The sequence below is a fragment of the Lactuca serriola genome, chromosome 2 (assembly GCF_051521515.1).
Source record: "Lactuca serriola cultivar US96UC23 chromosome 2, Lser_US96UC23_V15, whole genome shotgun sequence".
NCBI lineage: Eukaryota > Viridiplantae > Streptophyta > Magnoliopsida > Asterales > Asteraceae > Lactuca > Lactuca serriola.
The window spans coordinates 150,401,576-150,471,183 of record NC_136409.1 but is presented as its reverse complement, the minus strand read 5'-3'; the positions used below and the strand labels follow the sequence as shown (position 1 = coordinate 150,471,183).

The window sequence follows — 69,608 nt, the reverse complement described above, 5'->3', positions numbered from 1 at the left end:
TCTAACGAAAAAATTAGGGATATCTACATAAAAGTCCCAATATTTTTGGCAAAATTTTAATATAGTCTTAAATTTTATTTTTTGAATAAAAAAATCCTGACTTTTTCACCTTTTGAATACAAAAGTACAAGAAACCGGCTAATTTATTCACTTTAACCCTTTATGACCTGTTCAGAAGTTCATACGATCAAATTGTTAATTTTTCGAAAATAATGAGACTTTTTTGCAGATTTCGTCAAAATTTTTATATAATGTATAAACATAGTTTTTACATATCTATATCTATTTTTACGTATTTGTGTGATTTTTATGTTTTTATATGTATATATTTACGTATTTTTATGTATTTTAAATATATAAACGTATTTCTTTTACTTATTTATATGTATTTTTAACCATTTCACATATCTTTTTATGTGTTATTTTTATATATTATGTATTTATATGTATTTCTATATATTTTTATGTATTTTTTAAAGCCTTTTATACAAATGTTTATGTATTTTTAATTTATAAACGTATTTTTTATATTTTTATATCTATTTTTAAGTATTTTACATATTTTTTTATGTATTACGTATTTATGTATTTTAAGTGTATAGACGTATTGTTTTACGTATTTATATGTATTATTTAAGTATTTTACGTATATTTTGTGTGTTTTTTATGTATTATATATTTATACATATTTTTGCCTATTTATGTATTTTTTTAGTTTTCTTATATAGATGTTTATGTATTTTTATGTATATTAAATGTTTAATTGTATTATTTTTAATATACATAAATATACATAAACACCTATATAAGAAAACTAAAATAATACATAAATACGCAAAAGTATATATAAATACATAATACATACAAAAACACATAAAAATTCACAAATAATATGTAAAATACTTTTAAAAAAATACATATAAATGCGTAAAACAATACGTTTATACATTTAAAATACATAAAATATACAAAAACATCTATATAAAAAACTTTCAAAAAATACATAAATACGTAATACATAAAAAAAATGTGTAAAATACTTAAAAATAGATATAAATACATGAAAAATACGTTTATACACTTAAAATTCATAAACATCTATATAAAAAGCTTAAAAATAATACATAAATACGTAAAAATATATACAAATACATATAAATACATAATACATAAAAATAACACATAAAATACATAAATTATATGTAAAATGGTTAAAAAGACATGTAAATAAGTAAAAAAAAAAAATACGTTTATACATTTAAAATACATAAAAATATGTAAATATATACATATAAAAAACATAAAAAATACAAAAAATACGTAAAAATAGATATAGATATGTAAAAAATATGTTTATACATTATATAAAAAATTTGACGAAATCTGCGAAAAAATTTCATTATTTTCGAAAAATTAACAATTTAGGACTTTATTAAAAAGTTGTCCAAAATATCGAAACTCTTTTGGAGATATCCCGAAAAAATTATGCCGCGGACACTTTGCAAAATCATCTCTATTTTCGCAACAAAATCACTTTTAATATATCTTTAACAACACCAACCACATATATTCTGTCCCATACGGTCATACCTACATTCGTGGGTGAACATTGGTCTAATTATATTCGGTAAATAATAATTCTCACTATTTGAACTTAACGCCACTAAAATAACATATAATTGGTCCCCATGTCTACGTTTGCATAGTCAAATTATATTGTGTATTGCGGATGATTATGTGCGGTGTCGAAGGCTACGACATTTAGATCCCATAACCTTATGTTTGGTATACACGATTTCAAATTCTATCAATCGACTTTTTAAAAATACAAAAAATGTTTTTTATAATAAATATTTTTGATTAATCGAAAATTGTGCACAGCTATATTCGGTAAGATCTAACGACAATGTTGTCGCAAAACATAAATATTTTTTTGTTAATGATTATGTACGGTGTCGATAAAGATATTGACTAAACTTAGTCCCTACTCTTCGAGCGCGATAAATTCGGTACAGATTTGTAAATCTGAGATACAATGATAACTAGTCGACGGGATCTAAATGAAAGTTGTAGTATTCGTAGATACCAATGTGTGTATATAAAAAACGTAGAAAACAGAGCTCGTACGCGGAAGATACGAACGAAACTTAGGGCCTACTCTATGATCAAACCCTTATAAATAGATGATGAATTCTTCATATTTCCTTACTCAATTCCTCTAAACTCTCTCTAGAATTCTTCTTTGTTTCTTGTTCGATTTCTCCTTGTTTTAGGGTGCGATAGAGAAACTCCGAGTCGTCAAAAAGCCGACGAAAGAAGTTTTTAGAGTCAGAGTTCTACCTGCGTAATTTCCTGGTTTTCGTTAAAAGCCCGGAAGTTGAGCTACATTATTCTGTTTTCAGTGTAACTTATATTTATAGTCATAAGTCGTTATTATAAACCTATAAATAAGATTTATCAGTAATTCCAAGTCGTTATATGTGACAGCCCAAAATTTTTTGCCTTGTAAAGCCCAGCCAGTCAACTCAGCTGGGTGTTAGACTCGTTTCTGCTATCATTTAGCCTTGTTTAGAGTCCGCTCATAGGTTCAAAGCTCAGTACATTCAAGCCTCGAGTATAGGATTGGGTTAAGTACACTTCTAGCACCAAAATCAATCCCTACACTCCATTTGAGGGAGTGTACGGCCGTACACATGAGTTCACCACGTCTGAGATCACGAGGGGCATCCTTGAGTCGACCCCTATCATCTTCGGGTCGATCAAGGAGGGGATTGTTGAGCTGATGGAGGATCGTCTCTGATCATTCAGAAGTGATATGACGTCTAGCCAGATGGGTACGCGCACACTGTCCTTTAAAGACTTTTGTGGGAGTGGTGCACCCGATTTCCATGGGGTGAAAGACCCCATTGCTGCTAGGAGATGGATCGCAGACATTGAGTCTGCGCAGCTGACGAGCTCCTGCCCAGAGGGGTCGAAGGTGAGATATGCAGCAGGATGCTTGCGAGAAAGGGCTAGGGATTAGTGGGAGTCTGTTGGCGACTCATTGGGGGCCCCCGCTGTTGAGGCTATGACTTGGTCGGATTTTGTGACCGAATTCAGGGCGGAGTTTGCGCCAGCTGTGGAGCTTCAGCGGCTGGCCAGGAAGTTTTTGGATATGAGGCAAACTACGGAGACTGTGGCGGAGATCACCGCCAAGTTTCGGGAGAGGGCATTGTTGGTGCCCCAATACGCAGGTGATGAGGATATGAGGAGGACCCGCTACCATGACATGCTACGAGCTGACAGTCGGGAGCATGTTAGTTTTTCGGCTTGCCCTACCTTGGATTCCATGATTGCCAGGGCTAGGGAGAGGGAGATTGATCTGGAGCACGTCCAAAAGAGGAAGGCAGTGGAGGGGCTGATGACTGGGGCTTCGGGGAAGAAGCCCAGGGGATCTGATGGTAGGCCGAAAGGCCAGGCAGGACGGGACCGCTGTGGGAAATGCGGTCGGTCACACGAGGGAGCTTGTCGCACTGGGTCGGGTCGGGCTGCTATAAGTGTGGCAAGGTGGGGCATTTTGGCAGGGATTGTACTGCCCCGCCCCTGCGGTACAGATGACAGACCTGATTTGCTTCCATTGCAATCAGAGGGGCCACAAAAGGGCCAATTGCCCGAGATTGACAGCAGTGCCAGCGGCAGCGCCGGTCTCAGCGACGGCGCGGGTTACAGGTGGCCGGAAGGTCAAGACAGAGGTTCCAGTGGTGCGGAGCCGAGCATTTCAGCTGACAGCCGAGGAGGCACGCGCTGCACCTGATGTGGTGACGGGTATGATTCTTTCCCTCTGATATTCTTTTGTTGTGTTTGTGTTATTGATATGTGCTCTGTTTAGGATCGTTCCATGTGAACGACACCCCAGTTCTGGTGTTGTTTGACTCGGGCGCTACCCGATCATTTGTGTCTCTTGCTCTTAACAAGAGCTTTTCCGAGTCTTCGGGCATGTTGGATTGCCCTCTAGAGGTAGAGATTGCAGACGACCGTTCGGTGCGGGCATCGACGGTATTTCGAGATTGTGTGCTGAGGTTATTTGAGGAGCGCTACTTGGTAGACTTGGTTCGCATTCCATTGCGTGGGAACAAGGTGATTATAGGCATAGATTGGCTCAGCCCTAATGGAGCAGTGATCGATTGCGCACAGCAGTTGGTGCGGGTCAGGACCCCAAGTGGGGGAGAGCTGGTGATTTAGGGCGAGAGGCCACAGCGAGGACCAACTTTATGTTCAGCAGCGAGAGCTAGGCGCTACCTCCAGCGGGGTTGCGCAGGTGGACGATGTACCTGTGGTACGAGAGTTTACAGACGTATTCCCCGAGGAGTTGTCGGGGGTACCTCCGGAACTACAGGTGGAATTCAGGATCGACCTGGTTCCTGGTGCGGCTCTGATAGCCAAGGCGTCGTATCGGTTGGCTCCTCCTGAGATGCAGGAGTTGTCTACATAGCTGCAGGAGCTGTTAGACAAGGGTTTCATTAGACCGAGCAGTTCACCCTGGGGAGCCCCAATTCTGTTTGTGAGGAAGAAGGATGGGTCGCATCGGATGTGTATAGATTATCGGGAGCTGAACAAGGTAACGGTGAAGAATCGCTACCCACTCCCGAGGATTGATGACCTCTTTGACCAGCTTCAGGGAGCATCTTGGTTCTCCAAGATTGATTTGCGTTCAGGGTATCATCAGATGAGGGTCAGAGAGGAGGATATACAAAAGACTGCGTTTCGGACGCGTTATGACCATTATGAGTTTATGGTGATGCCTTTCGGGCTCACCAATGCTCCTGCCGCATTCATGAATCTCATGAACCGCGTGTGTAGACTGATGTTGGATCAGTCTGTGATAGTATTTATTGATGACATCTTGGTTTATTCCAAGACGCAAGAGCAGCATGAGGAGCATCTGCGGGAGGTTCTGGAGACTTTAAGGAAGGAGAACTTGTATGCTAAGTTCTCCAAGTGTGAGTTCTGGTTGCGCGAGGTGCAGTTTCTTGGGCACCTTGTCAACCAGAACGGGATTTCGGTAGATCCGGCCAAGGTAGAGGCCGTGATGAATTGGAAGGTTCCGAGGTCCCCATCTGAGATTCGAAGCTTTCTAGGTTTGGTAGGCTACGATCGGAGATTCATTCAGGACTTCTCCAAGATAGCAGTTCCGCTCACCCAACTGACTAAGAAGTCGGTGGTGTATCGCTGGGGGCCTGAGCAACATGTCGCATTTGAGACGCAGAGACAGAGATTGTGCGAGGCGCCAATCTTAGCCCTGCCAGAGGGCATGGAGGATTTTGTTGTGTACTGCGATGCATCCATCGCAGGTTTGGGAGCGGTATTGATGCAGAGAGGGCATGTCATCGCCTACGCATCGAGGCAGCTGAAGCCTCACGAGGCGAACTACCCGACTCATGATTTGGAGCTGGGGGTTGTTGTGTTCGCCTTCAAGATTTGGCGTCATTACCTCTATGTGGTTCGTTGTACGATTTACACGGACCACAAGAGTTTGAGGTATCTCATGGACCAGCCAAATCTAAATATGAGGCAGCGTCGGTGGCTTGATGTGGTGAAGGATTATGATTGTGAGATCCTCTACCATCCGGGGAAGGCCAATGTCGTGGCCGACGCGCTTAGCTGCAAGGCAGCGCCGATCAAGGGTATCTGTTTAAGGATGACAGTGATGAATCCGCTTCTGGAGCGAATCCGGGAGGCTCAGCAGGAGGCCATGAAGGAGGAACATCGGAAGAGTGAGCGGATTGTGGGGCAGGTTTCCTCTTTCGACTATGATAGCTGGGGTTTATTGAATCTTCACCGTAGGGTGTGGGTCCCTTATCATGGATGGGTGTGTCAGGTCCTGATGGAGGAGGCGCACAAATCCTGATTCTCCATTTATCCCGGGGCGACGAAGATGTATAGGGATCTTCGTCTGGACAATTGGTGGCCCTGCATGAAGCGGAATGTGGCATGGTACGTGGAGCGGTGCTTGACCTGCAGGAAGGTCAAGGCCGAACATCAGAGACCACACGACAAGATGCAGCCATTGGATATCCCGCTGTGGAAATGGGAGGATATTACGATGGATTTTATCACGAAACTTCCCAGGACCGCGCGGGGGATGGATTCGATATGGGTCATCGTGGATTGATTGACCAAGAGCGTCCACTTTATTCCGATTCAGGAGAGCATCTCAGCCGAGAAATTGGCCGATATTTATATCAGGGAGGTGGTGGCGCGGCACGGAGTGCCAGTTTCGGTGATTTCGGACAGAGACGTGCAGTTTACTTCCAGGTTTTGGAAGAGGTTTCATGACGAGCTGGGTACTCGTCTGCATTTTAGCACCGCTTTTCACCCGTAGACGGATGACCAGAGCAAGCGGACCATCCAGACTCTGGAGGATATGCTGTGGGCATGCGTTTTAGATTTCGGAGTTAGTTGGGATACCTACCTCCCGTTGGTGGAGTTCTCGTATAATAACAGCTATCATGCGAGTATCGACCGTCCTCCCTTCGAGATGTTATATGGGAGGAGGTGCAGGACCCCGATATGTTGGGGCGAGGTTGGCCAGAGAGTCATGGGGAGCACCGAAGTAGTGCTCAAGACGACAGAGAAGATTCAGCAGGTCCGGAGCAGGCTTCAGACAGCTCAGGGTCGGCAGAAAAGTTACGCCGATAAGCATCGATCAAACCTGGAATTCCAGGTCGGGGATATGGTTCTCCTAAAAGTGTCTCCATGGAAGGGTGTCATCCGATTCAGGAAGCAGGGAAAGTTGGGTCCAAGGTATATCAGACTGTTTAGGGTTATAGCCCGGGTGGGCAAGGCGGCGTACCGGCTGGATCTGCCAGCCGAACTTAGTCAGATCCACAGCACCTTCCACGTCTCTCAGTTGCGGAAGTGCCTAGTGGACGATACGGCGGTGGTACCCTTGGAGGGCATTCAGGTTGATGGAAGCCTGAATTACATCTAGCGGCCTGTGGCGATCCTTGACCGAAAGTCGAAGGATCTGAGGAACAAGAGAGTAGAACTCGTGAAAGAGCAGTGGCAGCACCGGAAGGGGTCGGAGTGGACTTGGGAGCTGGTGAGTGAAATGATGGAGCATTACCCGAGCTGTTTCTGGATCGAGCGGCAGACTTCGAGGACGAAGTCTAGAATAAGTGGGGGAGATTTGTAGCACCTGGTTCTTGGGATGTATTCTGTTATTAAATCTTAATTTATTTTTTCATTTTTGGCCTTGGACTCAGCGAGTCGAAGGACTGACTCGCCGAGTAGAAGCGGGATGAGGCGCGGGGTTTAAGTTGCGGACTCGGCGAGTCGAGTCCCGGACTCGGCGAGTAGCCGCTGTTTGGACAAAAACCCTAATCCAGGGGTTTGCACCCTATTTAAGCGACCTTATGCAGCCTCCTTTCCCCCCTTTATGCTCCTAAACATTCCTCATAGCAACCCTAGCCGTTTTTGTGAAGATCTAAGGCTTTTTGAGTGATTCTTGTGAGTTTTGGTCTCAAGGAAGAAGGAAGAGCATAGAAGGATCAAGAGGGGACTGAAGGATTCGAGTTTGGTTCATCATTTGCAGTCTTTAGAAGGTATAAAGTGTCAACCTTGCTCATTCTTTTGTTAGATCCCTCTTTGGGGTGATTTAGGGCTTTTATAAGCCATTTTTGGTGGCCAACCATGCTTGCAAACATGGTTGGGGGTTTGGGCTTCTGTATCATGTCATTTTATGAGCCATAAGTCAGATCTAGGTTGCTTTTTGCACCAAGGAAGGCCCCATGCAACAAAAGAACCATTTTAGAGCCTTTTAAGCTCTAATGTCCCATGCATGCACGTAAAGTTTGTAACTTTACGTGCTAGATCGAGTTTAGGGGCTGGATCTATCATTTGGTTAAGTGTTGTACATCAGAAATCGAAGTTCTTAGTAAGGAATGTGATAGAATCGGCGAGTCCATTTCCTGGACTCAGCGAGTCCAAGGGTTTTGGTCCCATATCAGTGAGGGTCATAAGGACCGATTGAGTGTGGAAGGGTTGTAGGAGTCCCGGGGAGTGACCCAACGTTCTAGACTAAGCAAAGTGTTCTGGAAATTCATGGTACTCGGCGAGTGCATGAACGGACTCGGCGAGTCCAAGACAATCGTCATGGAACTCGGCGAGTTGTTCATCAACTCGGCGAGTCAAGTTAGGACATGAGTATCAGTTGATGATGAACTCGACGAGTTGTTCATACAACTCGGCGGGTCGAATGTGGATTCAGTCGGTGTTCATTTAGAAGGAAAACTCTTCGAGTCATCGCCTAACTCAACGAGTAGAGACGGGTATGAGGTCTGATGGAAGGATAGGGGCTCGGCGAGTTGACGAGTCAACTCGGTGAGTCAGGTCAACTGGAAGTTGACTTTGACTTTGACTTTGACTTGGTCAAGGGTAAAATGGTCATTTTACCCTAAGGGTAGATGTCAGTTTCGGACTAAGTGTTTTGTGGGAATTCTAGCCGGAGGATTTCTGGAGCAGCAGTGGCAGCCGTCAGAGGATTCCCGCACAGTTCAACAGCTACGAGGTGAGTTACCTTCCAGTAGGGGTGGGTCTAAGGCCACAATTTCGGCCCACCATTGAGGAGTATTTAGAAGATAATTGTCTTTGTGATAATTTATCTTGGTTTGGTACGCGTTTGGTTATGAGTTATATCTATATGATATGTTACATGTTAGGGATAGTTTCCCTGATAGTGGTCCTTAGTGATGGGTTTTGGCTATAAGAACATCCTATATGCTCATACAAACCCTAATGCTTGGATCTAGGTTTCTCTATTGTACATGCAATTTATCCTAGACTATAAACCCTAGATCTAGCATATGATAATCAATATAACATATAATTAGGGTTTAGATCATACCTTGATTGTTATGTAGCAATAACAATCTCAAATCCTTCTTGTATTGACTTTAGAAAGCTTAGAGTCACAAATGTCACTCCTCTAATGGTTCACAAACACCAAGAGCAATAGGATGAAGAGGAGAAGAGAAGGAGGCTGCCCAAAACGTGTGGAAACCCTAGAAGAAAGCTTGTCCGCGTTTTTGGGGCATAAGGGCTCTATATATAGTGAGGCTATTAGGGTTATCTAACAAGGAAACCCTAATTTGGATGCTTAAGCCCTAAGCAACCCATTGACTCCTTTCCTTAAAGGCCTTGGACGATTTCTAATGGGTTTCCCCATAGAATTCGTCCACTCCTTAATATAAGGCAATCCATAGCCCAAATTGCAATTATCTTATAATTACAATTCCAGTCCCTTAAGTTTAATTAATCTCTTTTAGTCACAAAATTAATTCTTATTAATTCTTGACTAATATTAATTAAACAATATGATTTCTCTTTTAATATATTATTCTCATAATATATTAATAAATCATATTTAATCCATTCTCTCCATAATTCATCCTATCAAGTTGCTTTGGTGAAGGCAACCCAAAAGGACCATGCACCATCGGGTCAAGTACATACCAAAATAGTTATGGAGTTAGACACTAATCCAACAGTCACCCACTTGGATAAGTCTAATAACTATTTTGCGTATGACTTTAGATCTTGATCTGCAATCGTAGCTTTCCAAAGCCGTTGTCAACTTTGATCCTATCAGATACGCGTGTCCTTTAGATAAGGGATCATATATTCCTCCATTCTAGATATCGTATGAGACATGATTTCTAATCATTCTCTCTGTACTATTTCTCGACTTCCGATTTATGACAACTGACTAATTGAACAAATCAAATTAGCCCTATCCCGACCGAGCATTTACGTTTGTCATCACTAAATCATTGAGGGGCCCAAAGATATCGCTTTTTTCCTACTTTGGATAAAAGGAACGGATAAAATTTGATTCAATGCTTGCTTGCACTCACTCACCGAATCACACACAACAATATGTTTTATAACACCAAGTTAACGGTGCGTTTACATATTATCAATGTGCAACTGATTTGCAAGATACAACTCACACATCTCAGTTTCAAGAATATAAGATGTTATCGTCTCATCAATCACTCGTGATACAATTCATGGAGTGATCCAAGTGAGCGTGGGTTTAATCCAATGCTCAAATCATATTCATAAGCACTCATGAACGTTGAAGCAAACATTTGCTTATGTCTAATACTCTTTAGACAATCCACACACCAATTCACGACAGTCTTTATTCATACCTACTTCCAACATATGAACGACTGTGGCACGTTCGAATAATTTGACTGTTCTTAACCAATTAAATTATGCAGGAAGTCAAAACATGAAAAGTGAAACACAAGGATAATACTAATCCCATATGGCCTCAAACCTTTGAGTATAAATAAAACACCTTTTATTTATCACCATATCGATTACTCATTATTTGTTGTTTCGGGTAATCAACCTTTTACTTGAATTATTACAACACTTGTCCTATGCTCTTAGCATGCACACAATGTTTACCTATGGTTCTTACTTTGTGAAATAGATCAAATGAACACATTTCCAATCATACTCATTTCACAACTCCCAATCCTTTTCACAAGTGAAAGAATATCAAATTGTTGCCACTTATGGAATATGCTAGATTCTAACATTTTATGCAATGCTCCTTTTGTAATGTCACTGCACTAAAGTCACAATGACTATTGCCGATGAAATTACAAAGTCCTCTATCGGAGATTGTTACAAGACAATTCTTTAGATATGATGTCTCTCACTCAAAGTACATTCCTTTGAACATCCTTTTGCATAAAAGTTTCTAATCTAGACATAGATTTTCAATATTCAATTCCCAATATGGAAAACTTTCCATACTTACCATATGACAACTCATTCTCAATAGAATCTTATCTATTCATAATAATGTCGATTGTGTCCATCCAATACTATACTTCCAACTACTCACAAGTGACCAATCCTAGGCGAACTTTGGATTGTCCTTTGATGGTTGTTTAATTATCTTAGTCAAAACCGATTCTTGTCCTTTTTCCCTCTAAATGCGCTAGACATTTGGAAAATTTTAGAATGATCAAATATTATAGCATTTGCAATCAATCATATACCCGAAGCATATGGACACGATGTATAGTGTCTTACATGAAGATTCGATACTTTATCAATCTTCTGCCATAATATTTTATGTGCTACGTTCTCAAAATTCGAACTATGAAGAGGAATGCCGTAATCATAATCGAAATTTGTGAACACACTATGTTTCTTTGACTAAATTATTAACATTCCACAACCTAAGCCTTTAGGTTTGAAATGAAGCATAATATTCTCTCCCTTAATTATAGTAAAACAACTATTCAACCCTTACAACTTTGCAAGGTATGACTCTTGTTTTCTATAATTAATATTGCTAACTTGCAATACTTGCCTTAATAATCATACAATCATAAAATTTATGCTCCCACTATCAAGATGATTATTATAAACATAACACTTATGCTCCCACTAGCTTTGACATGTATTCAGAAACCAGCTTAACTTCTAGAAAAACAATACTTATTGAATTTCTTAAGTTCATGTTTCTAATACCTAATGCTTTGATAATCCTTTATCTAAGCTTATACACATTTCCTTTAGATAGCTCATATGTGTGTCTAAAAAATTTAGACTAATTGCCAAATCTCACAATTCAAATAATGGAAAGGGATACCGTAACCGTAATCGAATTCGAGAATTCAATTTCACAATCACTATCTTCTTAAAATCTTTCTTAGTGAAAGCATTTCCACATAGTCACTTTCATGGAGGAGGGAATCTTATGACACTTAGATTTTAATGGTGTATGTGTTCCTATCCATGTGAATTTGTCAAAACCAAAGTTCACGACAAATTCAAACTCATATGGACCGAACTTTCTAAATCTTGACTTCTTGCCTTATGGTAACACAACTGCCCACCATGTATTCCAAGTAGTTAAGCAGCTCACCTTTTCCTATCAATGTACTTTTCATTGATTAAGGTCCTTGCCTTTTATGCATTCAAATGAGAACTCATAGGGCTCACATGCATAATTAACTCAATTGGAATGGCACAGAAACAATATTGTGTCAACACGATAGGTTGTAAACCTCAACTCGTGTGCTAGTGATGATCGATAAGGTTTATTTTGATTTGTTCTTGAAACCTTTCAAGACCATTAAGACTCCCACTGACTCCTTGACATAGAAGATTCTCTTGTCAATAAACATTTCTTGACAAACAAATATTCAAGAGTTAGTGTAGTTTTTATCAAAACACTTCATAAATTGGTCCTAGTTGGTCTTTGTCTTATCCAAGATATCACAACTTTCCACATTTGATGAATGTTATAAACCTTCTTAATACTTATCACTCAATGTCACAATCTTAACTCTAAGACTTGTTTTGGAACGAAGTATGATTGACTTCTTGACTTATCAACGTTATAAACCTTCTTAGTACTCTCTTACGAACTCACTATATGAGTTAGGAAGTGACTGAAGAACCCAGTCAACATCCATCTCCTCACAGACAACGGATCCCAACATTCTTAACTTATCAACGTGTTACTTCATCCCTAGGACGTGTGCACACACCGACTTTCCTTCTTTATGTTTACTTGCCAAAAGTGCTTGAGTGAGATTGAACCTTTCAATCCTTTGAACTTGTGGGTTAGGGAGAATAATTGGAGGAGGTGGAGGAAGTGAAGCATGATCTCTTGTTCCTCGATCGAATCGTGGAATATCATCTTCTTGTGGAATGCTTGTTCCACGGGATTTGGGAAGACCACAGTTGTCATACTTTGACATCTACAAAACAGGAGAAAACGAATTCAAGTTAGTTGATTGATTGAGTCCTTAATAAATCACCCAAATGAGATATTAAGGCTAGGACCCAACACAATACGCGACAACCTAGAAAAGGGATGTCGTAATCTAGTTGCAGAATATTTGAAGGTAAGTGAATGACGATTCACTAATTTCCACCATGAAAAATGAAAAAGAAATTTAAGTTTTAAATCTATGAAAACTCCTAGATCCTTTGAGATTCATTGAACATTTCAATGGCATGTTTAAATCTCGATATGCCCCTCTAGTTTGTGACTGGGATGCCGAGGATCACAAAGCGGGTGTGAATAACCATGCAAACTTACATGGTGTCCTCACATGTTACAGTCACCTATTCGATGTGCCGGTAAACCACACACGCTTCACCAAACTATGACAAACATTGAGTCACCCTTTGCTACCTTTGCTTAGAACCATTTGTTGGAATAGTGTCTAAGGCTGCAACTATATTAGGCAAGTATTTGAACCGATTGTGCATGGTCCTTTTGGGTTGCCTTCACCATAGCAACTTGACAAGATGATTTATTATGAGAGAATAAATATTATTAATATATTATGAGAATAATATAAAGAATAATAATATTGTTATTTGATTAATATAAGTCATAAAATTAATTAGAATTAATTTGGTGACTTAAAGAGATTAATTAAATAAGAGGGTATAAACTGTCAATTGTTTGATAGTTACACTTTGGGCGGTAAATCCTTCATGGATAGGGTTGAACGATTTCTAGGGCTTGGGATAAGCCAAAAATCGTCCAAGGGCTTATCTTGGAAAGGATTTGGATTGCTTTGAGTAAAAGTTATCCAATTAGGGTTTAAGGGTGAAACCCTAGGAGCCTTACAAGTATAAATAGACCCTTGGGGCAAGGGAAATCGGCACCTCTACTAAAGCAAAGAAACCCTGGCCGATTTTTTCCCTCTCCTCTCTCTCAAATCATCCTCTTGCTAGTTGGTGTTTGTAAGCCATTAGAGGAATGACATTTGTGACTCTAAAGCTCCAAGAACAAGAAGATCAAACAAGTGTTTCAAGGTAAGCTTCTAACTCTGATTTTGTATTGTTCTTATACTCTATTAGCTATTAGAAGTCTTGGATCCAATGCATGTTTAATTAGAGAAACCTAGATCCAAGCATTAGAGTTTGTATGTGCACATAGGAATGTTCATATGGCCAATAAATTGATGCTTGATTGTTTGTTTCTTGCTTGCAAAATTCGAATTTTGTGATTCTGAGTCATGGACTCGGCGAGTCCAATTGGGCACTTGGCGAGTCCGAGCGTCAGGAAGAGCTAAAATCGGGATTTTTTGATATTTATCTTATGGAAACTTGCCTTTATCATATTAGATCAACCCTAATCCAATTTTTTGATATATATGACTATAATCCTGATCTAATTAAAGATATTTATCAATTAATAAAATATTTAATTTCCTTATGTGATAATTAATTAATTATTTTGATTAAATTGGTAAATTATCTTGCAAGAAAACATTAAATAAGTCAAATATGGATAATTATGGAATTAATTGTTAATTAAGATTATTTGTTATTTGATCCTCTATGTTTTAAATGTTTAAAACTTGCCCTCAAGTTTTGAAATTTATGTTTTGTGATTAAAAGTTTAATATAGACAATTGAAATTTCAAACCCTAGAATTTTACAAGTTTAAAATCCAACCCTATACTAATATAATATTACAAGATTAATATATATATATATATATATATATATATATATATATATATATATATATATATACTTGTATAACTAAAATGCTAGTCTTACCGTTAGTAGGCCTCATTCACGAAGCCGGTCTATAAGGTGGGTATAAGGTTGCTGCCTATAAAATGGCGCTTAATGGGTGTACACTCACACCTACCGCTTGCTTGATCGGTGGAGGGTCGTTAGCCGAACGGGTAGGATAGGGCAACCTCATCCTCTCATTAAAAGTATAATATGAAATACAAAGTAACTACATTTTTTCAAAATTTCCCAATCTTAGTTACTTTAGGAAAAGTGAATTGATGCAATCCCATGAAATTACACTTTGCACCCTTGCTAAGAAGTTAGTGGAGCGTGTGTGGTTTACCGGCACACTGATTGGTTCTAAGCAAATGTGGCAAAGGGTGATTCATTGTTTATCATAGTTCGATGGAGCGTGTGTGGTTTACCGGCACATCGAATAGGTGATCGTTACAATGAAGGCACCATGTGAATTTGCATGGTAATTCACACCCGCTTTGTGATCCTCGGTATCCCAGTCACAAACAAGAGGGGCATATCGAGATTTAAACATGCCATTGAAAAGTTTCAATGAATCTCATCTAAACCTAGGAATTCTCAATACATTTAGTTATGTTTTGTGGTGGAGAATTAGTGAATTGTCATTCATTTACCTTCAAATTGTTTGCATGTTAGATTACGGCATCCCTTTTCTAATATGTAAATATTGTTGTTGGATCCTAGCCCTAATTTTTCTTATTGGGTGATAATTAGGGATTCATATTCTAATCTATCTTTGTCCTTTCTATTTGTAGATGTCGAACGCAAACAACGTTGCTGCTAGTTCATTCACATTGATGAGCCTTTGTCAAAAGGTCACTTTCGATGGGACGAACTTTAGCGAACGGATAAGATACATTCGCACTATTGCTCGCTATGAGGATAAGGAGTATGTCCTCGATGAGAAGCTCGAGAAAATCAACCCTGAAATCGCTACTCCGGCTGAAATGACCGCTTTTGAAACTCACGAGCGTGATGCAACGAAGGTACATTGCATCATGATAGCCACTATGAACTCCGAATTCCAAAAGTCCTATGAGGACATGTACCCGTACGAGATGCACCAAGACTTGTTGGAGAGATACCACCAAAACACGAGACAAGAGCGTTATGAGATTTTCACTAAGATGATTTCTACTAAGATGGGTCATGGAGAGTCTCTTACCGTGCACCTGCAAAAGATGCAAAGGTATGTCGACCGTCTTTGCAAGTTGAATGTTGACTTTGGGGAAGACTTGGCGATCGACATGGTGCTTCACTCTTTGCCTCCAAGTTACAATCAATTTAGGATGACCTACCACATGAACAAAGAAGAGGTCACTCTAAGCAAGCTCCAAGGTCTCTTGAGGGTCGCTGAAAGCAACTTCAAGGACAAGTCTGTTGCACCAACTCCCAATCCACCCGCTGCTCCTGTCTTGGCTATTGGACAAGGAAGGGGAAAGAAGAGGAATGCTTCGTCTAAGAACCATCACAAGGTTAAGCCCCAAGATGGTGCCTCTTCTAGTGGGACCAAAGTTGATCCTGCTAAACCCTGTCCTAACCCAAAGGAGGTAGAGTGCCACCACTGCCAAAAGATAGGACATGGGAAGAGAAGCTGCCCAGAGTACCTGCAAGCCATCAAGGAAGGAAAGATCAAGCTGTCTTTCGCAGGTATATACACAATTAAATCTAACGATTCATCTCATGATATTTCTTGGGTTCTTAATACCGGTTGTGGTTACCACATTTGTTCTAATGTGCATGGACTAAGAAGAAATAGAGACGTGGAGCATGGAAGAATAAATCTAATCATGGGGAACAGAAGATCGTCGCCTGTGACCAAGATTGGAGTGTATTCTTTAGTGCTTAGGAATGGTTTATCTTTAGATTTGAACAATTGTTGCTATTCGCCAGAAATGGCTAGAAACATCATTTCATTTCATGGTTTGTTTAGACAAGGTTTTAGATTTTCATTTAATAATGAGAATGGTTCTATTTTGGCTTATCTAAATGGTGTCTTTTATTTTGAAGCTATACCATGTAATGGAATTTATGAACCATTATGATTGTAGATAACTTAGGAAATGATGTTTTATGCATGGATTCTTCCAATAGTATGGATAGAGCATCCTTGTGGCATTGTCGTCTTGGACATGTCAACAAGAAACGCATAGCCCAACTCCAAAAGGATGGAGTGTTGGAGTCATTCGACCTTAGGGAAGATGACACATGCGAATCTTGTTTACTTGGAAAGATGACTAAGTCACCCTTCACAAGTACGTGTGAAAGGGGTGAGGGTCTATTGGACCTAATACATACCGATGTATGTGGACCATTTAGATCAACCACGAAGGATGGGAACCGTTTCTATGTGACTTTTACCGATGACTATAGTAGATATGGGTATATCTATTTAATCAAGCAAAAGTCAGAAACTTTTGAAAAGTTCAAAGAGTTCAAGAATGAAGTGGAGAATCAATTGGGCAGGAAAATCAAGATGCTTCGATCAAATCGAGGAGGAGAGTACCTAAGTCTTGAATTCCACGATTATCTCAAAGAGTGTGGAATAGTTTCACAATTGATGCCGCCTAGGACACCACAATTGAATGGTGAGGCAGAAAGGCGTAATCGAACCCTGTTGGACATGGTTCGCTCTATGATGAGTCGAGCTTCACTACCTATCTCTTTTTGGGGGTATGCCTTAGAGACTGCCGCCCATATCCTTAACCGAGTCCCTACTAAGAAGGTTGCCAAAACACCTCATGAGATGTGGACAGGGAAAGCTCCCTCGTTGGCACATATCAAGGTTTGGGGTTGTGAGGCTTTCATAAGACGAGATACTCATGAAAAGCTTGAACCTCGTAGTGAGAGATGTATTTTCATCGGCTACCCGCAGAAATCCTTTGGATATCTCTTCTATAGACCGAAGGACAATGTTGTCTTCGTTGCGAGGAGAGGAGTTTTCCGAGAGCAAGAACTCATAAGCCAAGGAGATAGTGGGAGGCAAATCGAGCTTGAAGAGATTCAAGAGTCGATAGATGAAGGAACCTATACCGCTGGCACTCAACCCGAGGAGGAAACTCCGGTTGAACCGATTAACGATTCCTTACCTCTTAGACGTTCCGAAAGAGTTAGAGTTCAACCCCAGTTTTATGGTTTTCATATTACTACGAAGGGGACATGTATATTAGTGATGGTACACTAATAAATCTTGATGAACCTAATAGCTATAAGGAAGCCATGGCAGGCCCGGAGTCTGCAAAATGGAAAGAGGCAATGGATAGCGAGATCCAATCCATGTATGATAACCAAGTTTGAAATTTGGTTGATAATGTGCCCGGACGTAAGACCGTTGGGTGCAAATGGATCTTCAAGAAGAAGACCGACGTGGATGGAAACGTACACACATATAAAGCGCGATTGGTCGCGAAGGGCTTTACTCAAACTCCCGGAGTTGACTATGATGAGACCTTCTCACCAGTTGCGAAGATAAAATCTATTAGAGTGATGCTAGCTATTGCCGCATTTCATGATTATGAGATTTGGCAAATGGATGTCAAGACTGCTTTCCTTAATGGGAAGTTGGTTGGGGATGTTTACATGGCTAAGCCAGAGGGGTTTGTGGATCCGAAGAATCCGAATAGAGTGTGTAAGATCTAGAAGTCCATTTATGGACTGAAGCAAGCGTCTCGCAGATGGAATCTTTGCTTCGATGAGAAAGTCAAAGAGTTTGGATTTATACGAAGCGAAGATGAATCGTGTGTATATGTCAAAGCCAGTGGGAGTATAGTAAGCTTTCTCGTTTTGTATGTCGATGACATACTACTCATAGGAAACGACGTCCCGACTCTGCAGGAGGTTAAGTCCTGGTTCGGGAAGTGCTTCGCTATGAAGGACCTCGGAGAGGCTTCCTATATTTTGGGAATAAGGATAGTAAGAGAGATAAGTAAGAGACTAATAGGACTTAGTCAGAACACTTACTTAGATAAGGTACTAAAACGTTTTAGTATGGAAAACTCAAAGAAGGGAGAATTAACGATACAAAGTAATGCCAAGTTGAGTAAGAATCAAAGTCCGAGTACCGAAGTCGAAATAGCAGAAATGAGTCGAGTACCATACGCTTCTGTAGTTGGCTCAATCATGTATGCTATGACTTGTATTCGCCCTGATGTAGCCTTTGCTTTGAGCATGGTTAGCAGATATCAAGGGAATCCTGGCAGAGCCCATTGGATTGCGGTGAAGAATATCCTTAAGTACCTTCGGAGGACGAAGGAATGCTTCTTAGTCCTTGGAGGGAATGATGACTTGAAGGTGTGAGGGTATAGTGACGCCATCTTTCAGACCGAAAGGGACAACTACCATTCGCAGTCGGGCTGGGTCTTTACCCTGAATGGAGGAGCAGTGACTTGGAAAAGTTCCAAGCAGGAAACCGTAGCTGATTCAACGTGCGAATCAGAGTACATTGCAGCGAGCGAAGCATCGAAGGAGGCAATATGGTTGAAGAACTTCATCGGTGATCTTGGAGTTGTACCTGCCATAAAGGAGCCTACGAAGATTTTCTGTGATAATGAAGGAGCGGTTGCCTTGACCAAGGAACCGAGAGATCATGGTAGATCACGACATATCGACATAAAATATCACTTTATTAGACATCGTGTAGAAGAAGGACAACTCGTAGTGAAGAGGATATCATCGGAGGATAACCCAGCAGATCCACTTACGAAGGGACTGAGTAGGGTTAAGCACTTGCAGCATGCTAGGAGCATTGGGCTGAAGGATGATATTAGCATAGATTAGATAATAGTAGAAACGTGTAATAGATAAATGTAATTAACATTTGATGATTAAATAAAAGAGTATTATTTATTAGTAATGTTACTGTCTTATGTTAATTGTTTAACTATTGTTTCATTTTGCATGTTTTGACTTCCAGGATAATTGAGTTTATTAAGGATAATCGAATTATTCAAATTGTCCACAATCGTTCATATGTTGGAAGTAGATACGAATGAAGATTGTCATGAATCGGTGTGTAGATTGTCTAAATGGTATTAGACATAGCAAAGGGTTGCTGCAACGTTCATGAGTGCTTATGAACTAGGTTTGAGCATTGGAATAAACCCGCGCTTGCTGGAATCACCTTATGGAATATGATATAAAAGGGTGATCGCAAGACGATAATATCATATAGTCTTAAAACCTAGATATATGGTTTGTTATTTGTTAATTGGTTGTACATTGATAATGCGAAAACGCATCAGTAACTCGATGTTATAAAACACATTGTTGGGTATAGTTGATTAGTGAATAAGTAAATGCATATAAGTCGAAGTTTATCTGTTACTTTTATCCCAAGAGGGTAAAAGCGATATCTCGGCCGCTCGATGATTTGATTTGACTTATGTGCCGGTCCCGGTCAGAACTGAATTGATGTGTTCGATTAAGTTCTATGTCGAATAAATCGGAGATCGAGAAACCAAATGCTAGACAAATTATTCCATAGAATTGTCAGCAAGATATCTAACAGAGGACTGTAAGATCCCTTATCTAAAGGACACGATTGAATAGTGTCTAAGGCTGCAACTATATTAGGCAAGTATTTGACCCGATTGTGCATGGTCCTTTTGGGTTGCCTTCACCATAGCAACTTGACAGGATGATTTATTATGAGAGAATAAATATTATTAATATATTATGAGAATAATATAAGGAATAATAATATTGTTATTTGATTAATATAAGTCATAAAATTAATTAGAATTAATTTGGTGACTTAAAGAGATTAATTAAATAAGAGGGTATAAACTATCAATTATTTGATAGTTACACTTTGGGTTGTAAATCCTTCATGGATAGGGTTGGACGATTTCTAGGGCTTGGGATAAGCCAAAAATCGTCCAAGGGCTTATCTTGGAAAGGATTTGGATTGCTTTGAGTAAAAGTTATCCAATTAGGGTTTAAGGGTGAAACCCTAGGAGCCTTACAAGTATAAATAGACCCTTGGGGCAAGGGAAATCGGCACCTCTACTAAAGCAAAGAAACCCTGGCCGATTTCTTCCCTCTCCTCTCTCTCAAATCATCCTCTTGCTAGTTGGTGTTTGTAAGCCATTAGAGGAGTGACATTTATGACTCTAAAGCTCCAAGAACAAGAAGATCAAACAAGTGTTTCAAGGTAAGCTTCTAACTCTGATTTTGTATTGTTCTTATACTCTATTAGCTATTAGAAGTCTTGGATCCAATGCATGTTTAATTAGAGAAACCTAGATCCAAGCATTAGGGTTTGTATGTGTACATAGGAATGTTCATATGGCCAATAAATTGATGCTTGATTGTTTGTTTCTTGCTTGAAAAATTCGAATTTTGTGATTCTAAGTCATGGACTCGGCGAGTCCAATTGGGCACTTGGCGAGTCCGAGCGTCAGGAAGAGCTAAAATCGGGATTTTTTGATATTTATCTTATGGAAACTTGCCTTTATCATATTAGATCAACCCTAATCTAATTTTTTGATATATATGACTATAATCCTGATCTAATTAAAGATATTTATCAATTAATAAAATATTTAATTTCCTTATGTGATAATTAATTAATTATTTTGATTAAATTGGTAAATTATCTTGCAAGAAAACATTAAATAAGTCAAATATGGATAATTATGGAATTAATTGTTAATTAAGATTATTTGTTATTTGATCCTCTATGTTTTAAATGTTTAAAACTTGCCCTCAAGTTTTGAAATTTATGTTTTGTGATTAAAAGTTTAATTTAGACAATTGAAATTTCAAACCCTAGAATTTTACAAGTTTAAAATCCAACCCTATACTAATATAATATTACAAGATTAATATATATATATATATATATATATATATATATTTGTATAACTAAAATGCTAGTCTTACCGTTAGTAGGCCTCATTCACGAAGCCGATCTATAAGGTGGGTATAAGGTTGCTGCCTATAAAATGGCGCTTAATGGGTATAAGGTTGCTGCCTATAAAATGCTAGTCATACCTTGATTGTTATGTAGCAATAACAATCTCAAATCCTTCTTGTATTGACTTTAGAAAGCTTAGAGTCGCAAATGTCACTCCTCTAATGGTTCACAAACACCAAGAGCAATAGGATGAAGATGAGAAGAGAAGGAGGCTGCCTAAAACGTGTGGAAACCCTAGAAGAAAGCTTGTCCACGTTTTTAATTGTTTTAAACGCTTTTAAGGGGGGGGGGGGGGAATACAAGTTGAGCACAATGTTAATTGTGTAAATGTTTGTTATAAACATCTTTCAAAAGATTGTTTATGTCTTTTATAAGTGATCAAAACATTTCAAAAACTCTTTTAAAGTTATGTTACTTTATACTTTAACAAAACTCCATTTTTAAAGTACAAGCATAACTTAGTAGTAAAATGAGTCTTTTCAATAACAGTTCAAGTAAAACACTAGTAAACTATAAGGGGTATAGTTTAGAGGTTCAGTTCATACTAAATACTAGGACATACTTTAAAGAGAAACAGGGAGGTAGATACAATACACGATAACATAAGAGAACACACAATAAAGAGAAACAGGGAGGAAGTTACAATACACGATAACAAAAAGAACATACTAAGATACTATAACATAACGAACTTACTAAGATGCTATAGCATGGAACAACTACAAGATCTAATTATACCAATGAATCTCCAACTCATTGTTCTAAACAAAAGGTGATAGTTAAATTGGGTATACATGATCGCATAACTTTAATGTGGATTACACGGCCTAACAACTGGTTTGCTGAAGTCGCGTTTGGTTCCTAGAATCTCTTGACAGAGAGAGTGTATAGTATGGGTACTAGTCTTCACATTATGCCTTTAATAAAACAAACACGTTTTAAGGAAATCAGTATGTCAGGATGTCAGTTCAAAAGACAACTGGGTACTTTCATTTTCCCATTGCTTTCATAAAGTGACAGTCCCACTTGAAAGTTAATGCAAACTATTTTCGAGTCAACATAGTTATAAACTAGGGAAAACTTACATCTTTTCAAACGACAAACATAACAGTCGGGTCTAGGATATTCAGTAGAAAGGGACCATAATGTTAACCTTATGATTCCTTAATGTATACATCAAAGGATATATATTAATAGGATCCGACAAGTAATAGGATGTGTGCTTTTTGTAACGCCCGGGTTTCAGGGCTAAGCATATTTGTCAATGTAATAGTCTAGGTCAACTATTGTAACTATTTTTGAAGTAATAAAGATGAAATATTTGAGTATTATGTGAATTATGTGTATTTATGTGCTTATAATTTAATTATAAATGTATAATTAATAAAGAATAAAAATAAGCGTCAAAATTAAAGTATGAGATAAGCCCAATGTCTCTACATAAAGTTGTAGAATATGTCTCAAGGTTTCCGTACATATAAAGAACGCCGAAATCCGAGTTATAACGAAGAAGTTATGGCCCGTCGAAGTTTTACGGCAAAATCGACACGACACCGGGAAGCGTAAATAGTGAATTTACGATAGAGAAAGATTTATCCTTAGCAATCTAAACGAAAGTTGTAGAATATGTTAAACTAAGAGCGTCGATAAAAAGAACGCCCAAATCTGACTTCGTATGAGGAAGTTATGATTTTTGTAAGATTCGGCTTAGCAGTGCATGGCCCGAAATTCGAATTTTAGTTCGAGCGGTTTTTGGTTTACGCGACCTAAATGAGAGTTGAATATCTCATTAATAGGAACTCAACAGTAAAAAGATGGATGAAAACGGAGTTCGTATGAAGGAGTTACGAATTATTCGCGGTCATTTAACAGTCTAAACGCCTCCTACTATTAAATTTGAGATCGGTCAAAAATTAGCCGACAGAGTCTAAATGAAAGTTGTAGCTCTTGATTTTACCTACGCGTGGATATAAAGAACGTCGAAAACGGAGCTCGTATGCGAGAGTTATGATTTTTCTAAGTTCGAAGGCTGATACGCGAAAGGGGGTGACGTGGCACCACCAGAATTGGACACGTGGCACCGCCAGAAGGCCACCACATGGACCAACTCGGCGAGTAGGTCCCCCTACTCGGCGAGTCCATCAGATATTTTCACTATAAATAGAGGTGTCGGGTCTAGCCTTCTCTTCACACCTCCCAAACTCACTTTATCTCTCTAGTTTCTCTCTCTAAGCCTCCTTAAGCCCCCTAAAGCCTAGGTAAACCCCATAGCACCCGAAGGAAGCCCCGAGGCTCCCGGAGTCCCGAGAAAAGAGCCTTTCAGCTCAGGAACTCTGCTCCAGCGAAGCTCGGTTTTCGAGAAAAACCCGCTGTAAGTGAGCTGTACCTATCCTATCTTTAGTTTAGGTTATGTTTTAATATAGTAATGTTATTAGGACCTTATAATAAGTACTTGGGCTATTATTATGGGTTATATAAGTATCGTTTAACACTTATATAATAGTAATAATAGCTAGACTATTAATTAGTCGCGGTGAATATTAGACTAAACCCTAGTGGCAATGATACTAGGTTTTGTCAAAGGAAAAGTGTGTTAAAAGTAACGAAGTGCTGTCCAAGCGCCGAGTCACCACCTACTCAGGTGAGTGCATAGTTACTTTCAGCTTACACATAGATATGAAGTATTTTATATAAATTACGTGATGTGTGTGCATATTATCTGAATACTTGCTATCTATGTTGGATGAACATTGTTATACATGTTTTCAATGATTTAAACTGTATATGTATTTTATATCTACAAAGATGTTGGGGTAAAACATGGGTAGATGTAATAGGTGATGTGTGATAAAATGATGAGAGGCCTCGATGTTGATGTTGTTGATTCTGTCATCTAGCGGAGTATGGATGACGACCACAGACTCTTCTAGACAGTCCAGTGGAACACTAGCAGGTTCGCAACCTGTAGGTGTTTGTGAACGATGTGTTCACCGATGTACTCCATCCCCCACATGGTTGCCTTTAGGACATTTATTGCTGAGGAATCCCCTTAGCAGTAGTGTCCGTCCCGATGATGATCCTTAGGCTAGGTCCCTTATGATAGGTGTTTAGAGACGTAAAGTGAGGATAACGGGAACGGGTAATCGGGTTATTGTTGATTGATGAAATTATTAAACTTATTTATTGTGGGTTGAAAACCCTATGTGCTCACCAGACTCCCAAGCCTGACCCACTCAGCTTCTTGTATTACAGGTAGTGGCACTTGAGCATAGATATGATGTTTGGACGAGGGATTACGGATATAGGCCTGTAGATATGAAATAATGTAGTAAGGCTTATATTGTACTGTTTATGCTTTTGATCTGTACGAACATGACATCCCAAGTCTTTTAATAAAATACATTTCTATGGAGATGCTTTTGATAAATCTTTATCATATTTTGTTTTGGGACAAATTCCGCAACATTTTTATTTAAAATGTTACTCTGATTTTTAAACAAAGCATAAACAAACCGATTTTTTCTGGCCGTGATTTTGGGGATGTCACACTTTCCGCTTCATTTCCTGTTCCTTGTTTGGTTGTGGGCTTAGAGCGGATTCACCCAGCCTATTATCCATTTGATCTTAGTTATATATATGTCCTGTATACATTAAGTCATCATAAGGGGTACCAGGTATGGGTCAGGTCATATGACACTAATTCAATGCACATTTTTCTAGTACAAAACACACTTTTCAAATAGAACATTTGGCATACAAAACTAGAAACTTACCAGTAAAGGGTTTAATCCATCGTATTAAACCAATATAACTTAAAGGACTTTAGGTGATTAATTCTATAATACCTTAGTTTATACATCAGGGTTATATGTAATTAATACCCGATAGATAGTTAGATGTGTGTCTTCCGCTTGATTTCCTGTTCCTTGTTTGGTTGTGGGCTTATGGAAAATTCACACAATTAACTATTTATTCGATATTATATTATATATAGCTAGTATAACCTAAGAGATTATAGGAAGAACCACTGTGGTTACCATTTTTACTAAAAGAAATAAGAATTTTCTTAAAGGATCTTTTCATAAAATATAAAGGAACTATTACAATTAACTCCGTGAGTACCAAGTGAATACACCAGGGTTATATACAACAATGATCTAACAACCAATGGGATGTGTGCCATCCGCCTCATTTCCTGTACCTTGTTTGGTTGTGGGCTTAGGGCAGATACACATAATCGATTGTTTGTTTACTCTGAGTTCTATATAACTTGTATCCATTTAGTACTCATAGAAAGGATTGTAGAGTCATTTTTACTTATCTTTCATCAAAGCAGGAAATATAGGATTTTCTGGAGGAACATGCGAACTTTTCTAAACAAAAGTTACAACTTACTACAACTTACTAAGCTTTCTACAACTTACTTACATCACTAAAATCTTAGGAACTCACCAACTTAATTGTTGATCAACTCTTTCAAAATAACTTGTATTCTCAGGAAACTAGTAGACGGGTACTTGCGCTGGGGATTCAGAAGATGGAGCATAATAGCTCCAAGTCTTGTTTTGTTATTTACATATGTATTCTATGTTTTGTGAACACACACATTGTAAACACTTTCTTTCTAATGAAATGGTTGTTTATTACTTTGATTACTATGATGCATGTCTTTTGATACTAAACATGACGTCCTCCACCCCCGAACGTTTCCGTCATTCCGGTTTTGGGGTGTGACATATTGGTATCAGAGCATTATAGTGAACTAAGTATATCAACCGATAAAAGATATACAACTATAAATATAATTGGGCTTAAGTGCTCTGGATAATAATATATTTTAAGAATATAACAATAAGTTATAAAAATATACCTACTTGCTTATACATGTATACATACTAGAACAAGTATCACAAGAAGAACAAAACAGAAGAAGTTAAAGGTTGAATACTGTGGTCAAACCTGGACAGTTATGTAATCATAATAGGATCAATATAGCATGATCAACTATATTTATTCGAGATGTGACCATCATGTGTTTGGGAGTGATGTGGTGTTGCAATGGTCTTAAAACTTACCTAACACCCGCCAAGAGAATTCTAGATCAAGTGCATAAAGTTAGAATACTATAGGAGTATTCTATGATACTATAACGCGATAACAAGTTTAAAAGGTACCGAGTACATTACATTAAAATACTATAGGAGTATTTTAGGCACTATATAAATAACTTATGTGATAACTTAAAAGACCCTTATGGATAGGTCTATAATCTTGCAATGTATACTCCCAAGGTTTTATATAATTGAGATTTTATAGACCTAGAATTTGTGATCTACGCTCCACTACCCGTTCCTTGTTTGGTTGTGGTTTTGGAATAGGATCACTTATTCGAAGGTCTATTTAATTTTGAATTATATACAACTTGTATACATTGTACAGTTATAGAAGGACTCTGTAAGGATCACCCATGAAGTTACCCTAAATCTCATAGATTCTTTAGACACTTCCATTCTCGCACGACAAGCCCAGATAGGTGTAACCACTTCCTTATAGCGGTCAACAAAAGAGTCAAGGAGGAACAAGAGCAGGTTCATGAGAAGTTTTCGAAGAAGGATCAACCGAAGTAACCAAAAAACGTCATATGTGTTACTCTAATAAATAATAATATTGGTTAACTTAATGAGTTAGTGGAAACACTGCTCACCCTATGTGTTAGGATTATTTTCTTTGCATGCAACTGGTAACAGTTATCCAGGTCATATATATTTATTCGAGGACAACCATTTATAATTCATAAAGTTTATTAGGTATATACTCTTTTATGAATTGTTTCCAGAACCCTGTGGAAGTCAGGACCAAATACACTCAGAACTAGGACGACCTTGTCTTTCAGCTTTCGGCTTATCTCCACTGCTATAGACTTATTCCATCTCATCTTTGTATTCTTTTAGCAAAGATGCCTCCTCGCAGATCGAACATACACACTACTTAGATAACTCCAACTCAAACACCACTACCTCCGCCCCAATTCGATGCTGCTGCTCTCCAAGCAGCGATATCCTCCGCAGTGGCAACTGCTCTAGCTCACTTCGGTGAAAGTGGTACCTTCGGATCTGGTAGTGGTACCCACTTAACAAACCCCAGAGTTACTCACGGACACTCAAGGGAGTGTTCGTATAAGGACTTCATGAACTGCATACCCAATTCCTTTAATGGAAATGGTGGAGTCATCGCTCTAATGCGATGGTTCGAGAAAATAGATTCGGTCTTTGCAATCTGTTCGTGCCCAGAAGGGAGCAAAGTGAAGTTTGCCGCCTACACCTTCTCCGACAGAGCCCTAACATGGTGGAATAGCCATGTTAAGTCACTGATCCTATCTATGGTTAACTCAATAGGTTGGGAGAACCTAAAAGAGATGATGCTGGAAGAATACTGTCCGAGGGGCGAATTTCAGAAACTGGAACAAGAACTATGGGAGCATACTGATGGGTTTTAAGAAAACCATCAATCCTATGGTGTACATGCAAACCCTAATAGCTTTTGGATCTAGTTTGTCTAATGAACATGCAACTGAATATCCAAAGCTATAAACCCTAGATCTATCATATAAGAACTGAAATAAGGGTTTAGTAATTACCTTTGATTGTTATATTGCAATAACAATCAATTCCTTGCTTTGATTGGCTTCAGAAAGCTTAGTGCCTCAAGTACTGCACCTCTAATGGAGTCACAAACACCACTAAGCAACAAGATGAAGAAGAAGAAGAGAGGAGGCACCCAAAAACGTCTAGAAACCCTAAGGATTTAGTTCACCACGTTTTTGGGGCCTAAAGGGTTCTTTATATACTTGTGTGGGCTGCTAGGGTTTCAGTCAAAACCCTAATGGACAGCTTAAACTCTAAGCAGCCCATGGAACCTTCTGGGATAAGGCCATGGACGAAAATATGATGGGCTCCCATCATAATTTCGTTCACCCCTTGTTCCTTTAGCATTCCTTAGCCCAACAACTCAATTATCCAATAATTGCAGTCCAGTCCCCTATATTTAATTAATCTATTTAGCCACAAAATTAATTATCAATTAATTATTGACTAATATTAACTAAACAATATGATTTCTCTTTTAATATATTATTCTCATAATATATTAATAAATCATATTTAAACCTTTCTCTCCTTAATTCATCCTACATATTGCTATGGTGAAGGCAACCCAAAAGGACCATGCTCATAATCGGGTCAACTACATACCAAAATAGTTGTGGACTTAGACACTAATCCAACACATACCATGGTTGGCTCAGACATAGTGGCCTACATTGACAGGTTTAGCGACCTGGCAGCACTATGCCTCGGGATGGTTACCCTGGAGAGTAAGAAGATAGAAAGGTACATCTGGGGTTTATCTACCCCGATCCAAGGGGATGTACTGTCTTCTAACCCAGCCACATTTGATAGCGCCAAACGCCTGGCTCAACGACTCGTCGACCATGGAGTCTGCCATGGTGTAGAAGTCCCAGTTCCCGAGCCATCAAAGGGAGAAGACTATAAACGGAAGTCGGGGAACAAGAGGAAGAAGAAGAGAACAAGAGGAGTGTTATTATGTTATGGGGTAAGAGTCTTACTCATACCAGGGTACTATAATATGCTTGAATTACTATCATGTACAAAGTCCTTTTTTTACACTATTGTGTCAGGTACGGGACTGTACAAGAGTACTTTACTAGTATCTCCCTATACTTTTCTTTTGGTGAGCTTTGTGTGCCAACATTTCCTTTCACGAAGTAATTTAGGGAACTTCGTAGATTGCCTATTAGAGTGTGTCAGTAATAGACCACTACCAGGTATGTCTGATGTTGTATTGCCGAATAGGGTGAGTCCGGGGTTAAAATTCCTCACAGTGTCAGACCACTGCCAGACACAATAATCTAAATAACCACCCATGACTTAATTATCTTGTTGTTTTTACGAACGAAGGTTCGTGGTGAAACTTATTCCATTCCTCTCATTTGATGTATTTATTGATCCTCGGTTACTGCCATGGAATTTCCGAAGCAGTGTCATCAGTTTGTTGTTCATATTGATCATTTAGGCTATATCTTTTAAGATCTATGTATAGGATCTTTACGTAGGAATTGGCGGGATGAGATAAATTGTTTTAGAGATATGATATATCTGTGTTAATGATAATAATTGGATTTTCAGGTTTGAGATATACATTATTCTCACATTGTAGGATTGAAATCCCTATGTACCTGACCTACTCAGTCTATTGTATCACAGGTGGCTATATGAAAGATACATTCTGTTGATAGATTCAAGGAGTACTAGGCCACTAGTTTAATTACTATAACGCTTGTAATATTTCGTTATGCTTATGCTTCTGTATTAACGATGACATCCTAATGTTTTAACATAAATAAAATACATTTATTTGGAAATGCTTTGATAATATCATTATCATGTTTTCTGGGAACGAATTCCATAATATTATTCTTCAAAATTGATACTCTGATTTATAAATAAACATAAATAAATCGGTCTTTTTCTGGTCGTGAAAATATGGATGTCACACGTGCTGTTATATTTATACATATGGTGTATATGGTATTTTGGGGAATCTCACTAAGCTTTGTGCTTACATATATGTTTTTGGTTTCAGGTACTTGCGGTACAAAATGGAAGTGCCCGACATGATGACACAACATCCTCCTCATGATTTCTGCATTTTATGATCTCTGTTTACTCTGATATTTGTGATAGTTTGTATTTTGTATGTTTTCGGAACATGTGATGTTTGGATTGATGAATTAAAAAACAAAGTTTTTACTTATGTATTTTGGGTCGTTACCGAGAGAGAGAGAGAGAGAGAGAGAGAGAGAGAGAGAGAGAGAGAGAGACCCTTCTTATTTTTTAATCATTGAAATAAATAATTAACTATTAGATTTTATAAAAAAATGAAAAATAAATACCTTAAGGGCATTATAGTTATTTTAATATTAGAGGACCAAATCAACTCTAATAAATAAATGTATTTTTTGTCATATGTTAATCTCTAATGAATTTTGAAAATTGTCATTTTGTGATATTTTTTAAATTAATAATATCCACTTGTCAATTTATAGTTTTTTTCAATTTTTAAAATTAAAAAGCCACATAATCTTATAATTATATATGTAAAGTATGAAATGTAATAAATATTATAATAAATTGCAATTAATATGTTCCTTCATTTTTTATTTTAAAATTTTATTTTAAAAAATACTTATTATTTATATTTTAATATTTTATTTTCTTTAATCAACCCGCATAATACACAAGTTTTAAACCTAGTACACAATAAACCCAGCTTAAAACTAAAAATTACCATAAATCTAAAAAAAATAAGGTTTATATTAAAACTAAAAAAATATGCATACCACAAATTTTTGCATGTAGGGGGCGTTTGGATAGGAAAAAAAAAGATGCTTATTGCTTATTCCCACAATAAGCTAATTTAAGTATTTGGATAAAATTCAACTTATTAGACTAAATAAATTAATATTAATAAGCATAATTGCTTATTGTTTATTGTTTATTAAACTTAATAAACTAATATTAATAACCATCCCTCGCTTATTCCCACAGCAAAACAATAACAATAATCCAAACACAAACACCCCTTAAGCATAAAACTGTGCAGATTTCTTTTCCCCCAATTTCATTCTAGGTCTTATCAAATCGAAAAATCGAATTTCACCGCAGGTGGTAGAGTCTTGCGCCGGAGTACCGAAAGATCGCAAAACTCAGCCAACTAGTGGAGACTTTGCCGGAGAACTTAAAGAGGAATGTCGAATTCGGAGGGTTCATCTACTGCAACGCCCATCTCCTCCTCTAATATTGGTTTTCAGGTGAAATTATATTTCTTTGATGTTTCTCCATGTATACCTTCCTTTCGATCTCCGTTTACACAATTGTTCAATTCCTAGTTTGTAATTGTATTTTCGTTTTTGTTCATGAAGCTGCTGAAAAAACACGGTTGGAAAGAAGGAACCGGCCTTGGTATTTCTGAACAGGTAGGTTCACCTATTCGGAAACCCTAATGTGACTTTCTAAGTAGATTTACGATGCGCTCTTATTCAATGTTACACATCGAGTTTTTGTTCAATTATGATCGATCAGACTCGGATGCAATGTTCCATTGTGAAGCAACTAATCATTCTTTCTTTAAACAGGGAAGGTTGGAGCCTGTGCAGGCATTTTTAAAGAAGAACAAACGAGGGTTGGGTGCAGCAGAGATAAAGAAATCACAGAACACAGGGGATCAAAAAAACTTGGCTTCTGATAAGACTAATGATAAAGTAAGTTGCCCTTTTGTTTTGATGCATTTGGATTTCATCTTTAAATTTGTTTTTTTGTTAGTACTTAGTAATTACCTCACTGATGTTTATCCGAATGTTGGCTTTCAGTTATCAAAGAAAAGTAAAGCAAAGCTGTCAAAGAAGATGAAGAAAGCTCAAGAAATTGAGAAGAGGTTACAAGAGAATGAATTCCAACGTGCTTTCTTTAGGGAGTTTTGGCCAGATAATGTTTGATGCAAACATAAGTAAGCTTCCTCTCTTCTTGAATATTCATCATCATCAAGAAAAAGAAAGAAAACAGATAGTTCTTTTGTAAATACTATACTTGTATATCAGAGTTGCAATTATCAAATTAATAGGAGTTGAAAATGGAATATTTTTTATTTCCATTGTTCATGGGTCAATTTCAGAAAATTGGTGGCCAAAATTTTGACAAATGGTAGGAGCCAAGCTCTTGAATCTAAGTTTTTTGAGTTCAGTATTTTTTTGGGTCTTTATTAAAAAAGATTTTTTTTTTCTATTCATGAAACCAATTATATTTTTCTATCATTTATAGTTATCAGTTATTTTAAATCAAATCTAAAATCGATTTACTGAGCCCCAAATGCCCATTATGGCAACTTCAAGATTTGAATGAAGTGTAGTGTAAATACAATCGTTGGTATTAGCTTCTTATGGTTTTGATTTGATTTGGCTTTATAGATATGTTTGATGTTATTGTTGTTGAAGGAATAAAACAAAAGTATGTGATTTTAGGGTTCTTATAATGAAGGGAAAAAAAGAATGAAGGAACCGAAGAGATTGGGGTAAAATGCTCATTTCTTTAATATTTACCTGGGGGCTATTTTTTGCACATCTCATTAATGAGTAATGGTGTATAAATAATGTAGACTGACTAAATCATCTAAACATGGTCATTTAACCTCAAAAGGAAAATTCATAATATTTGTTCGAGAAGTTGAAGGGTAAAAAGCACAAATAGGCAAAAGGCAAAGGGTAAAAATCATCTAAGCCATGTCTTTTGGGTTAACCTATTTTGTTATTTTCAGTCTAAGATGACGTAAAAAAGAAGCAACCATGTATAGTTGTCTTTATTAAGTACTTAACCCATTAAGATTATTAAGTTGCTACCCCTCAAATTTTTAGATGTAGTGAAAAAACTTTGTAGTGCAATTTTCTTGGTCCGCTTCCCCAAAAATTTACGTGTGCTACCCTTGACATTTTGTTATGGGTTTGTCACACACGCACCCATTTTACCAGCACCTGATTGCCCCAAATCCGGATTACCCGAAACCTGATAAAGCCACTTAACAACTTGATACACAGACCGATTCTACGTATTCCAGTAAATGTGGTTCTGGTTTTTCGGATTTAAATTTCATCCCTAATTGTGGTTGTATGTGACTTTGTTGTATGAGTATGGTTGTGTATGTGTGTGGCACAAATAGAAAGTACATTGTTATTTCTGTTTTTGCCACACATTTCTTTATTTTTCTCTCCATCACCATCAATTTTTACAAAAAAAAAAAAAACGATTGCATAATCTTTTGCAACAATGCGTATGCTTAAAAACCTTGTACAAATAATGTTACCAATTTTATTAGGGTCGAAAAAAAAAAAAAAAAATCTAGGAACAAAATCTATAGTTTCTGATAAACCGGAAAGACAAAACAAGACAAAACAGATAAATTGTAGTTTACCCTAAACATGTTACATACGAGGAAGGATTAATGCTGTTTAATGACAACTGATCGTATGAAATATTAGTCTTACCTAAGCTTTCTTAGACACATAATTTGGTCAACTTTGTTAGAGTGTTTTCATGTAGTAAATGTTGTTTCATTTTTTCTAAAAGTGACCATAATACTCCCAATAACGTTTGCCGAACAGGACCAAAGTTTGATGTATACATTTTGATACAAGGTTTGTGGAAAATTCATGAAAAGTAAGGTTTTATTAAGGAATAATGACTTAAAATGGTAATATGCTTTTCAATTTGTATTTTTCCGTCCAGATTTGCATCATTAACTTGTTTAACTGTACACATTCAATCCTTATAACCGACTAATTTAGGTAAGCCAAAAAAATGACTTAATAAGGTAATTTATATTATTCACTTTGTATACATTTAGTCCTTTTATATATATATATATATATATATATATATATATATATATATATATATATATATATATATATATAGTTGTAAAATAAGTCCTTGTTTTTTCTACACATTCAATATTTATGAATGGTTTTTTTAAGGTTTTCCTTACAACATCCTACGTGGGACAATCATTAATGAAGTGTTTGGGGCTGTTTATGCTTATAGCCAACGCGACCTAAATTGTTTGATGTTTAGGTCTTGTGTTTTGAACGTCGTAATTTTTTCATACGATCTCGATTTTAATGATCTTTATATTTACATGTTGGTATTTGAGTCTAATATAATTTTCATTTAGGTTACTCCCGTTAAAAAATAGTATATTTATATTTACGATTTTATAAAAAATATTCATACATACATTTATAAAGAACACATGTATATAAAGCCCGTAAGTAAAAATATATTACTTTTTAACGATAGTAATGTAACCGAAATTTGTAGTAGACTCAAATATAAACACGTTAATATAAAGATCGTTAAAATCTGTGATCGTATGAAGAAGTTACGACGTTCATAACACAAGGCCTATGCGAAACACAAGACCTAAGCAACCATACAACTGAGGTCGTAGTGACCATAAGCATCAACAATCTGATACACCTCATTAATGATTGTTCCATGTAGGATGTGAGAAAACCTAAAAAAATCGATCATAAGTACCGAATGTATACAAAAACAACAAGAACTTATTTTGCAATAAAAAAAATCTATATATTAAAGACTAAATTTGTACAAAGTAGGAAATATATTACCCTATGAGAACATTTTTCTTGGTTTATCTGAAATAGCCGGTCATAAGGACTGAATGTGTACAGTTAAATAAATTGAAAAGACAAATATGGACGAAAAAAAAAAAAAAACTCAATGATCAAATGTGTAAAAATCAAAAGGTATTATTTTAAGTCATTATCCCATTCATTAATTGTGCTGTCTAGATTATTACTATAGGTCTTGATCTCGTAAAGACTAAATGTAAGAAACAATTATATGTGTTTGTTGATTAGTCTATCTTGGCATTTTACTTTTATCTATACTTCTTAAATTATTTTATTTTAAAACATTTACCAAATTACAACATTGTCATCCAAAAAATAAATTTCACTATTATATGATGGGTATAACATTTTAATAAGATTATTAATATTTTGTTATGAAAATACAATGATATAATTAGATAAAGAATTTCAAAATAAAACATCTTAATGAAAAAATTGAAGTACCATTAATGCGATAGAAACACATAAAAATGCAACATGATATAACTTAGTTAGTTCCTGGACTATATGTTTGAGGCTTGAGATAAAAAAAAAAAAAGACTTGACAATGATAGTTTTACCATGTTGTAGTTCCCTTGGTTTGGGAAAATTATAAGAATGACAATAAAATTGGTTTTGTAGCAATATCAAGCCTAAGATTGTAAAAGAGTAAGACACTACGACGATTATCACATTTTTGCTTTAATATACTAATATAGTGTTTAATGTCTAAATAAGTAAATATGTAAACTCTTCTTTCCTAACAATAAAAAAACTAAATATTATAATATAACATAGATAAAAATGTATTACTATTATTTTTAATGAAAAAAGCGAAGAGAATATTTTTTGGGGCCCAAAGAATAATTATAAAAATTAGCGTTACAAGAAGAAGCATATTAACCAAGTTATTTATGAGAATAATTCCTTTTAGCAAATAGTCAAATACCAACATGAAACATTTGAAAAGTTTGTTTGGCCGGTGAGTGTTTCTGGGATTTGCTCCCAAGGAAACCAGACGAACGAAAGGTGATCGTAGCCATCAAGAACACAATCAAAGATCAAAGATCAAATATCAGAACTTTCTGTTGCGTGTAAGAATCAACACTCTCTTGTTTCCCCTAAAAAATATCACAATTAACCGAATTTCACTCATCGATTTCGATTATGTTCGTTTTGCAGGATTCAAATGGTTCATTAGAACTGCATCATTAACCTGATTCACGATCTATCTCCTTCTTTCTCATTCGTCTATCATCAAATCGTGATTCAGGTTCTGTCTCCTTCACATTTACACCTTTTGATTTGAAAGCTAGTACTTCCGAAATCACACGTTTCATACGCTTTTTTTTGCTAGTCGATCGCAAAACCTTTTCCTTTTTCGTTATGAATTACTGAAAGGAAGTTCAAAAAATTTACATTGAAAGTAACATTCAGAAGCCCAATCAGTAAATATATGTTCTTCATGATTAACACGTTGATTTTGATTTAGGAAATCGACCTACCATTTTTGCATCTAATCATGGATCCACAAGGGCATGGGCAGCCCCAATCTAGCAACATGATGAGCAGTGTAACTCAGTTATCATATGCAACAAATCCATACGAGTCAACTCAATTGAGTGGGACCCCTGGGAGAGTACAAGTAGGTGGTGCAATTCAAGCAACAAATCAGCCTACAGCAGCTCAATTAGCACAACAACAGTTAGCTTATCAACAAATCCAACAACAACAACAGCAGCAACTTCAACAACAACTCCAATCATTTTGGGCAAATCAATACAGAGAAATCGAAAATGTCACTGACTTCAAGAACCACAGTCTTCCATTAGCAAGAATCAAGAAAATCATGAAAGCTGATGAAGATGTGAGGATGATATCAGCAGAAGCACCAATTGTGTTTGCAAGGGCATGTGAAATGTTCATATTGGAGTTGACTTTAAGGTCATGGAATCACACTGAGGAGAATAAAAGGAGGACATTACAGAAGAATGATATTGCTGCTGCAATCACAAGGACTGATATTTTTGACTTTTTGGTTGATATTGTCCCAAGAGAGGATATTAAAGATGAAGGTATGACATCCATGCCAGCTGTCACTGTGCCAGTTGGCGGGCCTTCGGATGCTTTTCCTTATTATTACATGCCAGCTCAGCAGTCACCACAGTCAGGAGCACCAGGGATGATGTCAAACAAGGCTATGTTGGATCCTGCTCTTTATGCACAGCAGGCTCCACCTTATATGGGTCCCGCCATTTGGCCACCGCCACCTCAGCAGCCTCAATCACCCTCGGATTCATAGAACATGTAAGTGTTCTTTTCTTATATGATTTTACATTAAAGTTGTAGTAGCTAAGATTGATATCGGTATAACATGAGTATTGATTGATATTGTGTTTGATTTTGGCAGATTTTGGAGTTTTAAATTATAATTCACTTTCCAGTGAATCCAATGATATTACTGAAGCATATGATGGTGGTGGATCATGGCTTTGTTTTTTATTTTCTTTAAATAAGGAAATACATGTTGATTTCCCTAACATATGCATTGGTTTGGGTTAGTACTTGAGAAGTCAAAACATTTTAATGCCAAATCCAGTGAAATTTTGTGTTATACTAGTATGAGTTAATAGTTGCATATTATGTTGAATTGGTTAAGAAAGAGTTTTTTTCATGATTAAATAATGAAACATGGTCATTGTTCTTTTTTCAATCGTATAAATAATCAGTATCTTAAATATGATACATATAAAAAAAAAAAGAAGAAGCCATCTTCATGCAGACTGAACATTGGCAATTCAAATACCCACGTTAACACTACACAAAGACCTTAAATGTGGTCTTTTACTCCTAAGTTGTAAGAGCGCACAAACAATATTCAATCAATGACCAATTTAGGTATGACAAATCAAATTTTGATTAAGGAGACAGTCTTCACCGTGAAAGGCTTTTATAGCATGAACCCACAACATAGTTTGGTTATCAACCCATTGCCATAGTACAATCTGCAATAAGATGACAATCAACTTCATTTTGTTTGGTGTCATGTGAGACAATTAACATAAAATTCTCATATCACTTCCTTAATAAAAATAACCACTTATAAAACATAAAGCCGAAGTTTTTAGGTCTTACATTATACTTCACAAACTTCCTTAATCCGCAATACGACAAAACCGAGTTCACATCACATAATATGACTTCACAATGATAATATGAGTTCATCCCACATAATATGACAAATTAAAGCGCGTGCGCTTTCCATGTTGTAGACAAATTTCAACTTTTGATGAATCGTTGTCAATGGTAATGCATTATGTAGCAATGTTGTTACGATCGGGTTCCTACGTAGAATCGTTTATGGGTTTGCAAGATCGGGATCGGGATCGAGATCTTAATATCCCACAAAATAAAACATAATTTTAACTTATAATTTTAAAACATGAAAAGTATCTTAAACATTAAGTTTTCTGTTGAAAAACTATAAAAACTTCAAAACATTAGTCACAACTCACAACACAATATTATAAACGGTAAACTCGTAAATGGTAAAAGTCATAAAATGATGAATTCATTTTTTTTTCAACAAAATAAAAAATAAAAATAAGGGAAGGTAGGATCGGATCAGATCCCGATTCTACGATCCTACCCACGATCTTACGATCTTACCTACGATCCTACACCAAATATGATCCGTATATGCTCCGGCTCGTTTTTCATATCTAGGATTGTATGATCCTACAATCAAGATCATGATTTTGACAACTTTATTATATAGTGTTGAAAACAGATAAAATCCAAGCAAAGTCAGGGATTTATGTACTAGTTAATTGAAAGGGTTGAACCTTAACTAAAATTAATAGCACATGAAATGCATAGAATGACAAGATCACTTACTTTGTTCCTGTAAGAGTGTCTTAAGGGTTACTACTAGAATCATGTTAATGTTTTTAAAGTTCTTAATGAACATAAAACAAGAAGGACAAATATGTTGGTTTTCATCTTAGATGAAACTTTAGCCTAGGTATGATGTCTTCCTCACTAGTTGTTTTGTAGCTAGCTTTTAGCTTGTAAGCTTGCTTATCAATAACCTAGTTTGTCGATAAAAGCTTTAAGTAATTATTGTAGCTTATAAGATAACTTATCAATAAACTAGTTTGTTAATAAGCTATCTCAAACTAGCTTATCAATAGGTTAGTTTATTTCTATCAAACATAACCTTAATTAACTGTTCCTAAATAAATCTAAATTTCTATAATCAAGTATGCCATGCTATTAGGGGTAATTATCAAATAAAAATACTATGGGATAACTTGGTTAAATTATAAATATTAATTAATATTTTTTTTTCTAAATCAAAATAAACCTATTTGATAACGAAATTTTTATAAACTCCATTAGAAAAATAAAATAAATATAAACGTTGTGAAATATTATTTATATTTTATAGATTATTCCGTTGTTAATAGATATCATATGATTTTTGATTGGCAAAACGCGTATACAGAAATCAAAAACACTTTCAAGGCCAGACTCCAATCGAAAGCAGGATTTTGGGGATGGCATGGCGGTCTTCTCCTTCCCCAAAACCGCATCAACCTCCCTCATCATCCTCCTCACTTTGATCTTCTTCTTCCTCCTTCAATTCCCCTCATCAAACAATCAACAGGGTCTCCCCACCACCCAAATCCACCGGAGGTCACTCCTCAACACCACCACCACCACCACCACTTGTTCACACATTCTTCAAATCCCACAAGATCGCCGCTGCTCCTTTTCCACCCTCCACTGCTCCGCCCACTCCAATGGCCTCCTCAACTACTTCTCCTTCCACTTCTGTCACTTCAATCAAAACCCATTTCTCTCAGTCCCCTTTCTCTCCCTCACCGTCGTCCTACAGTTCTACATCCTCGTCAAAACCGCCCAAGATCAGTTCTCCGTCGTCGTCACTAAACTATCCACTCACTTGAATCTATCCCCGAGTATGGGGGCAGTCACTCTTCTAGCACTCGGAAACGGCGCTCCTGATGTGTTCGCATCTGTCGCAGCCGTCGGTGGCGGAAACCCCCGAACTGGATTCGGCGCGATTTTATCCGCCGGGACTTTCGTTTCAGCTCTCGTAGTTGGTTTCGTCGCGATCTACGCAGCTCCCTTCGCCGTTTCCCCTGCGCCTTTCATAAGGGACGTGTTGTTTTATCTTACGGCGGCGTTGTTTCTGTTCTATGTGTATCTTAGTGCTGAGATTTACCTATGGCAGGCTGTTGGATTCGTAGGGTTCTATCTGTTTTTCGTTGGTTTTGTGTTTTGGATGGATTTAGGGATGGATAGTGGTGGGAAATTGAAGCGTGGTGGTAGTGAAGTTCAGGATCATAAAGGTTCCATGGAAATTGACCCTGAAAATGGAAGCGATTCCATGGATTTTAACAAGAAGACAACCTCTGGGATTCGACAAGCTTTTAACAAGGTATGTTCTTGATCATGGAGTAACTATTGACTATACATCCTCTTTTTCGTTCTATATCTTGTTTGAATGCAACATTGAATGAGTTTCATGATTAAACAGATATCAAAAACATGGGAAGTTCCAGTGAGAGTAATGTTAAACCTAACAATCCCACAATCATCACCTTCAGAATGGAACAGATTCTATCGATCTGCCAACATCGCACTATGTCCTCTAGCTCTAATGTACTCATGCAAATCCTTTATCCCTCTAAATCATCCAATTTCATTTCTGTTTCCTAACATCCATCTCCCTCTCTGGTTAATCCTACTCTTTGGGACCTCATCACTATCACTAGTCCATTACATAGTCGAAAAAAAGCCCCCCAAAACAGAGCAACTGCCAATAGTTCTAATGGGATTCATCATGAGTGTGTGTTGGATCTCCACCATGGCCGGAGAGCTTCTCAACTGTCTGGCGGCATTAGGGTCACTCCTGGAGGTGCCGCACTCTCTGCTAGGGTTGACTGTGTTGGCATGGGGGAACTCAGTAGGGGATCTAGTGACGGATGTTGCTGTGGCAAAAGCAGGGCAACCTGCCATGGCTATGGCTGGATGCTTTGCTGGACCGATGTTTAATATGCTTTTTGGGCTTGGAAGTGCTTTGGTTATACAGACGTTTAATGTTTATCCAGAGGCTTATGAGCTTGAATTTCATGTTAGTATTGTGGTGGCGTTTGTGTTCTTGGTTTTGAGCCTTATGGGGTCGTTGTTGGTTGTGACATGGTGTAGATTTCAGGTTCCAAGGTTTTGGGGATTCTGTCTTGTTGGGTTATATGTGTTCTTTATAACATTAAGTCTACTCATTGCAAAGTTACAATTCTAATCAATGTATTGTTGTATTACAGTTTACACAGTAAAGCATTTCAGTTATAATAAGATTCTTTTAAAAAAAATTAAGTGAGAGGCTGTAAAGGATATTTTATGGAATCAAAACTGTTTTTTTCAGCTTTAATATGATTCCCAAATTCTTTGCGTTGTCTCTTTTAATTTCAGAATATTTTTTCAGGTTATGTCAATGCAGGATGTGCTAAAACTCATTACGAGTGTTATGAATTCTTAGTAATACCCAAGATTCTATAAAATTTGTCATGGCTCCAATGTTTCTATTTGCAGTCGAACTTTAACAACATGCTGTCTTAAATCTTATATGTATATAAAAATGAAAAATAGTTGAAAATATATATAGAATTATTAATTATATACAAAATTATTGTCTTAAGTCACCTCTTACAAACGACTTAGCTCGTTATGGTCGAAAATGCTTGAGACCTAACGTTATTTGAACCTTTGCCTTTTGACTTCATTATTGCTCCCTCTTACATTCCAAGCTCTCATGAAGAGGCGTTTAGGCCATTTTAAGGAACCTTGAAGCTAAATGATTTAATAGCCAAGCTTAGCAATGTGTGTTTGGGTTGTGCTTATATTTAGTATTTTGGGCATATAAAGCTTGTGGGTGTAGTTGCAATAGCATCCACGGTTTTCACATCACCTGGTGGGAACACCATTCGATTTCGAATAAGGTTTGGCTGCATGTGGCAAGAAACACACTCTCTCTCATGTGTGACAAAGAACCACACTTTTGGGGTAAAAATTGGAATCGACATAGAAGAGAATGTGGTAACATAATTTATTAATAAACCATCTCAAATAACTTATTAAAAAAATAACTTCCAGTTAACTTATAGTGGTTTTACCAAACACTAAATTGAAATAACTTTAAAAAAAATCAAATTTATTTGTGCAAAACACAACCTTAGAGCATTCATAATGCATAATTTAATGTAATTGTTGAATGACCCTCAAATATAATGTTAGTATTTAATGGATTAAATTCAATGTTGGACACCAAATTGACATTAAATAGAAAAACTAATTTTTTAGACAATATGTTACATTGAAAATTTTTAGAGTTAAATGTACGATTGAAAGTAAATGGTAAAGTTGTATGAAGTGAAATAGGATAATTCATAAATTTTATAGAAGTCAATGGATTGTAGATGGGTCTCTGTTGGATGAAATAAGTGCAAATCCACACGCTCGGTGTGGAATGAAGTCAACGGTTGGAGAGATGATCAACATGCCTTTTGTGGATTCATACCTATTTTTGATAGCTCAACATGCGCCAAGTGAAATCGAATGTTTTGGCCCGTCTTGATTTTTTTTAACTTCTTCATTTTTGCTCTGTTTGCATCCAAGTTTTGTCCCGAGCTTCTTTTAGGTCCTCCCTGTGCATTCCAATCTTCAAATATACATGAAAACCACCATAAAGTGTGTAAATAAAAATGTTCACTTGATAGACTAGAAATAACCAAAAATATATAAAAATGAATGATTTTAGCTTCTAAATACAATGCTAAAGATGAAATATTTATGCAAAATAGGTGCATGAAATGCACCTAACAAACCTTTCCATGCTTAAACCTTTCTTGTCCTAAAAAAAGAACAAGTATTATATCAATCTGGAGGGAAATCATAAAGAACTGAAAACGAATAAACCAGCCGAGCCGAGCTCCAATTCGGTAGGCTCGGGCTCGACTTGTTTAAAATTCATGGGGCTCGAGCTCGCCCTCGGCTTGATTTGAGATTAAATTTCAAAGCTCGAGCTTTGGCTTGGGCTTGACTTGTTTATCGGGTGTGCTTAAATGAGCCTAAGCTCGGCTTGAACTCAGCTCGGTTAACAGTCAAATATCAAGCGCATTTGTGTTTTTATGTTCCGGCTCAACTCGTTTATCAAGTCCATCACTCTCAACTCATTTAATGTCTCAATCCGACCCGACACGACCCATTTTCAAGGTCTATGTTATTATATTTGATCTGAAAAAAAAAATTGGTGTCACTACTGATAGACATTTTTGTGTCCGCCTCTAAGAATGTATGATGCAATTCTAGGAGCCGGATTGGAAACTCATTTATATTTAACATTAAATGAATTCCTTGTAATGGATAACTCAAGAAACATTATTTTTGTCTATATAATTACAATTTTGGTTATCCCCATCAAGGCCATCATTGCTTACATTACATGGTCCAAGAAAACATTGTGGTACCATGCATGGAAATTTTTACATCAATGCACCCTTCGGGGATTGGATCCGCCACTTCTGTCCTACTATCATTCCATGCTATACTCACATTGTTGCATCTTTGTAAGTTGTAAGAGGTAAACTCGAACTTGACTAACTTTCTGGGAATATTAATGATAGTGAGAAGAAGGGCATTCAACTCTTTTGTTGTCCCGTGTTTTTGGTGGAATAAAAAGTTGTCACTTTTGTCTCATTCAATACATGACAAAAACCATTAGGTTTTCGTTCCACTCAAGATGGTCCGAGTGTAATAAGAAAAAAAGCTTGTTGAGTATGATACTATGTGGAGTGTTATGGTGCATATGGATTGGTAGAAACTAACGGGTTTTGAGAACATCCCCATGAGACCGCTTATTATAGTTGAAAGGATAAAAGCTCTAATGTTTATTTGGTGCAAATATATAACTTAATGCAAAAAGGTGGATCGGAGAATGTGGAATCTTTGCCCTTTTCATTATATGTAATTTTTTGATTTTGAACTTTCTATTTGTACTCTTTAATATATATATATATATATATATATATATATATATATATATATATATATATATATATATATATATATATATATATATATATATATTGCTGTCTTCCAGAAAAAAAAGTATTGCCCCATACTCAAGATGCTTTGAAATTGAAAATTAATGCACACGGGTTTAACCGTTTAAGTGATACCGACTTATTTCCAAGATTTTAAACCGAGTGTGTGCTATTTTACTAGATTCACGTATTTTAAACTCACTAGGTTGAATTTGTTATTAAAGAAAAAATTGACTTTTTTATACAAATTTTTTTTGTATTAAAACACCTAATTAAGCTATAAACTAAAACTGAAAGACAAAAGAATTAATTATTCATTAAATAAAGTAGTTTCAAGTTATAAAGAAACCGAAAATTTTCAACTTTTAAAAACTCATTAGATAAAGACGCACCCAATCTCCCTCTCTTTGAAGTTGTAAACAAAACTTAAAACCTTCAATAATGAGGTTTGTAGCAGTTTTGGCAATCCTCATGCTATTTGACCCATTTCTTGGTACGCATGTTTAGACTTTAGAGCTCTTCTTGGTTAGATTAATATGTTGTTGATTTATTTAGCATTTCAAAATGTATCTGTTTTTTTGTAAAAATCATGACAACAATTACACATCATATTCTATGTTTAGTATATCTTATGTGATACTCTTAAAAAAATTAAACTACTTTTATACGATTGTGTATCAAATTTCATGGCCAGTTTTTCTAAGTTTGACCTTGAAAATTAACTTATGGGTGAAGGGGTTTTTAAGGTCAAACATGTCACTTCACAAAATAAATTGTAATACGGTTCATTTACAATAAAGCCAATGTATCTCTCTTGTATATTTAGTGTATATGCATGCATTGATATTTCAGTAAGCAAATTGCAAAGATATATAGAATCTGCATCCAAGTTAAGTTTGAAACAATTTAGTTCATGATCTCATCAATATATACTTTTCTATATACCGTGATATATATCTTTTAACAAGACTAAAAGAAAACTAAGGAATGCATACTGGTTTTGTGAACGAAATTTTGAACTTTGGTCTTCAAAGTCAAGTCATAACGAGATTTACATATATTTGATGATCAAATAGGTGTGAACTGCAAGTTAACTTTGATATGTAAAGATGAACAAGTGTCAAAGCCACCTCTTTCATGCTCACCAAATTCATGCGACCAATTGTGTGCAAAATTGCATGATAAAGGATGGGGAAAATGCGATGATCACCGTAAGGATATTTGTCAATGTTTCTATGTTTGCTATAAAGACCCTCGGATTGCCAAATAAACTCTACAAGCTTGGCTTCTATTGTTATTGATCTTCGTATTTTATTACATGCTATTTTCTCGTATTTGTTAGTTTAGTTAAATCATAATCAATATATGCACCATGATCAAACATGTATTCTGATGAACGATTATGTTATTTTCAACTTTTAGTAGCATCATGGGTGTATTTTCAGTTCCATTTTGAACTAAGCCGTACACTTGTGTTTTAAACACGTGGTGAAATTAAGTATGCTTGAATGAATGCTTTGGCGTTTAAGAAAGAAAAATGAGTTGCACTTATGTGTGATCTAATAAATTCATGTTACTTAGGGATGTTTGAATGTGAAATTGTCCACTAAAATAACAAAATATTTAATTGTACCTTCCAAGAAAATATCATACCTTGGAATCCAAGGTAACTTGTTTTTTCCCTAAATTATGCTAAGTTATGAAAGTCTCGATTTTATGCGGTAATCAATTGGATTTAGTGTATGCATTGTTGTAAATAATGTAAGACGTGATTTGACGACACAACCAAGTCTCAAGCCTTGCGAGACAGGACAAGCCTTGGCGTTTTTCAAGAAACGACAACACAACAAAATTTCAATATATTTTATAATTATATATATATATATATATATATATATATATATATATATATATATATACACACACACACACACTATCGTCCAGTTATATAAACAAACCATATATTAACAAAAACCTAATGTTTTCACGTCTCTATATACATTTATTTACCGATTTACAATCCTACTAAAAGTTTACAAAAATGTCGTTTTTCAAAAAGTCGGTGAACATTACAAAAACATGTTATATCCATAGATCAAATCTAAAGAGGAACAAAAGCCTCTTTGTGGTCACAGAGGTTCACCCGTGATGACTCTAGGCTACTCGCAAAGCACATCGGAACCGCAGTTCCATAGGAGGCCCAAAAGAAAAAAAAAGTCGTTACACAAAAGTGTGCATTTTCACGCCTTACCACGTTATTTGGGTACAAGCTTTATCCAGACTCTTAGGTCATTTTCAGGACGTCTACACCACTTCTCAACGCCATGGCATGTTTTGATGCCGTTATAACGTGTTATTTAGAACCTTAAGTGTATGTCAATAGTAACTACCAATGGTACTTGTTGCACAAAAAAAATTATAAATTCATTAACATTTGTTATATAAAGAGAATGAAATTAATACCAACGACTTTTATCAGGGCCGGTCCAAACGTATATAGGGCCTGGGGCAAAAAGAAAAAAAAAGTCCGTCAAAAACAAATATAATAAAGATTCAAAAAACTATCATTTATTTTTCACTATAGACATGTTCAATTACCAATAACAAACAAGCAAAATTGTTTATCTTTTGAGTTATTCTGAGTTTGAACCAATTTTAGGCTTTAACAATCATTTAGGTAATAATTTTTTTTATATATATACACTACATAGCTCAAAAACTTTGGGCCCCTGGAGACGTGGGCCCTGAGCGGTCACTCGGGTTGCCCATTGTCTGGACCGGCCCTGACTTTTATATATGTGCCTAATCATCTATAAGGAAAGCGAAAACTCATAATGGGATGTGTCATCTCCCGTCTCACGAGTTGAGTTCTGGAAACGGATTCACCTATCACCTTATAGTGACTAGTAAGCCTAGCAATTGGGTTGGGTTCGGGTTGGCGGGTCACAGGTTGACAGGTCATGGGTTGGTGGGTTAGAAACCTTAACCCAACCCAACCCAACCCATATAACTCGTTTAAGTATATAGGTTCGCGGGTTCACAAGGTAATGGGTCAATCCCAACCCATATAACTCGTTTAATAAATAAACAACACATTTTAAAAAATGAGATTTTTTCAACATAAATTCATAAAATGATTAAAGTAATTAACATAAAAAAGGTTTTCAACATAAATTCATAAAGTCAATAACATCCAAATAAAAATGAAAATTGAAAACATTCATAGAAAGTAAATGTGTTCTTCGCTCGTGACTCGTGAAATAACGACATTTATTTTTTCTTTTTCTGATTAACGAACTGCAAATGCAGATTAGTCACATACGAATACAAAGGTAATATACGGAATATTACGAATACGGATGGAAAAATAAACAACACATTTCATAAAATATATGTTACTAGTAATTCTGACAGAATACATGTTATATGACAGAATACATTCTCACATAATATGGCATAATACATAGAATATGACAGAATACATAGAATACATTTTGACAAAATACATAGAATACATAGAATATGGCATAATACATATAATATAACATAATCCATGTCTAAGATTACTAGAAACTATGTTTTAAATATGGAATTAGTCGATTTTTAAGAATTTGGCTTGAAACATCTCTTATGCATTTTATCAAACACCTTCTGTGCATTATCAAATTATCTTAGCTTTACCTTGAAATACAATGTCAAACACCTTCAACAAGTTGTATTAAACACCAAACACCTTCATAACACCACGAATTTAACCGAAAGCAGGAGAAAGATTCATGATATGATGGGAAATCGATAGAAATCGATTACAGATGTTGAGATAATCAGAAATCAAATGCAGCTATACCAAAATTGAATTAAGAGAACGTATATTCGATTCCACTAGTGAATTTTCAGAATTGGGAGATCTTAATTGGAAAGGACTTACCAGCTTGGTTCAAATAAAATGCAAAGAAATACATCCAAACAAATTGCAATCATCGATTTTTCAGAAATGTCGTTCACAAAATCATTTATCCAAAACCAAATACATAAAATCGATTAAATAAAAAAAACGAGTTCAACAGTAGAAAAAAAAACTTACAGGCTGATTGGAGAAGAAATTTATTCGTAGTCATTGGTCTGGAAACTTGATGATTGATAGTGGAGATGATGGACGCCATGGTGGGTTTCTTCTCCTGGTATAATGAAGGAGTCGATGGTGAAGATTAAAGAAGCAATTTAAGGACGAATGGTGAGTGTTTTTCTAGGGTTAACAAACTAGTTTCCCTGGACATTAAATGTTTTAAATATTTACCAAAATTAAATGTAGCCAAGATTACTATTATACCATTTCTGATTTATTATTGAATTTGTTTTTGCTTAATTCTGATTGGTTGTTAGAGGCACACAATACTTGTTGAAAACATTTGAACCTAGCTCTCTCTCTCTCTCTCTCTCTATATATATATATATATATATATATATATATATATATATATATATATATATATATATATATGGGTTGGTGGGTTAGGGGGTCAAAAATCTCAACCCAAACCCGTCTATTTTCGGGTTGGGTCAGTGTCGGGTTATGAGTTGGGTCGAGAGTTGCCACGCCTAATAACTAGGTAGACTAAACATGGATATAGCCACTTCTTTGAATTCATATAACTTGATGTCCTTGAAAAAGAGCCATTCAAAGCCAAAAAAAAAAGCAATAACTAATTCTATAACTTTTTTGTTTTTTGTGGTTTTTTTTTTCTGTTTTTTCTCTATTTTGTTTTTTTTAATTTTTAATTTTAATCTTATTATTATTATTATTATTATAAATTCGATAACCGTATAAAATTCGGACAACATTTTAAAATTCGGACGATATTATAAATTTGGACGAAATAATAAAATTCGAATGACAATATAAAACGGAACAAAAACAAAGTTTGTCTTTATTTATCACGAATATATGAATTGGTTCGGTATTACATTGCTAATTGCTAATTACCCCCTTAATTTGGCTAGATTAGTAATTAGCCCATCATTTATTACTAGAGTTAAATTAACTTTTATAATTAAATCTAATTTTGTTAGTAACATTTTTTTATTTGAAATAAATAAATAAATAAAATATATCAAAATACGAGATTAAATTTTCTCTACAATATGATACTAATATTGATATATTTTTTCTATATTTTTTTAATATAAAATTGGATTGGTTTGAATTGCTAACGTGAGTAAAATGTCGGGGTTTAATTGGGTTGTTGATGTGGAAAAGAGAAAAATTGGTTTTTAATAGATGATTGGGTTGGAGTGGGTTATGAATGTGGATAGCCTTATAGATAGACCTGGCAATGGGGCGGGTTTGGAGCGAATCAACCTTGATCCAAACCCTTTTAACAAATTTCAAAATCTGATCCAAACCCGCTCCGTAACCCGCAGGGTTTTGAATAATCAAACCCATACCCTTATCCACCGAATCAGCAAATATCCAAACCCGCCCCGTAACCCGTAGGTTTTTTGAATAATCAAACACATTTTACTTAAATCATAAAATCAAATTTATTAAATAAAACTAAATTTTGATTTAGAAAACACATTATGTACTCGAGGACTTTCTATTGGAATTAAAATCATTATTTTAGTTACTTCCAATTGATTTTTGATCGTTGATTGCATTGATAGAGAATAGGCTAATAACAATTACAAACTTTCTTTCGGTTGATAAATGACCTTATTGATTTATAAATGAAATTGGTGATTACATGCTGAAATATAAATGAAATGAAATCATGACTCTTGGGAGAAGACTGGAAGTCTAGAAGTTGAGTCCTGGAGACCTATGTAAAAACAATTTAGTCTCTGGCCTTTTCTCTTTGGACTTCTGATTGGAATTTAATGTAAACTTTAGGCAATATAAAATATAAATTTATATTTCTAAAATTTATATGGGGCGGGTTATAAACGGAGTGGATTGGTGATGATCCATACCCGACCCTTTTAATAAAAGGGTTAGCGGGTACGGGTCGTTAACGGTAAACGGATTAAAAACTATGCTCCAAACCCATATAATTGTTAAGGGTTTGGATCGGATCAGGGTCAAAACCCGCTCCATTGCCAGACCTACTTATAGAACAACCCAAAACAATACTCCCTCTCTCTCTCTCTCTCACACACACACACACACACACACATATATATATATATATATATATATATATATATATATATATATATATATATATATATAAACACTAGGTATAAGACCTATGTATTACATGGGTTAATTAAAAAAAATTAAATATAAATGACTAAATATTTAAGAACTTTGGATTTATAAGAAAATAAGAAAAATAATGAATTATTAAAATTGATTTTTTTTATCTTTTAAATTTAAATAAATAAACAAAATAAACTAATGAGCCTTAATTTGAGAATTTTGAAATAAAAAGGTAAGTCCATTAATGAAATTGATATTTATTTATTACTATTTTTATTGTAATTATTACATTAAAGTATTGAGAAATTAAATTGTCTCCTACTTTTTATGCCTACAAATATTTCTACTTACTAATATTATGACACGTGGAAAATATATTAATTCAAAATAACCACAAAATGACATTTGGCAAATTGAATGAAAGTGTGACATGTGGCAAAAAAACATTCATTTATTAGAGTGTATATATATATATATATATATATATATATATATATATATATATAGAGAGAGAGAGAGAGAGAGAGAGAGAGAGAGAGAAAGAGCTAGGTTCAAATGTGGATTGACATCTATTGTGCGGACAATGTTATTTTGTGAGAATGATACAAAAAAATATGTTGTTTAATAATATAAATACGTTCAATCTTACATAACTATTGTCATTCTCACACATTCTCACTAATTAAATCGTCTATAAGATTATTATAAACTTTTTATTATTATTCTTATTCTGTCAGAATGTTGTCAAAATGTTTATTGAGTCGTATTCTATAAGAATGAAAATGTGGGAAAAACGATGTGTACGAACAAAAATGAATAAGAATTAGTGAGAATGCATGAAAATGACGATAGTTGTATAAAATTGAATGTAGTCAAATTACTAAACAACCTACTCTCTTAGTAATTCTCATAAAATAGCACTGTCCACACGTCCGCACAATAGTTGTCCATGTCTGTATTAAAGAATATTTGGCAGATTTGATTACTGTTTTTTTTGACAAAATTAGTGTAATGGGTTCGACTCAAATGAGCCTAATAATCTCAAACCGTGAAACAAAACCGAAGTCAAACCGTTAGTAACGATTCAGCTTGGTTATGTTCTAATTTTCAAAGGTTCGACTTCGGTTTTAGATTTACAAAAATGTTACTAATGGTTTGACTTAGGTTTTACTGAAAAAATTCCAAAAAAAAAAACGGAACATGAGCACTCCTATATGTGATTGTATTTTTTCAAACTATTAAAAAGTATTCGAGTTTGTAACTTATTGGGTAAATGTCACTATAACCCTGTAAACTAACATGATTTGGATTAAAAGGTCCTTCATCTAAATGTTTTGCATTATAAGGACATGAACTTGATAATTACCAGCCAATTTGGGAACTTTAACCTTTTTTTTATCCGGTTTATGTTCCACATATGGTCTAATTATGCCATATACTCTCTGCCTACGTGCTCATTGACTTTTAATAGCTACTGTAGCTATCTGATTATGTATGTGAAGGTTGTGTTTCAAACCAAATAAAAGTCATAGTGACACTAGCAGTAGTAGGTTGTACTCTCAGCATCACGAATAGTACCACCACCAGCAACATACGATATATGACCAACACATTTCATTATTGAAGAACTTCAAATAAATTGTCCATCATTCCTTAGACTAAGAGGAGTGGGGGGTGTTAACACCCTCGCCATGCTCGCTATTATTGTTGGAACACCACCCCCTAACACTCGCTAGGGGGCTTACTATCGTACCCTTGTTAAGCATGTGGCGAGATGAGAGAGAAATATTTATGCAATATGATTGGTGGAAACTTATTTGAGTGGAATTCAATTTGCACTTTTATGTAAATAAAAAACAAAAAACCTTTTTTTTAATGAATGTTACTACTCCCTACCAAATGCTCTAATAGTAGGTGCTAAATGGAGAAAAATGAAGTGACACTAAAAAAAACTAATGTGGCGAGATGTTAGGAGTTTTACCACTTCCCTTAGCCTTATAAGGAATCTAACAAAAGGAACAAAAATATTAGAACTCTCCGTCAAGTTGAGCCATTTTGAAATTTTCTGTCAATCTATTGATCCTTATTCCTTCAGTGACCGTATCAAATGGGTTCTTTAACCTCTTCCCTTTAGCATCTTCTCTTGTGTATATCACTACTCTTGTCACATTGTTAAACAAGCTAGAACCAAGAGGATCAACAAGATAACACTTTATCCCTGGATCATTTTCCTTTAAAAATCAAGAAACACTAGCCATAGTGCCACCTGTCCCTGCAGTTGCAACAAAAGCATGTAATTTGCCTCTTGTCTCATCCCATATCTCAGACCTAGTTCCTTCATAATGAGTCGAGCTGCGTAGTTTGTAGGGTTCTCAAATTGATATGTGAAGAAAACATTTTAGAAGCCCTAAAATTGATAGAGAAGATCGAGTTAACCTCTTCAATTTTGACCCATCAGTTTCACGATGTTTAAAGATGATGACTCTTCCTAGAACCCCTGAATTTCCTCAACTCCGTCACAACCTAAATCTGGAAATTTGGAAAAATATTGGATCTGAAGACGACAGATCGTGATGTTGAACAGGTGTCTGATCCATGTTCATTGCTTCAAATCTGCAATCGATGGTTCTTATACCTCTTCCCTTCAACCTCTTCTCTTGTGTACATCACTCCTCCTGTAAGAGTTATTGTGTTGTGCTTTAAACCATTTTTCAAATCCCATGTAGGTGAACGATGATGATGATCGGTGGTAGGCGGACGATGGTGGAGAACCGATAGTAGGAGATGGTTGGTGGTGGAGTTTGAATTTCATAGACATGTATTGAAGACATCTAAATCGTGAATAAATCCATATGATGGAATTAGATGAGAATGTGATATATCACAAATATTTCTTGAATCAATGAGATGGAGAAATCAAAGTATTGAATAGATAAGTTGTATTCATATGAAAAAAAAATCACAAATAAAGGAGAACTTGTTTTTTCAAGGATGGGGACGATTGAATGGTAATTTATGTGTGACATTTGATTCTGCATAGTAACCGGTTAGAACAGGTCTTAGGTCCTCAATAAACATGTTAATATGAATTTTATGCCCTTTAAATGCAAGAAAAAAAACATAAAAGAACATTTAAAACAAAACCAGATAGTTGGTTGGGCTTCAATAACATTTACCGTAACTTATTTTATTTACGTTTTAAGTCAATCTAAATTCAACAGTTTGAGAAAAATGGTCAAATTTAAACACTATAATGACTAAATTTTGTTTAATTTGTACAAGATTACTGAACTTGTTTTTTATTCAAAATTGTCCTTATTGACTGGTGTTATAAATGGTTGATTAAAAAAAAATTTCAATAACAATTTACAAACGTAAACAAAGTTTAATAACTAAATGAACACAAATTTAATATCTAATTTTTAACTTAACCTAAAAAAAGTCGACACAACATAAAACCCATTTTAACTTATGTTGGATTGGAATCTCAACCCATGCAATTAATCGGGCTATATTGAATTGAGATATTCAATTTGTTTAGCAACATGGTGTGTGTGTCTTTTTGCACCTTTATTTATTTATTTATTTTTTTTTTGCATATGTGCAGAACAAAATCAGACCAATTTTTTTTATCTCTTTAGTCTTCATAAAAAATGATTGTTTTTTAAGTGTTCATAAAAAAAGATAATGGTGTTTGGTCGGTGATGGCGACAATAGTGGTGGCGGAGATGATGGTCGGATAGTGGTGGAAAAAGAAATACTATCACATTATAGGTAGAACTTAAAAAAATCGTTCTCAAAAATCAAAGTTTTTTTTTTTTGTAAATCTTTTTGAAAAAGTGGTCAAAAATATTTTTTTGTCTGGTGTCTTTTGAAAAACAAATAGTCTTTTCTTCAAATGTCTTTCTGCCCACAACATAAGAAGTCAAAAAGACATTTTTGCAAAAAAAAAAAACAAACACCACCTAAATCAAATTGGTTGAACCCAAACCCAACTCGGGTCAACCCTTTACTGCCTCTTATTTTAACCCTCCTTTCGTAATAGGCACCTGTGCATCAGAGCAATGTTGATTGGTGCAAAACGGTCATCCAGTTGTCTTCATCAGTAAAGCATTACCACCAATATCTCTTCCATCATATGAAAAAAAAGTTGTTGGCTATCATTCATGTCGATGTATGACAATTGACATATAAACCTTGATTTATAGACTTGATAGAAAATAGAACATCACCTCCTTTTTAACAAAAGGTGATGGATATGAATGTGAAATCTTTTATAAAAAAAAAGGGGTTGAAAACAAAATAGTTGATGCCCTCATCCCTCTCCATGGTTAATTCTCAAACTAGCTTTCAACTTTCAAGCAACAAACAATAAAAACCAAAAGATAAAACAGTATTGAAACATAAAACCATCTAGTTTAAAGTTTAAACCAAACTATAATTTCAAATCTAACAAATTTGAAAACAGAAAATTACCCTCTTCTCTTCTCATCTCTAGTTCTCATTTAAACCAAGAAAAACAGCAATTATGAATTATCAAATCTGGTCATCTGTATGACTCGGGCAGGCGAAATCCGGGCAGGACTAATTTGTCAGCAAACATCTTCCCAGTTTTGGGCATCACATGCCAGTGTAATGTCAAGTTAAAATCTCTCCCACGAAGGTTGCTTCCCTATATATGTAACAAAAACAAATAAATAAAAATCAAAACAATTTAAAGATATGTGAACTACATTGAAAAAAAAAAGTAGATTTACCTGATCAATGAACCTGTACTTGTTCTTGGTTTTTATAGAAAATTTTGCACCATCTTGTGCTGGTATGATACCATCCCACAATGAAACCTGTGGGGGCATAATAGTAAATTCAAAGATGAATGCTTTTATTAAGTAAGTTTAAGTTGAGTGGAAGAAGATGCATGATTGTGTTTAAATTTTACCTGATTAAGGATGTTCTTTGGAGTACTGTATTCAGCAGCTAGAAATACAAAAACTTGCTTTGTGTTCCATGTAAACAATGACTGTAGGTCTGCAGATATATCTAGTGTAATCCCAACCTGCATCACAAATGGAAGATGAAAAAAAGAATGAGTAGATTATATTTTCAAAACTGGTATATACTGGTTTCAATAATCCCCAGTTTGTTATGACTAATTATGCAAACACCATACAACTAGTGAAAAGTAAGCAGCAATGAAGAGAACATGGAAAATCATAACAGAGCTTCAATGGAAATCATAACAGAGCTTCTGGTCATTGATCTTACATTACTTTATCATCAAAATCTAACAACAGAGTTAAATTTCGATCAACCCACACATCATACAACACCAGATCTACTTTGCTCATATTTTAGAGCTTCATATGGATTTTCCATCAAGCTATAATCAATGGTAAGTAGGCTTGAACTTCCATGAGTTAACTTAAAGTGTTTTTCATATCTCCAAGTCGAACAAATACATTCGATTATGGATATGTTCCTAATTTCACAAGATAAAGCATGAATTAACCTCAATCTTCCCAAATCATTCACTATTAAAGATCGTAGCTTTGCATAACAGAAGTCATCGGAATGTCAATAGATCAAATTCAACAATTTAATTCTTTTGATATCGTCAAATAAAAGCCTTAGAATCGGATGGATCACTTCACTATTCCAAATCAACTACCTTTCGTCAAATAAAAAAGATTAATAATGAACTACCTCGTCATCTCCGGTTGATTTCTTCAGAAACCGATTGATATTCAAGACCTGTGAAGCACAAATCATAGAAATGTAATTAGTCAAAGTTGGTAGTCATAAGAAACAAAATTAAATCAGAATATCAAGTAATTAGGGTTTTTGGAGAGACCTTAACACTTGCAGTGGGGGAAGGAGAGTTGAGATTGTCCGAAAGAGATGCCATGGCGCACATGAGAGCCAGAATCGTGAGAGAAAAAGTTAGGAGAGCATTGGCTCTGTAACCGAAGGAATGCATCTTTCGTGTTTGCCTGCTCTCCCTTCTCCCCTGCCCTTTAACCGACGACTACACTACCAGCGGGTTAGATGGATTGAATCTAATGTAATGAGATATCAAATATATATCATATAAAAGGAAATTTTGAAATAAATTGCAATGTTTTTATCATTTTCATATTCATATTGGGGCTAATATATTTAATGTTGACATAGGGTTAAAGATTTAGAAGATAATAAACTTTTTCAGTATTTATGTATTTTTTTTTGTAATATATATTACCGTTAATTTATTACAATGTATACAAAATACCATGATGACATTAATATAGGTTCTTTGGCAAACACTAATTTTCCGATCATCTTTTTCGGTTAAACATGAATTTTTTGACGGTTTCATACAATGTGTATGTGTGTATTTTTAGATGGAAAGTTTATCATGATTTGTTCTTGAGTTGTCAGTTATTCTTAAGACGGGAGGTTTATGATGATTTGTTCTTGATGTTGTAATTTTTGTGATCTTAAGATATGAGAAATCAATAAGAAAGACCCCTCCCCCGCCCTTTCCCCCTTTCTCCAATGATGATAGACAGGAGGTTTATGACGATTTGTTCTTGATGTTGTAATTTTTGTGATCTTAAGACAGATATGAGAAATCAATAAGAAAGACCCCCCCTCCCCTTCCCTTTCCCCCCTTCTCCATTGATGATAGTTGGGACAATAGGAAACAATGTTTGGCGGACAACACACAAAAATGTGCACACATATACATATGTTTTGAATATGACTTCTTGAGTTCAAGATAAATATGCATAGGAGTTCTTGAATTCTCGATTTTCCGCGGCTTAACCAACATCTACATCTGCATTCTTGAGTTTAGATCTTTAACACACATCTGAAACAATCTTGAAACAAACAAACAAACAACCAAACACACATATATACACACTGAATATGAGTTATGAGGTTCATAATTTTCATGTTCCAAGTTTGTCATTGGCCGGAGGAGTCATCGGAGGCTCCAAGGTCATTGGAGATGTTGTATTCGTTCTTCATCTTTGTTCCAAATTAGGGTTGAAAAAACATGATGGCTTGTTTCGTCCTCCACCTTGTTCAGAACTCAAACAAAAACAGCTTATGTTCCATATCTGATGTTTTCATGTGTTCTTGTGTGTCCATAACTGATGTATGTGTGTACATTCTAGATTTGATGTGTGTGTTCTTGTATTTTTTTTATTGGAAAATAAAAATATAACTATGATGTGTATGTGTTCTTGAGTTATTGATATGAAAATCGAAACCTCACCCGTGTGTATTATAAATTATGTAAAGACCTAGCCACATAGAAGAAGACTAAAGACTCGCCAGAAATGCCAAAGTCACAGAAAATAGTTAAATTATGCAAAGAACACCATCATATTTCCCTAGTCACCACATGCATAACATCATCACGACCACCATCGGGTTCCAGTTGCCTCCATTATCACTAAATAACCACATACAATCCTTTCTCTTCTGAAACAACCATCGCTTCCATCCCCACCATATTCATACTGCACAACTCTTGTTTGAGTCCAGCCATTGTAGGAAGGAGTCTTTTACTCGAAGGATTATCTAAGCTTTGTTGCATGTAATTGTATTCATGAAGTAGTTAACTTGCATTATTGGGAGTTCTTCATTAGTTGATGGCAGAGTGAGGTCGGGAACCTAGGAGAGCCTAGGATGTGTTGTAGTGGGTTGGCTTGCGTTGTTTAGCGATGGGTATTCGTTTGAGAACAGGTGTATAAGAATGGACATGATGGATGTGGACAAGAGTAGTTACTTAGAGGATCCGATATGATTCTTGAGGAAAGTATGGATAGGTGTGAAAGGTAGTATTGGGCCCGTACCACTGGAAGCACATGATCCATACTCGACTCGAGGAAAATTTAGGGGATTTTAAGGAACTGGTTAAGGAAGATGGCATGGTTTGGCACCATGATTCATTACAGTGTATTGCCACCTTTATCGGTTTATCGGGTATGGTCGTTCAGGCTGATGACGGGTCTGGTGATTGTTTGGGCCTTGGTGGCCATGTCTGTTGCGTTTCAATGGTGCAGACCCATGAGAGGTAGTTGATTTCAAGGTCTGGAGTGCCTTGCTCAAGTAGTGACAGTTGAGTCGCGGGACTCAAGAAGGAAGCGATTGTGATGAATGGCTCAAGGATTGCAGCCACAAGTTAAATGACCAGTTGGTTTGGATCATGTGGGCAGTTAAAGGTTGTTAGGAATAATCGTTGTGCATCAGTAGCCGCTTGCAATGTGTTTTCATTATGAACTCTGTTTGCTTGCGGGCTGTCTATCAAGAGTTCGGTTACCAATGTTGGACATCGGTTATGGAATCTCGAGTCATGAAGTTCATTGTGAATGTCTCGAGTGATTTGTTAGGTGGGGGTACACCTGAGCTGAAATGGGATTTGGATGCAATGTGAGAATTTTTGGATTGACCATACTTATGCTCATGGGATCAGCAGGTTGGTGATGACTTGTTAAGAAGTCAAGTGTGTATTTGAGGTTGTTAGGTGCAACCTCTGAATTGGGGATTTGGTGTAATTCACTATCGGTATATTTTGAGCATTCCTTCTACATAATAGAATGGTATTCCTAATTAGAGACTAGGGGAGGGTGTGATGAATGAATGATCAGTACTCCTAGGGAATAATTTTAGGGTTTAAATTATTGGGTTCATGTTTTCGGGAAGTTTCCTACTTTGAGTGGTTATTGTTGTGCTATGACGTCTTCCAGTTGGAAAGAGTAAGGTATTTGTTTCAGTACCCCAGGCAAAGCAGTTAGGCTTCCTTTTTTGACTGAGGGCAGAGTGTTAAGGTTTAACCTCAAAGACAAATCTGTTGCATCAACTCCTACTCCTACTGCTGCCCCAGTCTTGGCAATTGGGCAATGGAAGGGTAAGAAGAGGAAGGCTCCCTCAAAGAGCCACCATAAGGGAAAGTCTCATGATGGCACCTCTTCTAGTGGAACCAAGGCTGGTTCAGCTAAACCCAACTCCAACCCCAAGGAGGCAGAGTGCCACTACTGCCATGAAATAGGGCATTGGAATCGAAGCTGCCTGAAATATCTGCAAGACATCAAGGATGGAAAGATCAAGCCATCCTACGTAGGTATTTACACCATTAAATCTAATGATTCATCACATGCTATTTCTTGGGTTCTTGATACAGGATGTGGTTTTCACGTTTATTCTGTTTTGCAGGGCCTAAGAAGAAATAGGGATGTGGAGCATGGGAAGATAAACTTAATCATGGGGAACAGAAGATCGTCGCATGTCACCAAGATTGGAGTTTACTCTTTAGTGCTTAGTAATGAATTAGTATTAGATTTAAATAATTGTTGCTATTCGCCAAATATGGCAAGAAACATCATTTCTTTTCATGATTTGTATAGACAAGGTTTTATATATTCATTTGATAATGAAAAGGGTTCTATTAATGCTTATCTTAATGGTGTTTTCTATTTTGAAGCATTGCCTTGTAATGGAATATATGAAACTGTGATGGTTGTAGACAAGTTAGTAAATGATGTGTTGTGTATTGATTCTTCCAATGGTTTGGATAAAGCATGCTTGTGGCATTGTGGCCTTGGACATGTCAACAAGAAACGCATAACCCAACTCCAAAAGGATGGAGTATTGGAGTCATTCGACCTTAGGGACGATGACGTGTGTGAGTCTTGTTTGCTTGGAAAGATGACCAAGTCACCCTTCAGTGGCACTTGTGAAAGGGTCTCATACACACCGATGTGTGTGGGCCCTTTAGATCCACCACAAGGGATGCGAGCCGCTTCTATGTGACTTTCACTGATGATTATAGCAGATATGGGTATATCTACTTAATCAAGCACAAGTCAGAAACCTTTGAAAAGTTCAAAGAGTTCAAACAAGAAGTGGAGAATCAGTTGGGCAGGAAAATCAAGATGCTTCGATCCGATCGAGGAGGAGAGTACCTAAGTCTTGAATTCCACGACTACCTCAAGGAATGTGGAACCATTTTATAATTGATGCCACCTAGTACACCGCAGTTGAATGGTGTAGCTGAGAGGCGTAATCGAACCTTGATAAACATGGTTCGTTCCATGATTAGTTGTGCTTCGCTACCTATCTCATATTGGGGGTATGCCTTAGAGACTGTCGCCCATATCCTTAACTTAGTCCCTATGAAGAAGGTTGCCAAAACACCTCACGAGATGTGGAGACGGAAAGCTCCCTCATTGTTACATATCAAGGTTTGGGGTTGCGAGGCTTTCGTAAGACGAGAGACTCACGACAAGCTCTAACCTCGTAGTGAGTGATGTATTTTCATCGGCTACCCACATAAATCCTTTGGATATCTCTTCTATAGACCGAGTGACAATGTTGTCTTCTTTGCGAGGAGAGGGGTTTTCTGAGAGCGAGAACTCATAAGCCAAGGGGACAGTGGGAGGCAAATCGATATTGAAGAGCTTCAAGAGACGAGCAATGAAGGAACCTCTAACGCTAGCGCTCAACCCAAGGAGGAAACTCTGGTTGAACCGATTGACGAATCCTTACCTCTTAGACATTCTAGTAGAGTTAGTGTTCCGCCCGTGTTGTATGGTTTTCATATAACAAGTGAGGGTGACACGTTTATTAGTGATAGTACACTAATAAATTTGGATGAACCTAATAGCTACAAGGAACCCATGGCAGGCCCGGAGTCTGCAAAATGGAAAGAGGCTATGGACAACAAGATTCAGTCCATGTATGATAACCAAGTTTGGAATTTGGTTGACAATGTGCCAGGTCGTAAGACGGTCGGGTGCAAATTAATCTTCAAGAAGAAGACCGACATGGATGGGAACGTACACACCTACAAGGCGTGATTGGTTGCGAAGGGTTTCACTCAAACTCCCGGAGTTGACTATGATGAGACCTTCTCACCAGTTACAAAGATAAAATCTATTAGGGTGATGCTAGCCATTGCTGCATTTCATGACTATGAGATATGGCAGATGGATGTCAAAACCGCTTTCCTTAATGGGAAGTTGGCCGAGGATGTTTACATGAGTCAGCCAGAGGGTTTTGTCGATGCAAAGCGTCCCAATAGAGTGTGTAAGCTTGAGAAGTCTATTTATGGACTGAAACAAGCATCTCGCAGATGGAATCTTTGTTTCGATGAGAAAGTCAAAGAGTTTAGTATTCTGCGAAGCGAGGATGAATCATGTGTGTATGTCAAAGCCAGTGAGAGTATAGTTAGCTTCCTTGTATTGTATGTCGATGGCATACTACTCATAGGAAACAACATCCCGACACTGCAGGGAGTCAAGTCCTGGCTTGGGAAGTGTTTCGCTATGAAGGACCTTGGAGAGGCTGCCTATATTTTGGGAATAAGGATAGTGAGAAACAGAAGTAAGAGACTAATAGGACTTAGTCAGAATACTTATTGGACAAGGTACTAAAATGTTTTAGTATGGAGAATTCTAACAAGGGGGAGTTACCAATCCAAAGTAATGCCAATTTGAGTAAGACTCAAAGTCCGAGTACCGAAGTCGAGATAGAAGAGATGAGCCGAGTACCTTACGCTTCTGCAGTTGGCTCGATCGTGTATGTGATGACTTGTACTCGCCCTGATGTGGCCTTTGCTTTGAGCATGGTCAACAGATATCAAGGGAACCCTGGCAAAGCACATTAGACCACAATCAAGAATATTCTTAAGTACCTTCGGAGGACCAAGGAATGGTTTCTAGTCCTCGGTGGGAGTGATGACTTAAGGGTGCGAGGGTATAGTGACACCAGTTTTCAAACCGACAGGGACAACTACCGTTCGCAGTCGGGCTGGGTCTTTACCCTAATTGGAGGAGCACTGACTTGGAAAAGTTCCAAGCAGGAGACCGTAACTGATTCAACGTGCGAATCAAAGTACATTGCGGCGAGCGAAGCATCAAAGGAGGTGATATGGTTGAAGAACTTCATTGGAGACCTTGGAGTTGTGCCAAACGTAAAGGAGCCAATGGAAATTTTCTCTGATAATGAAGGAGCGGTTGCCTTAACTAAGGAACCAAGGGATCATGGCAGATCTCGACATATCGAAAGGAAATATCATTTTATTCGACATCAGGTGGAAGAGGGACTCCTCGTAGTGAAGAGGGTATCGTCGGAAGATAACCCAACAGATCCCCTTACGAAGGGATTGAGTAGGGTTAAGCACTTGCAGCACGCTAGGAACATCGGGTTGAAGGACGATATTGGTTTAGATTAGATAGCTTTGAAACGTGTAATAGATAAATGGAATTGACATTTGATGATTAAATAAAGGAGTATTATTTATGAGTAAAGTTACGGTATTATGTTGATTGTTTACCTATTGTTTCACTTTGCATGTTTTGACTTCCTGAATATTAAGATTATTCGAACGTTCCACAGTCGCTCATACTTTGGGAGTAGGTATGAAAGAAGATTGTCATGAATTGGTTTGTAGATTGTCTAATGTGTATTAGACATAGCAAAGGTTTGCTACAACGTTCATGAGTGCTCATGAATAAGATTTGAGCATTGGATTAGACCCACGCTTGCAAGTATCACTTCATGGAATTTATTTCGAGTGATCGCAAGACGATAATATCATATGGTCTTAAAACCTAGATATATGGTTCATTGTTTGCAAGTTGGTTGTGCATCTATAATGCCTAAACGCATCGGTAACTTGATGTTATAAAACACATTGTTGTGCATGATTTGATGAGTGAATGGTAAATGCATATAAGTCGAAGTTTATCTGTTCCTTTTATCCTAAGAGGGTAAAAGCGATATCCGGGCCCCTCGATGATTTGGTTTGACCTATGTGTCGGGCCTGATCATGACTGAATTGATGTGTTCAATTAAGTTCTATGTCAGACGAATCAGAGATCAAGAAACAAAACTACTGGACAATAAGTATGACTATGTTCCATGTGATTATCCGCACGATATCTAGAACGGAGGACTATACGATCCCTTATCTAAAGGACATGTTACTGATATGATCAGAGTTCGACAGTGTCTTTGAGAGCTACGATTGCTAATCGAATTGTACTTACACTATAGTTACTAGACTTATCCAAGTGGGAGACTGTTGGATTAGTGTCTAAGCCCATAACTATATTTGGTATGTACTTGACCCGATTGTGCATGGTCCTTTTGGGTTGCCTTCACCAAAGCAACTTGATAGGATGATTTATGAAGAGAGATGTTATTATGGTTTATTAATATATTATATGAATAATATATTAAAGGAGAAATCATATAATTTAATTAATATTAGACAAGAATTAATTGAGAATTAATTATGTGGCTAAAAGAAATTAATTAAATAAAGGGGACTAGAACTATCAATTGTGTGATAGTTGAATATTGGACTGGGAAGCCTTATGGATTGGGCATGGACGAAATTAAGGATGTGTCCATCTTAATTTCGGCCATAAGGGCCCTATTCTAGAAGGATCCTTGGACTGCTTAAGGCCTAAGCTTTCCATTAGGGTTTTGATTGAAACCCTAACATCATAAGTATAAATAGAACCCCTAGGGCATCAGATTTCGGCCACTGGAAACCCTAGAAGAGTTCATAGCCGAAATTGTGCCTCCTCCCCTCTCTATAACATCATCCTCTTGCTTGTGGTGTTTGTAAGTCATTAGAGGAGTGACATTTGTGACTCTAAGATCCAAGAGAAGAAGATTCAAGCCATTCTTGAAGAGGTAATCATCTAGATCTGATTTTATATGTTATTTTCAAAATATGTATGCTAGATCTAGGGTTCATAAGTCTTGGATCAATTGCATGTACAATAGAGAAACCTAGATCCAAGCTTTAGGGTTTGCATGAGCACATATGATGTTCTGTTGTATAAAACCCATCACTTAGACCATTGCAATGTCGGTCGTGAGACTGTAGGAAGGCCACATCATTCGTGGAATTAAGGAAGTTTGTGGATCGTATGAGGCCGGTTGTGATATAAGACTATATTTGTACATGTAGCATTCATTTATAGCAAGTGGATTTGGTTGCATTAGGTTTTCTGGTTGGTTATGTTCGGTTGGACCTGGAGGGCTGTTGGAGCCATGATGGAAAGCAAGCTAGGACAACTCTTGCTAGATAAGACCCTCATTCAGAAGTTGTGTGGTGTGATTATGTGGGAGTATTATCCTCAACAATCAGTTGGGAATTTGGAATATCGGTTAATTGGTAGGTAAGTATGAGACCAGGGAGGTCTCAACTACATTAGAAATGTAATTATGGGACAACAAGATAAGCCTGAGGTGGTACTAGTGATTGGGACTCGTGTTGGGAGTCACATTGTTATTAAGTGGACATGTTAAGTCACTTTCTTCATGGGTTAAATAATCTCAAAGTAATTGATTTGACCCTACTGCACAACTCTTGTCTAATTCTAATCATTATAGGGATGAGTCTTTTACTCGAAGGATTATCTAAGACTTGTATCATATGAAGAGTTTTCTGCAGCATTGGATGGTCAGTGATTCTGTTCCCATTAGAAACAACAAGATAACCAAGGGTTGGAAGTGTTATGATCAGTGGAATATGAAGTGGAGTTGTATTAACATTGCTTCAAAGTGGGTCGTCTGTCAAAGAGTCAGACAGGGTTTTAGGATCTCAAATTTCGGGTTTCGGACAGGATAGCAATGGTTATTCTTTAGTGGTTGTGGAAGAAGTCTTCTAGTTGTCTTGTGTAGCAGGGAGGTAGTAAAGAGTGATTTCGAAGACGAAATCTAATTTAAGTGGGGGAGAGTTGTAACACCCTGTTTCAGGTCATTTCATAATTTGGGGCTGTGATCTGAGGATCAAGTATCTTAAGGCTCCAGGCCTTGGGAAAGATCGGATTAGACCCATTTGATGATGTATAAAATAGGTTGTGGGTACCGAGTGTTCGGTTTGCATTTTGGAGCCCAAGGGCATATCAGTACATTGATGGCGTGGACCTATGAATTTTGGATTTAATTTTGGAAAGTTTTAAGGTAAAAGAGTGTTGATAGTATTGTAGATCTTCTCATTACCTTTCCATGGATATAAATAACGTCGAAATCAGATATAGAACGAAGAAGTTATGGCCTTCAGAATATTGGCAGTTCTAGACCCTAGCCGAGTACGCTGGGCATACGCTAGGAGTACGTTGGGCATACTGGCTCGACATCTGAATCATGGAGGCTTCAGCGTACGCATGGTTACACGAGTCGTATAACCAGCAAGAGCAAACCGTAAATTTTGTGGTTTGTGCCCTATTTAATCACCTTAAGTCACTTATGGATCTTCTTATGACTTGCCTCTACTTCTCTAACCTCTAAGAACGAAATCCTAAATGCCATTTGTGAGATTTGAGCTTAGATGTGAGTTTTGGTGGTGTTTTTGGTGATTTGAAGGAAGAAGAACTCTTAGATATTGCTTTGGTGTGGCTTGAGCATGTATATCCAAAATGATCATCAATTTTGCAAGCTAGTTGAGGTATAAAGTTCTCAACTTGATGGTTCCTTATGCTAGATCCAATTTCTAGCTTTTTTGGGTCCTTTTAGCCATATGTGAGAATAGGATATACTACAGAAGCCATGGATGGTAGATCTTAACACCTTTGAGGTCCCTTTTCCATAAAAATGCAATATTTATGGTTTATATTGGTCCATGCATGTGTTAGGATTCTCATTATGGTTCTTTTTTAGTGTTGGGACCCATTAAGTCATGCATGAGAGTAAAGTTGACAACTTTATGTGTTAAGACATCATTTAGGATCAGATCTGAGGTTGGACAAAGTTTCTTAATCAATTAAACATTTAATGGTAAGTTTTGGGCCATTACAAAGTACGTGGGGCGTACTCAGCTCGTACGCAATGCATACTGGCCAAAAGTAGAGTATACTACGAGTAATTCTGAGTACGTAAGGCGTACTCAGCAACGTTGGCTTTTGCGTTTGGACCTTATTTGGACTAGTAGGGTTCTGGGCCTTATTGGGCCACTAATATTTTTGACTTTGGGTCTTTGTTAGGCTTTGGGCCTTCTTGGATCTGGGCCCATAAGAGGCTTTGGGTGTTATTTTGGAATTTGGGTCAGATTAGGCTTTTAGAGCCATTGGGTTGAGCTATGGTTATTGGGTTAAGTGAGGAAAGGGTAAAATGGTCTTTTACCCTGGAAGTTGGACATATGAATGAGGTTCCTAGCTATGGTTTATGTCCCAATTATTTATTGGGATTTTATGTGATTGATTAGCGCGGGGACTTTCTGGATCAGCAGTCCAAACATTTATCTGGTGGTTTCAGCATTTAACGTGAGTCTCCTCACTATACTGTAGGTCGAAGGTACCAATGCCGGTCCATTGGCTTATGTTATATAGGAAGACCAGGGGGTGACCCTTAGAATTTATATGAAATACCCGAAGGTGGCTCCCAAAAAATTATATGCAAGACCAGGGATCAGACCCTGTCAGATAGGTATATATATATATATATATATATATATATATATATGTGTGTGTGTGTGTGTGTGTGTGTATGTAGATAGTATGCTAGTTGTCTTTTTGACACTTTCATGGAAGACCAGGAGATGACTCTTAGCACTTCTCTGTAAGGTCTAGGGTTTTGGCCCTGACCTGGCAAAGAAAGACCATGATATGGCTTGTGGCATAACGACAAGACCATGGTAGGCACATAGCAATCTGTATTTTTTTGGTATGGGGTATTTTGGGGGAACTCGCTAAGTTTTGTGCTTACGGTTTTATGGTTTATGTTTCAGGTACTTCCGATTTGAAAGGGACGGGCCCGATGTGACTGCACAACATCCACCCATTTTTCCACAACTTTGTGATTCTAGGAATTGTACTATGATAACTATTTTACTATAGCATACTTTTGAATGGCTAAAAAGGTTAAATGATGTTTATGGTTGATTTAAAAATGAAAATTTTACCTTATGGTTTGGGGACGTTACATTAAGGTTTAGATTTATGGGATCTTTGGGCCAATGACTCGGCCTTCCTATTTTGATTATCATATGAGCTCGGTGGGTTGATTCTATTTTGGATTTCCTTGTCTTCTTCTAGCCTTATGAACCTTAGTTCTCTGCTCCTTACTTAATTTATTCTTTTGCATGGAGTCATTACAAGGTCTTCGTAGAAAGGACAATCTTTCTTCAATCCCATTTTGAAGGCTTCTATGGCAGTTTCCATGTCGATGTTGGGGATACTCAGAGCTTCCCTGCCAAACCTGTTCACAAAATCCCTGAGGGATTCCTTAGGATCCTGAACCGCCCAATAAAGATCACTAGTGATCTTCTCAAATGTTATGCTACAAGAAAATTGGTTGTTAAAAATGTTAACTAAATGTTTAAATGAAGTAATAGAGTAGGGAGGAAAACTTAGCAACCATTTCAAGGTTGGTCCTGTGAGGGTTGAACCAAAACCCTTGTATAGGCAAGCTTCATTCAAATGTGTGGAAATGGATATGATCTCCATTCTTTCTCTGTATTGTGCCGCATGTTCTTTAGGATCCGTAGTCCCATCATAAGGCTTCATGCTGGGTGTTTGGAAGCGCTTTGGGATTTCAATGTCAACAATCACAGGAGCGTATCTTAAGATCATATGGCTTGTTGGGGAGACTTCTAGTATAGGATAGACTAATCTGGGTACGCTTGAGATCATTTGTGTTAGCTGTTGAAGTTCTTTGACCATGATCGGGCTCATTGTTGCATCATCATCCATAGAGTTAGTAGTAAAAAGTGTTATTATTCACAAAGTTACCAGGATCCTTGTTAGTGGGAGTAACGAAGGTTTCGCCAGGATCCTGGATCGTATGAGCTTGTGCTTTTGGAGTTGCACCCCAAGCAGTAGCAGAGGACGGTGTTGAGGATCCTATCTCGCGGTGGTTTCTTGAGGATCCCATATTGTCAATGTTTAGGATCTTAGGCTACAAGTCAGTGCGACATGTTGAGGTGTGCAATGAGTAACCCTTGGAAGTTCAACTGCTAGGTCGGGAGATGACCTGGTGCTCAGTGTTGAAAGGGATTTGCAGAAGGGAGCTGGGGTTTGATTGCAGTTCAGTGGATGATTCCCTGGTGTGATGTAATCCTTCCATTCCTTGGTATATGACCTGGATTGTTATTCATGTATGGGACGAGTGATCGTTAACCTGTTTTGGGAATGGACTTGTTTTATCGGCCCCACTAGAGAATCAGAGGGGCAGTGAGCTGTAGGGGTTTGTTATTCGAGGAGCGAATAACGTGGTGACATTTGAAGATGGCGGTCTGGTTGGGTGTCAAGCTACTAGAGTTCCAGATTCCTGAAAGTCAGAAGGGGTAGCAGAGTGGCATATGGGTCTGTCCTAGTTCCAGGGAGGAGATCCTGTTTGGATTCAGGTGTCCAGAAAGGAAAATAGTTGTGTGGTATGAGACCCTTTCGATGGAGCTGTTTGGTTATTGGATTAGATCTATATATTGTGATGGAGCGATTTCGAGGGCGAAATCTAATTCAAGTGGGGGAGAATTGTAACATCCGGATTTTCAGGGACATTATTGTGTATGTTAATCTTGAGATTTAAGGAGGGACTCGACGAGTTGAGGGACCAACTCGCCGAGTCGAGTCGAGTTGCTTATGTGGATTTCATGAATGGACTCGACGAGTCAGAGGAGGGACTCACCGAGTAGGTGTTGGGTAGAGAAACCCTAATCTCCTGGGTTTGGGACCTATTTAAAGGCATTTATTGCCTCATTTGCGGCTACCTTCCCTTAAGAGCAAACCCTAATTTCTTTTGGATCTAAAGAGTGAGAGAGAAGCTCATATTGTGATTCTTGGTGCATTTCTATGAAGAAGGATGAAGAGCTGCATGATGGGGAACAAAGGAAGGAAGTGGATCTGTGGTATTGAGTGTTTCAGCTGCTAAGAGAAGGTACAAAGTCCTCATCTTGTTCTTTCCTTGTGCTAGATCTCATTTTGGGAGTTTTAGGGCTTTGCCTCCATTCTTTTGAATCTATGAGTCGAATGAGACCTGGTTGTGGTTGGAAACCTCAGATCTGGACCTCCTAAGGTCCTTAGAGTCTAGATGTCTCAGCTTTAGTGGTCCAAATGAGGGTTGATGAGCAAAAACCTTCATGAAGAGCATGTATTGGCATTTTGAAGCAATAACATCATGTATGAATGTAAAGATCGAAGCTTTACGTAATTATTGAGCCTTGGGATGATAGATCTATAGTTTAGAGTGATAGATCTGGTTGAAATCGTCTTAATGAGAAATCAGATTAAAAGGGACTCGCCGAGTCCATGTTCTGGCTCGACGAGTCGGCGAGGGTTTGTACCGATGGATTGATTATGGGATAACTCGGCGAGTTGGGGGTCAACTCGACGAGTTGATATGGACTTTTGAGACTTCGGAGGATACGAGGGGAATCGACGATTCGCAGGAGTGCACTCGACGAGTCGGGTCAAACTTGGACCGTTGACTCGAGTTTGACTTCTTTTGATTGTGGGGTTTGGGTCAACATATATTATAGAGACCTTGGAGGGGTAAAATGGTCTT

The 69,608-nt window shown here is 36.8% G+C and overlaps 4 protein-coding genes across 5 annotated transcripts; 3 read left to right on the top strand and 1 right to left on the bottom strand.

The window, feature by feature from the left end:
• The first annotated feature begins 31,145 nt into the window (after window positions 1-31,145).
• LOC145086999 (uncharacterized) lies at window positions 31,146-33,411 on the top strand. 2 transcript variants are annotated; one of them, XM_079024886.1, is made up of 5 exons: window positions 31,146-31,403; window positions 31,515-31,568; window positions 31,728-31,853; window positions 31,962-32,098; window positions 32,626-33,411. In XM_079024886.1, the coding sequence occupies exons 1-4, from the start codon at window positions 31,341-31,343 to the stop codon at window positions 32,085-32,087; spliced, it is 369 nt and encodes a 122-aa protein (XP_078881012.1). In that variant the 5' UTR covers window positions 31,146-31,340; the 3' UTR covers window positions 32,088-32,098; window positions 32,626-33,411. The 2 variants fall into 2 exon arrangements, with proteins under 2 accessions (XP_078881012.1, XP_078881011.1); XM_079024885.1 differs by having other exon boundaries at window positions 32,610-33,411.
• Window positions 33,412-35,165: 1,754 nt separating this feature from the next.
• On the top strand, window positions 35,166-37,386 carry NF-YC9 (nuclear factor Y, subunit C9). Its single transcript, XM_079024883.1, has 4 exons — window positions 35,166-35,866; window positions 35,955-36,045; window positions 36,265-37,079; window positions 37,183-37,386. The coding sequence occupies exon 3, from the start codon at window positions 36,295-36,297 to the stop codon at window positions 37,072-37,074; it is 780 nt and encodes a 259-aa protein (XP_078881009.1). The 5' UTR covers window positions 35,166-35,866; window positions 35,955-36,045; window positions 36,265-36,294; the 3' UTR covers window positions 37,075-37,079; window positions 37,183-37,386.
• Window positions 37,387-39,246: 1,860 nt separating this feature from the next.
• On the top strand, window positions 39,247-41,153 carry CAX11 (cation exchanger 11). Its single transcript, XM_079024882.1, has 2 exons — window positions 39,247-40,236; window positions 40,336-41,153. Exons 1-2 carry the CDS (start codon window positions 39,337-39,339, stop codon window positions 41,098-41,100), a joined length of 1,665 nt encoding a protein of 554 aa, XP_078881008.1. The 5' UTR covers window positions 39,247-39,336; the 3' UTR covers window positions 41,101-41,153.
• Window positions 41,154-54,471: 13,318 nt separating this feature from the next.
• Window positions 54,472-56,155, bottom strand: LOC145086996 (signal peptidase complex subunit 3A-like). The gene is made up of 5 exons (XM_079024881.1): window positions 55,951-56,155; window positions 55,803-55,850; window positions 55,039-55,155; window positions 54,857-54,943; window positions 54,472-54,771 (listed from the first exon to the last, which is right to left on the bottom strand). The coding sequence occupies exons 1-5, from the start codon at window positions 56,074-56,076 to the stop codon at window positions 54,646-54,648; spliced, it is 504 nt and encodes a 167-aa protein (XP_078881007.1). The 5' UTR covers window positions 56,077-56,155; the 3' UTR covers window positions 54,472-54,645.
• Between the last annotated feature and the right edge of the window lie 13,453 nt (window positions 56,156-69,608).

What these genes read in the sequence shown, in the direction of transcription:
- LOC145086996 (XM_079024881.1), bottom strand. Translation starts at nt 56,076, where the DNA reads ATGCATTCCTTCGGTTACAGAGCCAATGCTCTCCTAACTTTTTCTCTC. An exon ending in AATCAACCGGAGATGACGAG is followed by an intron (nt 55,156 to 55,802) that starts GTAGTTCATTAT and finishes TTTGTGATGCAG; the next exon opens with GTTGGGATTACACTAGATAT. An exon ending in AGTACAGGTTCATTGATCAG is followed by an intron (nt 54,772 to 54,856) that starts GTAAATCTACTT and finishes TTACATATATAG; the next exon opens with GGAAGCAACCTTCGTGGGAG.
- CAX11 (XM_079024882.1), top strand. Translation starts at nt 39,337, where the DNA reads ATGGCGGTCTTCTCCTTCCCCAAAACCGCATCAACCTCCCTCATCATC. An exon ending in TTCGACAAGCTTTTAACAAG is followed by an intron (nt 40,237 to 40,335) that starts GTATGTTCTTGA and finishes ATGATTAAACAG; the next exon opens with ATATCAAAAACATGGGAAGT.
- LOC145086999 (XM_079024886.1), top strand. Translation starts at nt 31,341, where the DNA reads ATGTCGAATTCGGAGGGTTCATCTACTGCAACGCCCATCTCCTCCTCT. An exon ending in CCTCTAATATTGGTTTTCAG is followed by an intron (nt 31,404 to 31,514) that starts GTGAAATTATAT and finishes TTGTTCATGAAG; the next exon opens with CTGCTGAAAAAACACGGTTG. An exon ending in CTGATAAGACTAATGATAAA is followed by an intron (nt 31,854 to 31,961) that starts GTAAGTTGCCCT and finishes GTTGGCTTTCAG; the next exon opens with TTATCAAAGAAAAGTAAAGC.
- NF-YC9 (XM_079024883.1), top strand. Translation starts at nt 36,295, where the DNA reads ATGGATCCACAAGGGCATGGGCAGCCCCAATCTAGCAACATGATGAGC.